This window comes from Motacilla alba, chromosome 1, assembly GCF_015832195.1.
Source record: "Motacilla alba alba isolate MOTALB_02 chromosome 1, Motacilla_alba_V1.0_pri, whole genome shotgun sequence".
Classification (NCBI taxonomy): Eukaryota; Metazoa; Chordata; class Aves; order Passeriformes; family Motacillidae; genus Motacilla; species Motacilla alba.
Window position 1 is genome coordinate 103,401,721 of NC_052016.1, and position 72,089 is coordinate 103,473,809.

General features: G+C 36.2%; 2 protein-coding genes across 5 annotated transcripts; one reads left to right on the top strand and one right to left on the bottom strand.

The window, feature by feature from the left end:
- Window positions 1-18,400: 18,400 nt before the first annotated feature.
- Window positions 18,401-30,411, top strand: LOC119705405. 2 transcript variants are annotated; one of them, XM_038147771.1, is made up of 4 exons: window positions 18,401-18,663; window positions 20,108-20,455; window positions 21,709-21,812; window positions 25,124-30,411. In XM_038147771.1, exons 1-4 carry the CDS (start codon window positions 18,612-18,614, stop codon window positions 25,301-25,303), a joined length of 684 nt encoding a protein of 227 aa, XP_038003699.1. In that variant the 5' UTR covers window positions 18,401-18,611; the 3' UTR covers window positions 25,304-30,411. The 2 variants fall into 2 exon arrangements, with proteins under 2 accessions (XP_038003699.1, XP_038003688.1); XM_038147760.1 differs by lacking the exon at window positions 18,401-18,663 and having other exon boundaries at window positions 19,802-20,455.
- A 183-nt stretch (window positions 30,412-30,594) lies between these two features.
- PNPLA4 (patatin like phospholipase domain containing 4) lies at window positions 30,595-50,424 on the bottom strand. Of its 3 annotated transcripts, none has more exons than XM_038147728.1 (9): window positions 50,216-50,424; window positions 49,017-49,303; window positions 48,180-48,306; window positions 42,455-42,639; window positions 38,535-38,629; window positions 38,231-38,366; window positions 34,950-35,015; window positions 33,554-33,706; window positions 30,595-31,677 (listed from the first exon to the last, which is right to left on the bottom strand). In XM_038147728.1, the coding sequence occupies exons 2-9, from the start codon at window positions 49,173-49,175 to the stop codon at window positions 31,528-31,530; spliced, it is 1,071 nt and encodes a 356-aa protein (XP_038003656.1). In that variant the 5' UTR covers window positions 49,176-49,303; window positions 50,216-50,424; the 3' UTR covers window positions 30,595-31,527. The 3 variants fall into 3 exon arrangements, with proteins under 3 accessions (XP_038003656.1, XP_038003674.1, XP_038003667.1); XM_038147746.1 differs by having other exon boundaries at window positions 30,595-31,659; window positions 50,216-50,419; XM_038147739.1 differs by lacking the exon at window positions 50,216-50,424 and adding an exon at window positions 49,648-50,207.
- Between the last annotated feature and the right edge of the window lie 21,665 nt (window positions 50,425-72,089).

The window sequence follows — 72,089 nt, forward strand, 5'->3', positions numbered from 1 at the left end:
TTGCAGTGTATATTTTTTTAACCCTGGAACTTCTGTTTTTATACTAAGCAAAAAATACTCAAAAGGGGACCATTCACTTTAAAAAAATCAATCCCATATCTGTGCTATAAGGGAACCAATACTTCTGGTCTCATTTCCTTATTAACGATATTGTCTACTTGATAAATCAGCATTTGTGTAATAAACTGATATTCTGGATAGGTAGAAATTAATTGTTATTTTCTGGTATCCCTAGATGCAGGTGTGAGAATGTGAACAGGAAGATCTGTGGGTGTGTCAGTAAAAGATAACACAGTTGATGCGAAGCTTATGTTTTGATGTGGCATTCCGGAGCTGCTTTTCCTGCAAACCTCCTGTAAACACACATGGTGTCTTTGTCATCCTTGGACCCAGTGCATATTCATTACAACTGGTGAACAAAAATATTAATTAACACTTTTTTTTTAAAAAAAAAAGGTGATAATTCCTAGTGGTATTTTCGGTTAAGACAGAATTCAGCTCAGTGTGTAAGTCACAGCACTACCCAGAGCTTTCTTTGGGAGGCAGATCTCCTTTTAAGTCACCGTTAGTTCCCTCCTTTGCTTTTCAGCATCATGATCTCATCAGATAAACACAAACACACACACACAGAATAAAGTAAGTTTCAATGAACACAAAGGAAATGTTATTAGAAAAACTACATAAAGGATTTTATTAATATTAAATATTCTAAAAATTTTCTAAACAAATGAGAGTATACAATGTAAACAGAGAAATTAATTTCAGTTGCAAGGCATATTATCATACTCAAAATGGAGGCAATGAACAGAGAAGAGAAAATTACATAACCAAGTTTCCCGTAATAGGTAAAAATTAATGTAGACCTTTAGTAACTTTGAGAAAAGACAAAGAACTATTTCCTGTTATATCTGTAAATTGTATCTGACTAGGAGTAAAGTTTATGTTTCCTAAAATATTTCTGTGTCTTCAGTTAGTTTGCTTTTGTTTCGTTTTATTTGTATTTTTTTGTTGTTGCTTTTAATCCTGTGTTACTTTTCCTTTTTACTCCTTATATTTTGCATTCCAGCTGCCAAAGTCAGAACACAGCTTTTAACTTCAACACATTTGAAAATAACAAAAGAAAGCTTACATGCATGATGCTAGAAAAGTGCAGAACTACCTCACATTTGCTGAACTTACTTCAGTTTGTGAACTAAAGAGGCCTGTATGATATAAGGGCTCATTCTCAGCAGTTACTCATCTAGCATGTAGAGGAGCTGAAGTGCTAATGTTTTAAAATTAAAAAAAAAAAAGCAAAAAAACCCCAAAAAACACCCAAAAATACACAAAAAGAGAGAGAATACAAACCCTCAGAAGATTTCAGTTTCACTAAGTTAAGCACTTTGTTAGATTGATTTCATAAAGGTCTTTAACATTTCCTAAATACTAAAAATTTATACATACAAAAACTGACTGGAAATTAAGGCTTAATTCCTAGTCTTGTTGAAAGCAGAGGAAATACTTCTACTGACTAAGTCAGGGAGAAACTTGTCAATTTTCTTAAAGTTTTCTGACAAAAGTGTTCTTCCATACCATGCAAAGTTCTTTGTAAGTGAACTTTAAAAATTTGCATTCAGTACATACCTAATAGCAAAAAAAAAAAAAAAAATATCCTGTGCCTCTGAGTAGCAAGGTGTTTCAGTTCAGGTTTTGTACATGTCGAAGAAATAAGAATAATAACTGTATTTCTCTTTGTGTCACTTGAAAAATAGAAATCTGTTCAACAAGCATGCTGCATGGTTGTATTTCTTTTATGAAACAGATAAGGAGGAAACTGTAATTGTAGGAGATCTGCATTTGAATTTAAGGCATTGTGTGGCAGAATGACTGAGACAAAACAATGAAGTGATAAATTTTCTATATTCACTTGCCTACTGAATTGAAGTCTTAAAATTGAGACATATTTTGTAAGGCAAACTGAAAAACAGGAGAAAAACATCTTTCAGGGACTAAAGTGGGATTGCCAGGGGATTTAAGAATTTGTCAATTTGGATATAGTTTTTCAATAAAAAACTTGGCAAATATTTCATTGTTCTTGTTCTTCAATGGTGTTAGAATTTGGTTAGTGAAGGATTTAGCTCTGCTAACTGGCACTAGATAAGGACCACTTCAAACTAAAAACTATGAAAAGAGGATGGACTTTACAAAATTATTTATTTGATCTCTGTTGGTACACCAAGACAGCAAGGACTGATGTTATCAGGTAAATTTTCTGTTCTTCCACTCAGTAGAAGAAAGCAAAGATCTAGTCCAGTAATTCAAAAAGACCACTGAGTAGTCTCGTTTAGGAGGATAACAAGCCCAAGAGAAAAAGTCTGGAGGGAGTTCTCACTGAAGCTACTCCAAAGCCCACCGTTTGCTTTCCACTCTTTCCATTCATTGATTTTCCTCACAGCCTGGAGTCCTGGACAAGGGTTTCAGTGCCACCTAAAATTCTCAGTATTTGCAACCAGAGCAGAAGCAGTGAGTTTCTGCAAGCTGAGCAGGTTTGAATCAGAACTGGTGACTGTGAAATAATTTTCTGTACAAAATCTCTCCATCCCCTTCCCACTGGAAAATTGCTCATTTTTTCTTTTCTCTCTCTCCTCCTCTTTTCCCTATCTCTTTCTCCCTCTGCAGCCTGTGATCTTCTTTATTCATACACTCTAGCAAATACACAGTTCTATGGTGATGTTTGATATGACGGAGTTTTAGCCAGTTGAGAATTTTCTGCTTTCAAGATTACAGTACAATAGTTTCTAAAACACACAAAGGAGACAAACAGTGGTTCTCTATTGCTGCTAATGAGCAGTCTACAGGGTTATGTTATGCCACTGGCAAGCTTTTCACAATGCAGATATTCTGATTCACTTTAAGTTGAATAGACAGATTACTTTTATTTCATGTGCTGGGGTTTTTTGTTTGTTTGTTTGCTTGTTCGTTTTTTGTTTTCACAGATCTGAAAGAAAACATCAGAAAGCACAGGTAATACATGTGAGGGAAAAGGAGTGAAACAGAGAACTGGGGAGGTTTACAAGAATGTCTTTTTCTTCACTGAGGCATGATACCTATTTCATCTTTGCACTTACTGATTGCTATCAAACTTCAAATGCTACATCTTTGTTCCTTACCTACGGAATATTCAATTGTGTAGTATTAAAACTTAACTCCATTAGAGTTTGGGACAGTCACTTTAATCCTTAGCAAAAGCAAATCAAGGCTTCCTGAAAGGAAACCAGGTGAAAATTTCACACCACGCTTCCTTGCAGTAATTGCATGCTTCCTTCCTATGCAGTAATTCATATATCAAAGAAAGGCTATTTCAGGTACAGATTGTTCCATCTGCTAGAGGATGCTATATTTTGGGCTGTGTATTTCTATCATTTATTCCAAGGTTAAACTGGGAAAGATACCACGGACCTGTAATATTTCTGTGTGGTTTTTGTTGTTGGGGTTTTGACGGTTTTTTAAGAGATATAGAAAATTCTGTTTGGTTTTATTCTGCTTGGTGTGTGCTCCCAAAATGAATTATTACCAAAGCACATGGTAATTTGATGACTGATAGTATTTTCAGAGATAATTCCCACTGGAATCAGCACCCTTAAAATTGACTGCTTCACATTACATCTCTGCAGTGTTACAGTATTTAAATAGCAAAAAAAATATATACAGTAAGTATATACATACATACATATATATACATATATATATATGTGTACTTAAAATATAGGAACGTTTTGCTTTTATGTGTTATTTTTACATGATTTTTAAAATTTATTCTATTAATTGAATTTTTCAATGCAAAAATGTTTTGGGGTGAAATGAGGAATATTTCTTCCTGAAAATTTGATGCACCAATAATAAATAAGATTTTTAAAGTTTTATCTAGAAATTCCTTTTGGCTAGTTCTCATTTCTAAATAAACTATCCAACTCATGGACAAGAGATATGAAGTCCTAACTTAAACAGATCCTTCCACATTACAAGGGTTCAAAATTATAATTAATCTATTTTTAGAAGACATTTCTTATTCACATTTCAGGCAAAATGCAGATTTTATTTAAAAATTTAAAGAATTTTGCATTTCCAAGGGTTTCTCGCTCAATTTATAATGACCATATCTCCTAGTGAAAGTGGTTAACTTTTTATGTACAGCCAGGAAGAACTTAGAATAAATTTTCCACCTTTATAGACAGAGTTCTATGTGTGCTTCACACAATAAATAGCAAGCAAATCACCTTTAGATAAAGACATAAAAGAAGAAAAGAGCAAAGCAACAAGATGTAATTGTTTTCCTCCATGTTTCAATAAACAGGGCTAGTCAGTCCAGGTAATTGATATTAAATTTTATTAATTAAAATGTTAATTGATTCCTAGTTATTTAAGTTGAATCTTTATGGACAGGCTATGAGTTATTATATGTCATACAAACTCCATGCACCTACTTTTGGGTCAGCTTCAGAAGAAGTAGATTGCATAAAAAGCAAAGCTTGTGCAAATAAAAATAAATATTTATGAGGTTCTCAGAAATTAATGTTAAGAACATGGTATAAACTTTAGAGCATCAAAATGATCTTAAATAGTCAGAAAAAAAATTAGGCTTCCTGCTTCCTCTACTTAAAAAGATTTTATGACTTCATGCATCACTGTCCTTTGTTGCTACAAAAAGTTGCATATAATGTTATTTCCTACTCACACAACACAACACAGGGAATATTAGCACTGGTGGAGAGGGAATACAGAGATATGTGTGGGATATGGAACTATCATTGTTGCAGACCCATGAAAAGCATCCACGTTGCTCTTAAACAGGAAAGAGACTGTCATTATTGTAGAGTAATCAAAGTGGGGGATTTAGAAACTGATTATTAAAGCTCCTTTCATGTTTATATATGAAGAGGAGTAAGTCCTCCCGGAATATTGAATACTAATGTAATATTAATCTTATTGAATATTAAGATTAAAGGGGGGGGGTTAGAAGCTTGAAAATTATCATTCTTCAGTTAAACTGTTGTAGCCATGGCGCAGCACATTAGTAAACACAGAAAACAAATTCTTTGTTATAGTTCTTCTAGGTGAAAAACAAAACAACAATAAACAAACCTGCAACACCATTATCATCTAGTAATTAAATGATGACTGTATTCCCAAGGGTACACAATTCTTCAAGATACAGGATTTCTGCCAAGAATGCCTTTAGAGGCTTATATAGCTCGATAGGTGCTGTTTGCCAAGCTGATGTGGTCTTTCACTGAACTTGACTCATTAATTTGATGTGTGTGAAATAAATATTTGCTGTGCAATTAACTGGAGATTATTATGGTCCAATGGAACTTCCCCATAGAAACAGATGCTCAACCCTATACATGCATAAAAAGGACATCACACTTGGTAGACAGAATTAAGCTGAGGAGAAAATTTTGTTAAAGACATTTAATTGGGGAACAAAATTGATGCACATGTAATAGTTTTGCATTTGCTTAACTGAAGCAGCTAAGATGAAAATAACAGTTACTTTGTGTGCAGGTATGATATATGTCAAAGCCATACTGGTACAGCCAGCAAAATTAACTAGATTTTTTATAGAAACCACATGTCTGAAGTCTCATATTCATCTTATATATACAGTATTTTATAAAACGAATTATGTCACTATATATTATGATAGATGGAAAGAAAGAAAGAATTGAAAAATATGGGCTGAAAATCATAGTACTTAATAGCCAAGCCATTATTTTGAATGACATAGCAAAATAAATAGATATATTCACTGTATTACCTAGACTGCAAACCACTGGAAAAAGCAGTTTGACTCTTGTACCAATACTTTTAGCCAGTTGTCAACTGGGGGATTTGGTGCTTTTCATGATAGTAAAATACAAATCACATCATTTAAAGGATATGAAGTTTTAAAATAAAATAAGTAACTAAGTAAATAGATAAAAAACTTAGCTAGTTAGTAAATAATTAAGGGGGAGCCCTGGGTGGTAGCTTCTACTAACACTGCATTTCAGAACCAGTATAAGACTAATGCAACTTACTCAATGTGAAAATGCATGAATAAAATGGAGAAAATGTCAAGCAGATTAATGTGATTAACTCTACCTCTAAGATATATAGAAATGTTCAGTCTACATCAAGGTATTTTAGGCATTCAGTTAGGACTTATGGTTCACCTTTTAAATTCTCCACACACCATTCTGTATTTTTCATTCATTTGGGTATTTATGCTCAGCGTGGATAAAGAAGGAGAAACTTTACATCCAATTCAAGCAAAATAAAGTCATAACAAAGAATTGAATCTTCATAAATATTTTCCTTCAATAGTATGGAACACAAACATTTAAATCATAAATCTAAATATATGCATCTAAATACAAGTCTATATATATAAATAGACATAGATAATATATGTGTTAAAATTTAAATGTTTTGGAATATCTAATTTCTGAAACTTTTCCAAATGTCTCCATCTTTTTTCAGACCAGGCACCATCACAGGAAGTTCTTTGAAAGTCTCTAGATCCAGCAACATATCATTCTTACCACAGAAAGGAAGCTCAAACATCATAGTATAATGTAGCCAGAAAAGAGATACAAAAGTACCTCTCCCATAATTTTTGAGAACTACTTTTGTCTGAAGACTCCCTTGTTAGTGCTGTAGGGAAAGTTAAAATGCCAAACTATGTTAAAATATCAAACTTATTAGGTCAAGATATGAACATCAGAGGTGACATAATTCATGAGGCAATTAGAGGTGTCAGTTTTCCTCCCTCTATTTAAAACTTCTGGTAATCTTGCATCAAGACTTAGTTTCCAGGTCTAAGTGCTTATAATCCTTTACTCCTGGGTTTTTTTTTTTCAGTGAGGCCCTGCTGCTTACCTGCTCTGGCATTGTAAGCAACATGCATGCCTTGGGGTACCTGTCCAGAGCTTCCTGGGAAGCAGCTCCTTTCCTGGCATTAGTCTGTTTTATTCTCAGGCCTGAACTGAGGTCACCTGCAGGACCAAGGCTGGCTTTCAGCTACTAAGAAAGTGAGAGGTGACCAAAGAGTGAAATCATCCCTCAAAACTAAATATTGAGGTAAGACATCCTCCAGATCTAGAGGTGGGTAACAACAACCCAGCCAGGGTTTTATTGTCCCTGGGAGTGCCCGTTCAGTTTTGTTGATGTTTCTGAAACAAGGCAGGATTACCACACTAAACCTGAGTGCAGGGTAAGGTCCAGCAGTGAGCAGGAAAGTTGTGATTCTTGGGTTAGATCTCTGTGGAGACACAAAAAGCCACACACACTGATTCACCCCGACATTAAAATAAAGCAGTAATATCTCTCTGTAATTTCTGTAGTTTCCCCACAATCAGAATCTTACCCTGAAGTGCCTTGCAGAGCAAACAACAAGCTCCATTATGCAAATTATGCAGCAGAGGTACAAGGATGTGCAAATCTTAGAGGGCATCTGTGTCTGAAACTATTCTCGCTAAAAAGGAGAAACAGAAGATGATTTTCCAAGGTATTTGCCACAAAATATTACAGTTTATAACTGATAACTGAACATCTTCACTGATAAAAAAGTTAATAGATAAAGTAGAGCAGATATTATATAGGTGTTCAGGAACATAACCATTCCCCTTATAATAGTATTCTGCCACATGACACAATGAAAGCCTTTGTGACGTTACTCATTATGATAAAGTAGCCACAAAACCAATGCTGCCACTTAGGAAAAGAGCCATTCTTCTCCCTGGCTTTTTAAAAGAGACTGTCCTGCCAACCATAAAAACAATTAGCTTAGTGAAAAGATCAAAAGAAGGCTGTCTCATTTAAGGCCCCATGAATGTCGTGGTTTCTTTGGTTAGATGTGTTATTTTTGAGGTTTCCCAGACAGGTCTATTTGCTTTCTGTTTACATTTGTTGCCAATGGGAATCATGTACCTCTCATATTGCAACTGCTATCAGTAATAAAACAACAAAGCTGTGGGCAGGCTGTCTACTAAATAAGGCAGTAATAGGACTCATTAGAAAATTTTAGGGCAGTTGTGGTGATGATCAAGAAGAGGACTATTATTATAAAATGAACAAATAATCCTTGACGTTATTTATAACTAATGACAATTACATTACACCAAAAAAAGGTGATGGACAGAGGGTAAAGGAGTGAACTGAAATTAGGGGAAGTGCACATTTCTTTAAAAGGCAGCTTTCTGGAAATTTTTTGCCACCTTCTGAGTAGCTATGGCAAGTCACCCTCATAAAACTCCTTGAACTGAAAAGGAGAAGCTTGTCTGAAGACATGCCAAATTCTGACCAATTGACCCTGCCTTTCTTTGAAAGCCAAATTCTAAAACCCAGATAGATCTCTAATGAAAAATAAGATTCCTTACCTGACTGTATTTGAAAAAAATTGTTAATGCTTTTCCAGTTTTATTACTGCAGAGAAAGATAGAAAACATAAAAAGACACTTTAAAACTTTAAGCTTACCCTTATTACACTGCACAGATACGACACAGACATTTAAAACTTAACTTGCTACTTCTTTCTTCAGCAGTGGACTCTGGTCATTTCAAAATTTCACATCACCCTCCATCATGCATAACATACTTTACAATACCCTCACTTTACTTTCTTTCCATTTCTCCTTTTCTAACTTTTTTCTTTCCTTTCCCTCTTGTCTCTACCTTTGCCCCCTCCTCCTTTCTCCTTCTCTCTCCTTCTCTCTCTCCCTCATCTTCTACTTCCTTTACCTTTACCTCCATAGACAAATACAGTTTCTAAAGACAAGATCAGAAAAGTAAAGTAGGGATTTATAACATAGATAAATTTTTGCACCTTAATTAAGTTTCTACTTTTGCAGCATACATGCATCTGCAATGAAGTCTAAAATTAAAGAATCTCAGGCAACACCTTTTAACACTATGTAATACAATCATGGGGCAGAAAAAATGTTCAAGATTTTGTCATTCAGAAGTCACTATATCCATCTGTATTCACTATGCCTATGAACCATTTTTTTAATATGAAAATCATAGTGCCTCCTTGACACTCTAACAGACCTCCCATAAAATGATGCTGAGGCTTATACTATGACTAGAAATCCATAGTCTTGTCCTGAGACTACCTGTAGGGGTTATCATTCTGCTGATAAAGATTTTTAGTCATATACTTGAAGAAAACTATTATGAACAGTATCTTCAAATTGACTTCTAAATGCATAAACCAACCAGACAGATAGTTTGGTGAATCACTTGTTATTTATCATCTTATATTTTCATTTAAAAGACCCTTTCATGCTGAGCTAAAAATGGAGTTAAATGGGTTTTTTTTTGTCAACAAGCTTGTACTAATGCTGATCTGACCTCTGGTTATTAGGATCTGACAGGTGGGTTAGATACCATCGGCCATTATTTAGGGATGTCACCTGAGAGTGACGTCACTGATGTGCCACAAGGGCCAATAGCGGCTGTTAAAACACTTGCAGTTCAGCAAACGGAGGCAGAGCGGGAATGAACAAATCCTTTAGCTACTGCCCCTGCTACAGAAAACTTGGCTCCTAACATGGCTGGCTATATAAAGTAAAAGTTCCTAAAATTCCTCACATTTCTCATGTGAGAAGAATATTTAATTCAAGTTTCAAATACAAAACTGTAACTGTTTCATTTATCACTACAGCAACAAATAAAGTACCATGACTATAAAATAATGACTTCTAAGGATTTCCTGTAAGTCCTGTAACTTCCTGAAAGTACCAGCCTTTTCCCTTACATTCAGTGCTCTGTCTTACAACATGGACATCTACTTTTTTACTATTTCCTCTTAACTGCTATAAGTAAATGGGCATTTATTAAAAAGAGTTCCTGCAGCACTCAGCAATGTTCTTTTAGAAGCTTAAACATTACAATTTAATTGTAATGTTAACAGATTTAAACTTCACGCATATAATATGTTATAATTACTAATTTAACAGTCTCCTCCCAGCCCACAAGAATAAAACCAGCAAAACCCAAATGAAACAGTACAATAACAAAAAAAAACCAAAAACAAACAAACAAAAAAAAAACCAACAAAAACCTGAGAAATTTTACATAGCTAAAAGACTCAGTGACAGTGTTGGGGCTGCTGGAGAGCTGGCTTTTGTGAAAAGCCAGACTTAGCCTGCTTCTACCTGAACACCTTTACAGCTTCGTTCAAGCAGAGGCTACCTATAATCTTCAGATGTCTTTGTAACACTAAAATGATAGCACACGAAGAATATGAAAATGTTTCTCTCTGACATTGTATAAATAAATGAGAAGATGCAGTTGCTGGTCTGACACCCCTTGGAAATCTACAGAATGAAAATAGAAAAAAAAATCACCCCTCCCACTTTACAAAAGGTAAATTGAGACTCAAAAGTTTAAATGGTTCAGTAAAGATTATGTACTAGTTTGTGCTTTAGTTATTTGCTTATGATGAAAATGTCTCTATATACCCTCCACAGCTAATTATCCACATTTCTACAATACTAAACTGATTAAATGAACAAGAAAAAAAATAAATGTTTCAGTAAATATAAGCCTCTGGATCTAATTCAATATACATGGTAAATAAAAGAAATGAAACAATGCAATGTGATTATCATAATCTAAATATGGTATAGGTGACAGAACTGTCTGAAAATGTGAATTGAAGTTGCATGTCATTAATACTAGGTTTGTTTACATTTTCAAAAATCAGTATAATTTAAAAGCTAATGATGTAAGAGACCAGAGTAAGAGAACTATATGCAATTCCATTATTTTTCTCACATTTGATTGCTCAAACAGGACATAATGATCATATAAAAAATACAAAATGCAATTGAAACAGAGAGGAAAGATGAGGGAAACAGAAATTATAGGTTGTCTACATTCATCTTTTCCAACCTCCTCAATCATCCTTCACATGATTACCTTACTTTCTATTGAATAGATAAGTCTATTATTAAATGCTATTGAAGAGAATTTCAATAATGCTCAAACTTCCTTTTCAAAAGAAGGATTTGAAAACACCAGAAGAATCTTTACCTCATCTTCAGAAGCATAAAGAAAAAAAACAGATGCTGACAGTGATTTTCTAACTTGTGGAAAATGTATGTGTGCTCCTCATAGAACAGAGAGGTATCATAACAGACATGTAAAACTTCATCATTACTTCTTCCTTCCAGATTCACCCAGTGTGACTGCCCTCAAAGGTTCAAAATATGTATCAGCTCTGATTCTGAAACTATCTGCCTACTCTAAAACTAGCCAACATCACATGACAGAGTTTTGGATATTCAGATTTCTGGTGGATGGAAACCCCACAAGACTAGCAGTAGAAAGCATCCATTTTCCTGTGGATTTTTGCTAGCCTTAAAAAAACAACCAAAACAATCAAAAAGGAAAAAAAAAATCCAACCAACAAAATTCCCCTACACTAAGAGAGCAAATGCAAAAGACCAAGTTTTATCTCTCCAGTCACTATCAGTGGTTTAACACACTGCATTTTCACTGTTTCAGTTTGACAGTGTAACACATAAAACAATTGCTGTGTAATGTAACAACCAGCTACTCTGCAGTTCAATCTCATGTGTGTATAAGAATTTGAATTACCACTCTTGCTATCCCATCTGTTTCTCTGATTGCTGCTGGCTTCTCCACAGGGATAGAAAGCAGTCATTTAGTTGCCTCACTGTTAACACCTGTGATTGTTGCAGGCTGAGAACAAATATGCTGGGCTGCTGAAAAAGCCATACTAGCTTTAAGGTCTTTAGTCTTAGATGATCATTAATTGCTGGATGAAGGTAAAAGGTGGCTAGCACTGTAACCTACATAAAGTCATTAAAGTAAGAGACAAAGGCAGGCTGGGGATTGGAACTAGCTGATCTCTAAGGTCCCTTCCAACCCTAACCATTCTACAATTCTATAATATAAGCCTCTGTATATCACCCTGCCAATATAAAAAACATTGTTAGGAATCAGAGCCTTTATCTCATACAGTAAAGCAATCCTTATCAGGTGATTTAATTTGTGTATCTGTAAAGAACATTAATGGCTTTGACAGGAAAAAGTATTTTTTCTGTCTGGGAGCTGTAGACCGGGGATCGCTGATCTAAAGATACGTAAATGCATTTGGGTTTTTATGTTTATCTTTAGGATGATCTTTTCCTCTTTTTTAAAATTTAACATTTCCTTCCTCTATCTCCCCTCTTTGAGTTCTTTATTTCCATGCATGAAATATACTTTTTGTAGAGATAGAAGCCCATGGCTTGATATACAAGTGGTAGAATATCTAAATATTGGTATAATGTGAGTGGTCTTTGAAGGGCACAAACACAGGGCTTTTTAAGAGTGGTCATCTTGTTATATACTGATCCATCAACACCAACATAAGCACTAGAAAAACTATCAATACTTCAAGGAACAGAGTCATATTTCAGACTTATATCCTGCACCTCACGAATTTTTTGAGGTTAATAGCAATTAAAAATATTAAAACTTTTAGAGAATGCTAGGTGGTTAAATTGCTTCCAATTTATAGGGGAAAATTATCATATTCTGTCGAAGGAATTGCTCCAAAGAGAGTTAATATGTCTCAAGGTGAAACCGATAAACAGAAAGATCTCGTAGTATTTTTATTCTTCCTGCTAACAGATGAGGAACACGTACGTTAGGCTTGATAAGCGCGTTGCTTACTTTTGGTATGAGAAAGCACCTGTTGACTTGACAGTGAACAGAGCTACTTCTGAAAAGGCTTCGTCTTTTCTGTTTCAAAGGACAGTTCTGATAAAAATTTCTTTTGTATCTCATGTAAGTATTGACTTATACCTCACTTAGTATTTTCTCTGACCAGCAGGACTGTGAAGCTTAAGAGTATCTGCTCCAGAGTTCTCACTGTGGTGGCAGCATTCATGAATGAGACTGAGAGACTGTTGCAAGGACTGTAACAGCAAACTTTCTGAAATTTAAAAGGGTAAATTACACTTCCAGATCTGGGGATCTCCATTTTAAATGCAGACGAGACCCAAGGGAAAAACATGGAGAAAAGACAACAAAGGAAAGGTGTTTTGACTCTATAATAGCTTGATTTGTACTCTATTCTGATGCTTTGTGAAATGCAAAATTTCACCTTGGTAAGCTGAGGCGAGACCGTAGCTTTCATTTCTTAAGAAAGTGCTGTTAAACATCAGGAAAAAATAAGTTCATCATAGATTTTTTTAGGCAGTTCAGAGCTGACCGTGCATATTGAGAATACTCTGAACCCATATCAAGGACTGGGTCTCTGCATGCAATCTTAGAGGATCATATATGATTAGTGAAACTATGGAATTATGAGTTTCAGGTATCTCCAGGATCAGAATGTTGAACCACTAGGCCAGTTTCAGTAGAAATATTTTGATTCATGCAGCCTGGTAGAATTTAGTGCCACTAGCCAGGCTGAGTGGTTTGTTAGATTTAACAACTCTTTTGGATCTCTCTGCGCTGGATTCAAGAAAAGAACCCCCAGGAAGACTAAGTCATCTCGATATATTGTGGACTTCTTTGAGCTGGTCAGCTGAAGTGTCTCATAGACTCCCTCACATGCAGTGGCAGCATCTCCATTGACTGTGGTGGCTGCTCAAATACCCTGTACAAAGGCAGACAGATAAATGAAGGTGGTTTAGTCTGAGCTTGTTCCATGCCTACTCAGAGAATATGGAAGAAGCCTCCAGAATGTGGAAGCATGCTTCATCTAGAGGGAAAAACATACAGAGGTGTCCACAGAGAGACATGAATTGGTGACAGGTTCTACATGGGTCTGTGTGGAAAGTATCATATTCCTTATGTCCAACTATTTTGATTAAACCAGCAGCTAAGATTCCACCCAGTAATGTTCATTAACAGTCAGTTTTCATACTTGGATAACATTTATTTTTAAAATTCAATCAAGGTATTTTCTTCTGATGATCTTTGTTTAAATAGTAACTAGATTTTAATTTATCAGTTACACATAACACTCCTGGGGTACCTGACTTCAGAAGCAATTTACTCTAATTTCCAAGCTGCAGATCCACTACTCACATGCACTACTGGCATCTCTAGCCATACCTGTCCTCACAGAATGGTCTGGGCTAGAAGGCACCTTAAAGTTCATCTAGTTCCAACTCCCCTGTCATAGACAGTGACACATTTCACTAGACCAAGCTGCTCAGAGCTCTATCCAATTCAGCCATAAACACTTCCAGGGATGGAGCAACTTACCGAAGGGAACACTGCATGAATTTGGTTTGCAGATTTCAAATGAATAAGGACATTTTTAATTCACAATGGTTAGTAAAGAGATGTATACACATGGTAAATAGTCTGGTGTTGATGGCACACACTCTCTTTGCTATAAAAACCAGAAACTGCTAAATAATTAAAATAAGCTTGTAAATTTGTTAAAATAAGACTACATGCTCTTCCATATATCATCTGTGTTTTCATCCATTTCCTCTCCCAGTTTGAATGTAGGGTACCATTAGAGTATTTGCTTTTCCCTTCTGAATTTCATTTATACTCCTGTATTTTCCTGTTTTTCATTGAAAAGGACTGCATAGTGACTTCAGCTTCTTACTAGGACAGAAAATGTGTTGTTATGGAGACACCCAGCAGGAGCTTACATCCTTGTCTTTAACTGGGGAACCTGCAGGTTTGCTCTGAAGTTTTCAAGAACAGTCCCTGGTCATAAAGCAGCTTTGAAGTTAGGTAGATTGTCTCAGTCTGTGCTATTGCTGCAACTCTCTCTCACCTTGTACACCTGAGTAGAAAACACAGAGAAATCCTGAGGCCAGACACACTCAGCAGCAACAAATCCCATCCTCAATCATCAGACAGTGCTGGATCCACAACATCTATGTCATTTTTGCCTCATCTTTCTCAAATGTCTCCAGCCTCACCAGAGCAGCTGTTCCAGAGGTCTGCTGTTTTTCACCATTAGGAAGATTTCATTGTGTTTGCCTGCTTTGTTGGACTCTATAATGAATAAACAATATGAATGAACTTGAATGCAAGTTATGTTATTTGTTTAACATATGCTGAGGAGATGTGTATTTTAAGTTGTTTTATATTGTAAAGCAGCTGTTTTGGGGTAGTTGTCAAACTGTAAGTCAGTTTTATTTCATAAAGTGACATTCACCTCCACTTTTAAAGACTTCATAAAATGCTTGATTACTTTTCACAGACAAATACCTCCAAATGAGGACTGGTAAGAATATTACTGTCTGAGACAGACTCATTCCTCATGTCTTGTTATCCTTTTTCACTGCACCAGATGGAAATTAGCACAGCATTTATCTTTTCATCTCTTGGTGATAATGTTATCAAAACAAATGATGTATGTGTTTTTCATTTAGCCACTACATAACCGTGCCACTCCTCCAGACTGCAACCACTGAGCAGTGAGGCAGTCACTCAGTTACATTCTCAACTACCACATAAGTCTTAGCATAGTGGAAAATAATGCTAATAATGGAGAGGCTACCATTTATTCATTACATAAATCCATGTTTTTCTCCACTCCTGTGGAAGGAAAACAATCAGGTGGAATTAAGGCCTTTTTAGTATGTATTGACATTTTTTATGAGTCTATATCTAGTCCTTCTTTCAGCAGAAAATTAAAACTATACTTTTCAGTTAATCAGACTCAAATTTCTAAATTTCCTAGAATTACAGCTGAAGCCAGAATAAGAAACCACACAGGGACTGACATGACAGAAAATCTAAATGTGATTGTATTTATACATTAGCTTGTCTTTAATATCATCGTAGAGCCAATTCTTATTTTCATCATTGTGAGATGGTCCTGAAATAGATCCCACTGATCCCCTGATCCTTAGGTATCTCAAAGTTATGCATTTATTTTTAAGATTTATAATGTCATTGCCCATTTCCTAACATGTTGGAAGTTTCAAGTCTTAAAATCTTGTCTGTCAGCTGTTTAATGCACAGGGAAAATATAAAATATTTAAAGATTAATATCACTTCTGTGCTATAGAGTAAAAGTAATTTTTATTCAAGGGCATTTTAATAGTTCCTCTTCTATGCCATAAAAGAGCTTTTTTATATTCCATCTTATTTAAACTCTTCTTTATTTCAAATCTGTCATCATGTTTTCTCAGCCACAAGTTTCACTTGCATAGTAAAGTACAAAAGTAATCTGATTTCTCTTCCTGAAAGTGCTTATGCTACATGCTTATCACTCCTATGGGACACGGCTTCTTTTCAAACATCTTTAATGAACAGAAAAAGTGTTAAGCACAAGCTTGTCTGGAAGTATGACAACAGATCCTGGTGAGCCAAACCTCGAGGCTACGGCAGAATTTCAGCTCATTAGTAATTTTCTCTAGTATTTTAGAAAGATAATACCTACTTCTTGCCTTGTATACCAGTAACACAGAAACTTCAAGCAATTAAAATAGAATTTTTTAATTGTTTACATAGTCACAACTGTAGGTAAGCCTTTCTGTTTCCTGAATATTCAGCCCATAAACCAATGTTTATTTATGGCCTGCAATTCTACTCAGTAGTACAGTTCAACACTATTGCAATTACATGTTATTCAGACCATGTTAAACTTTATCACGACCAAATTAATTGAATCAAGATACTAAGATAAACAATGAAGCAACTTCATTGCTATATCATTAATTAAATTAATTTTCAGGAAAAACAAAACAAAACAAAACAAACTCCACCCTGCTTGTTCTGTTACTGAATAGCTGCTTAAATGCACATGTGAATCCCAGACTAGCTTCATTAATTTATTTATGCTTGTCTTTGATCAGTTTTCTCTTGTTTCCTATTCAAGTCAGTATCTTAAAGGACTTTTATCACTGTTTTTCAAAACATTATAGATAAAAGCAGAGTGTTATCTGAGGAGTTAGAGTGTAATAACAGGAAATTTGCTGGTTTGCACTTCCTTTTTTTTTTGTCTATTTAACCTGGTTAGTTTCATATATGACAAGATAAATAAAAAGCATATCCAATTATGCATGTGTTTATTTGCTGATAACAAAAGGAGGTACACAATTAGTTGTTTTGTTGTTTTGGGGTTTTTTCCCCTGGAATGTACATTTAAATGAATGTAAGTTGAAAGAATGTAATTCTTTAAGACATAAGTGCAAATTATTATTAGAGTATACAATCAGTGATAGAAGATCAGTTTAACAAAACACCTCTGAAAGTTACCACTGAGGAGACATCCTTACACAGCATCTACTGGAAAGCTGGAGGGTTTGATTGTAGCCTTAATTTTATTTAAGGAATGTGTGATTGTCCTGTACCACATAAGAAAGCAGTGACTCTGAAAAGATACATTCTGAATAGAAAATCAGTTGACAGGGAATTCCCAGTAGGACTCTGTGGAGGAATATTCTCGTATTTATAAACAAGATGGAGGGACAAAAAAATAAAAATTCGATTCTTAACCCTGAATAAAGGGGTTTTAAAGGAGTCCAGCTTCAAATCACAACAGTTACAAGAAATTTTGGAATTTTTTTTAATAGTATCAGAAAATTATCCTATATAATGTATAGGTATCACCTTAAAAAAAAGGGTTTGCGGGTAGTTAAGGGCTATAGAGGAGATGCAAATCTATTTCAGCGATGAGAAGCTGAGGACAGAGCTCAGAATACAAATTAAGGCACATCCATTTGTGGTGATAGTGATTAGTCAGTGCAGCAGCTGACCATTCAGTGTGTTGATTCTCTTTCTCACAAAGCCTTCAGATCAAAACTGGATATTCCCATGCAAGTTATCTCTTAGCCAAACTCAAACATTTGAATCTGTAGGCAGTGAGGCTGGGTAACAAGTTTTAACTAAGTTGAGGAGTAACATTTTTGGATGAAATTTATTAGTCTATATATAGAAGATGCTACAAGGACATTAACCAACCTAGTGGGCCCCTGTAAATCCAGAAGGTATATATTAGGAGGTTAAATACATTGCCCTCTTTGCCACCATATAGTTTTTGGCAGCTAATGTTCACAGGTCCTGGACTGCAGGATGATAATTAGACATTCAGCATCACTTCAGCAAAGAGAAATAATGTTTCCTCTGAATCATTCCTGTAGTACATTTGACTTCTCTAATTGGATTAATACTAGATAAAGCAAAGTCATCTTGTGGAGTTTAAGGTGTAAATGGAACTTCCAGGAAAAACATCAGAAATTAGGTGTCTATTGAAAACTTTGCTGTATTACACCGTAGGCACTGCTCCCAACCTTAAAGTGATTTAGCATTTTATTTTTTTTGAGATGGGCAGCTTTGAGAAAATCTACTCTACAAAACCAATCCTATTCCTAGTCATCTGAAGAAAATTCTCAGAATGGAAAAATAATCCCAGTGGAGTTAAATCTGAAACGATATTAGAAGGCAATATGTTACAATGTCCAAGGTATCTGATTGCACACAGGGCAATAGTTACAGTGAACGAAACCACAAGAACTTCCCCTTAAAAACAAGATTAAAAACATGTTTTTAGCAGAGCTTGAATTCACTTTTCAACTACTTGCTGAAAGCTGTGTTATCAGTAGTTTTGGACAAGGTTTTAAAATCTCTGCCTTAGCAATACCAAGAAAATGATGCAATTTGGTATATTAATTATGACAACTTACTTCACTTACTTTGCTGGTAAGTAGGGATTTTTTTAATCTTTGTTTATTTATTTTATCCCAGAATTCACCAAACCCCAACTGATTGAGAAACGGAATACTAATTTAACAATCAAGGATGAAAATGTCATTTGCTCAGTTTTACTCTTTAAACTCTTCAAACTGCTGTTTTATGGAGGAAAATAAAAATAAGGGGGGAAAAAGTATTAAAATACTTTAAAGAGTAGATAGAAATTAAAAGTGCATCTGAAACAAAATTAAAAGTATATCTGAATGAAAAAGTAGAAAATGTGGATTTATATCCATATTTTTTTATAATTAGTTGAACTAAACAATATATTATTTCAGAATTTTTATAAAAATGTGTATTGGAGAACATTTAGAAGTATATGTAGTCACTTAAACCAAAGAACTTAAAAGAACAAAAATGTATTTTTTTAATGGCCTGATAAAAATGCAAAAGCTATTTCAGACATGAGTCATCTTTTTCACTTCACAAAATTATCTACCTCTCCCTCATTCAACTGAGATGAGACTGGTTTTCTACAGGCAGTGAAATATTGCTATTGATGTGCTATACTGATGGTTTAGGATACTTTTGCCCAAATTAAAAGTGAGACTAGAAACTTTTCTGGATTATTATTATTATTTAAAAGGTGTTTCATATTAGCTTTCATGAATCTCTTTCAACAAAGACCCGTAATTTCTGAAAACTAATTTCTTAGTAATTATGTTCAAGTTACATGCCTTTTAAAGGGCATGTAGTGATAGGACACGGAGTGACAGTTCTAAATGGAAAGAGGTAAGGTTTAGAGTGGATATTGAAAACAAGTATTTTACTATGATGGTGGTAGAGCATTGGAACAGGTTGTCCAGAGAAGCTGTGGCTGCCCCATCCCTGAAAGCATTCAAGGCCATGTTGGATGGGGCTTTGAGCAACCTGATCTAGTGGAAGATGGCCCTGCCCATGGCAGGAGGTTTGAACTAGATGAGTTTTTTAAGTCACTTCCAACACAAATCATTCTATGATACTATGAAATGGCAAAAAGTATAAAAAGAATGACTATATAAAAACAGGAGTAACTAGACATTTAAAAAAAAATTATTATTTTGTTCTTATATTTAAACAAAGTTTTATCTGCTCCTAGTAATGACTTTCCAATTTCTTATACTCCATATAAAGATGCAGATGCAACTCTTAACAGACAAACCTGTTTCATTTGAAAGTAATTTTACAAATACAAGGGCATTTACAATGGAATCCTGGTTTTGTGGCTTCTTGTAAAGCTGTAGCAAAACTGTTGTTTGCTTCACTGGAGTGCACCTTTCACTGTAGATTCCTGTAGCTGTGGCTCTCTGTAGATCCATGTATTGGCCACACCCATGTGTCCTGCTGGCCAAGACCACCCTGCTGAGGAGAAATTCCTCTGTTTACTTGCATGTGCTTTATTTACACCCCCCAGCCAGCAGCGGGCCACAGCTTTCGGTCATGCAATACCCTGAAGATGCCAGCGTGCTCCTCAACTCCACGGTGTGGATGCTGTGTGTGTTTGAGTACCCCAGCGAGGAGAACGAGGAGCCAGTGGTGTACTGGAGGAAAGGTCCTGACTGCCACAACCAGCAGAGTCTCCAGTCGAGCCCCAGCACAGCCAGGCCACAGGTGCAGATAACAAAAAACATCCTCAGGGGATTCTCCATCTTAAAACTGAGCAACGTTGACCAGAACGCCAGTAACTCCTACTTCTGTGATGTGATGCTAACAGAGAAAATACAGGGCAAATGTGGAAATGGCACCAAACTGACTGTGCATGGTAAGGAGCGTTTGGGAGTACAAAAAGGGAGTGATAGAAAACAGACTTGATGTGTGCAAGGGGAAATAAATTTTCCTTCAGCCTTACTGCCTTCTCTGCTACTGCTTGTGTCCACCAAAAGAAAGCTGTAAAGGAGCAGTGTACCATCATACAAGTAGGGGAGGATAGGTACAACTTTTGTTTGGTGCCATTTATACAGCTGGACAGACTTCTCAGAGACAGTGAGTTTCTGTGGATCTAAACCAGTTCAGTTCACTGTGCTGCAGAACACTGACTATATATTTTATGAAATTCTGAATATTTATATAGCAAAATATATGGCATCTGTATTTAGGTATTTATTTTAATTTTTTTTCTTAATCTTCTCTGCAAACATTTGCTGAGTCTTTATGCCAAACTTATAAACACCCAAACCAAGCCCCTGATAACCACTTTTATAATTTTCTTCAGTCTTTATAAATAAATGGTCTCTTGAAAAATGCAGCTTGGGCTTTCTCTTCCAGTTTTTCAAAAAGATGCATAGTAAATTCACACAGCAGTGTAAGTGCTTTTAGAAAGTGCACACAAAAGTAGGGATATGTGTAAGCAGAGTTCTCTTTCCATTTGACGGTAAAACATCTTTCAGTAATTTATAACTTTCCCCCATCTTCTAATTATGAATTGAATTTCCAGAATTCTGCTGAGCATATGGCCTTGGTGATTGATATACACAATTTCACATGAGCCAAATTTTCTTTATGTGAACTTTCCAGAAAATCTGGTTAGCAAATGCTGAAATGCCACAAAGCAGTTTTCTCATTCTAGATTTCATACTGTATTTAACAATTGTCCAATAATTCTTCAGGGTTACTAAAAAAAAAAACAGTGATCAAGGAAATTCTATTGACAATTACACCATACACATATGTTAGTTTTAGCCTGAAAAAACAAAAGGAAGAAAAAGTTTTCTGCGACTTGGTAAGATAACTTTCATTTACATTGCCTTTTCTACATAACAGATGTTTTCAGATATCCCACTTCTGCTAAACAGAGAATCCTATTTACTTTCGATTGCATAAGTAATTTGCAGCAGGCTCAGAAATCTCATGTCTGGAGTAAAAAGAGAGAAACCTTACTCCTGAAAAAACAGTAAAAAAAAATGTGATGAAAACAATCACCCTTTGGTCAATTCTTACTAATTCTTCAAATTAAATCTCATCAAAAACCAATTTTTTTCTATATAAAATATTTAATTTTCCTTTTCTTTGTTCCAGATTTAAAATGCAAAGACTGTACAACAACAGATAAGATCTGGTGGGGTTGGTTCCTTCTTCTTGGATATACCATCTTTGTCACCACAGTTGTCATAGCTTTTGGTGTAAGTAATAACTTCAAAAACAAATAATACAAACCTAAAGGTGGAAAGAAACAATAAGCAAATTAGTCTGAATATTCACCTGTGAAAAACTAAGAAGTCCCTTTGTTTTCTGTTAGCTAAAGTGTTAGAGGTATAGCCCCCACCCTGTTTTGAGGGAATGGCATGAAAAAAAAAGGGAAGATGTGATATACAAACAAATTGCAAGCGGGTTTTTTTCTGAGCTTGCTGAAAACAAGGAAGCTATTTTCTATATTGCTGGCTGATCTTTTAACTTTTACCTGGGAACAAAAGAGAAAACAAATGCCTGAAGTGATTAGTCGTTTGAAACACATCCTGCTTGTTTCTTTCTTCTGAACACCAGCTCCTAATTTTATGACTTCCTCTGGAAACATATCACTGTCTGCTCATCTTTTTTCTTACTCATGTTATGTCCAACCAATCATGTCAGGGCTTTTTGCCCAACCCCACACACTACTTGGTTTGGGCCACTGCTGGACATTTACCTGGCCAGCAGCAAAGCACCCTGACAGCTGGAATACTTGGGAAGACTTTTGCAAGAGAACAAGAAAATTTGTTTGTATATACAAAAATGCCTAAACCTGGGGTGAGTTCGTATGCTTACCATTGTATTTTAAAAATCCTTCAGTCTTTTTTAGTTGTGGTTCTGCTCCCCACTTCAGGAAAAACTTCATAGTAATTTTAATCAAGTACTTCTTATGGAACCAAATCGTAAAAAGACAGTTAATGAATGGCTCTATTTTGGTCCTGCTTGGTAATAATCTTCACATAAATGAAACCATTTGGAAACAAACAAACCTGTGTGAAAGCCAGCTGAGCTGTGCCATAACTTGAGGCAAATGAGCATCACAAGTCCTTGAAAGCATGGATGACACTGCATTCCTGCCTAACCCTCAATAATACAACATGCTCTAACTGAAGTTTATGAGGTCTTTACCTGGAAGTGTAATTCCAAATTATAATTGATATGAGACCTCAAAAACCCATTCTGCTTCACCAATACCTCTCCTCAAAGTTACTGTGGTAGAGACCCTTAAAAGTTAAAAAATGTGCTAAATTAGATCAAGAGGGAATGGCTACCAAACTTACACAGCCTTAGGGGAACAAACGCAGCTCTGGAGGAATCAACATGGTTTAAACCAGTAGCTCTTCTAACTCTAGAGAGATGGATCTTTCAGACAGCCAAATCCTGACCAAAAGGCAGGATTTCCTTCACTGCTCTATCTTTCTCAGCTTGTGCTGCTTAAAGGTACTGCTACTTCAGTGTTACTGAATCTGGTACTATGGCAACCATTCTCTCTCTGCTGATACTGCCAGACAGCCAAAAACTTCATTATCATATAAGACTCAGCACCAGTGCCGTAAGTTACAAGAATTACAAAGATATTTACGGTATCTGATTGCCCTTCTAGGTCAAGGTTTGGGTTTTGTTTTCCTTAACAACTGGTTGTTAAGTACTGTTACCTCAAAGCCACAACAAAACGAGAAATGTTCACAGAACTCAGGCAGCAGGTGACCACACATCAGTATTGAGTGGCACAGTGAACTCATGAGAGAGATGTGACAAAAAGACAAACCTTGCTGAAATATAACAGCAGCACAAGCCTGACAAAGAATGTATTACATCTGGACATACAAGGTGAGCCAATCAAGTCTCTCCTAAAATTAATCACTGTGAGCACAATTAGCAAGCAGCAGCAGTAAGCTGGGATGGAGCTTGCTTTCTTCATAGCAGTCCAAATGGTGCTGTTTTGGATTTGTGGTTAAAACAGTGTTGATATCATGGCAGTGATTTGGCTGAGCAGTGTTTGAATGGCATCAAGGCTTGCTCTGTTTCTTACTCTGCTGCTCTGAAGAGAAGGCTGGGAGTGGGCAAGAGACGCTCAGCAATAAAAGCTGGGCTAGGGGAGTTGCTTTTGAGTCACCTATTGCTCAGAGACTAGCTGGGCATTGCTTTGCTGGATGGAGCTAGTGAGTGATTTCCCCTGCATCGTTTGTGGGGGTTTTTAGTTGTTTTGTTTGTTAGGTTTTTGGCTTTCTTCTTTTTTCCTTTCTCCTTCACCCGCTAGATTGTCCTAATACTGGCACATGAGTTTTTTTTTGGTTTTGTTCTTCATATTCACTCCCAAGTCCCAATCTGGGGATGGAGAAGAGAGCAAGTAAGCCACTCTGCAGATGTTTGCCTGCTGGCTGGGCTAAACCTACAGCATAGAACAACACTGAAATTTATAAAGTTAGGAGCTTTTAAAGGTCAATCTTTACTAAATGACAAATGTTTCCTGTCATGAAAATGTACATTGTGTCAAAACCAGAATGTAAACTAATGAAAGTGGGACTGGGCTACTCAAAAGTCCTTTTGCCCTTACAGTCCACTGCTTAAATCCAGTGTGTCATGGCTGGTTAAAGGCAGCTTCCGTACATACCTCAAAAACAAGTCTGACCTGCCTCTTCTAAATCCCACTCAGCAGTTCCCTTGCTTCTTACTTCTGCTAAACTCTCTCAGGTCTGCCAAGCCTAGAATAGGACACAGCAAGGCACTATCCCAACACCACCCGTGCCTGACAACTGCATCATTATAGGTGTTCGTTTGGGGATACTCCCCAAAAGAAGACATTTATCTCCAAAAAACCCTGTCTGTCTGTACTACGTAAGAATCAAGAATGAATAAAAATATCTCTCTCACCACTCCCATGCCCTATTTTTTTCAAAAGTAACAGCACACAAACATCTTGAAGGGTAATATTGGAAAATGGAGAGGCATTACATGAAACCACTGGTACACAGTCATACACAGTTTCAGACCATTTTTTGTGTACAATATGAATCACCCTTACTCTGCTACCTGTAAAAGCCTGGAATTCATCATATAAGATGCTAATTAACTGAAATTAATTAATCTAACACTGTAAGATATTAATTCTAAATAACTTTAAACCAAAATGTACTATCATTATTCTGCTGCATCATAATTGCCCACACATGGCTATATTCCACTTTTTTATTTAGAACCAAATAAGCTATAAAACATTTACTACATAGGTATTGGTAACTTAGCTTACATATTACTAACATTTTTACTAGTAAAATAATAGCTATTAACAGTCCATGAAAATTCATGAAGGCTTAGTTAACATGTATTTTCACATTTCATTTTGACTGCAATATGCATAACAACTTTTAAACCAATTCAGAGTAAACACTGGACTGACATCCTAGTGAAGTTAGCCATCAATGAGGTATCTGAGGGAAACATTTTTACTGCCTAACAATTTATCTTGTGTCTATTGCAACAGATTCACCAGTGCCATACAAAGTGCAAGAATAAGCTGAGAAACAAAGATATCAGCACTACCATGCAAAGTGAATGGATCTATCATCAGCCATCAAGATTAGTTAATAATGGGTTTAGTCAAGAATATGAAGATATGTCAGTAATAAGAACTCTATGTGATACTGGAAGGGAGATGATATGAAAAAGAAAGTGTGTGCAGTTGTAACCGAGATACGAGCATGTGTGATGCTACTTCCATCAAGGTAGAAAAGAAACATAAATGAAAACCTCTCCATTAACCTAGAAGGCTTTTTGTTCATGTATTTATTTCAAGTTAAAGAAATTTTTACTCCTCACAGCTACAAATGAAATAAGAATTAATATATGTAACCATCATCAAAATACTGTGAAAGCTAAAGGTATTCAAACTTCTTTTCAATGCAGACATATCTGACCCACGTATGTTGTTTTTTTTTCTACTTCAAACAAAAGCACAGTTACAATTTTGTTTTTACCCAGCTCAAGGCAGCTTCTTTGCTTTAAAAATGCAATTCTGTAAAATGGTATCTGTTCACTGTAATGACAGATTGTTAGAGAGGAATGCCTCACAAGCTCCCAGGGCACTGTCTGGCATTATTTCTAACTCCTTTCATATTCCCCACATTACAAATCCCTGCAATTCCTTCTACTCTTAGCTATTTAGCTAGCTTTGCCATCTTGTAATGCACATTTTCATTCCAAATTAAAATACCTAATGTTGTTTTAAAAGTCATAGCTTGTATGTTTTTTAAAGAAATATTAATTACCAAAATAATCTTGACAGGTAGGCTACATGGTCTACTGCTGTAGGGCTTACTGCCATATCTGGGACTGTCACAGAATGTATTTGAATTAAAAATGTGTATGTTAAACTTATCCTATAGTGCTTAGAATACTTGCGGAATCTAAGGAAATGATACAACTAAGATGCATAGAAAGAGATTATCATAATTTGCGTAGTACTAGAGGAAATGCAGTCTTGGCATAGTTAAGTATGTGTGACTTGAAGGAAATGAATTATTTTCACAGTCAAATACTGCAAGCTGAATACTGTATTTCAAAATTGCTTGCAATTGTAAATACGTGAAAGGAAACTTCATAGAATAAAATGAGAGGTTACCACCTTATGCTTTAATGGTGCTGTAAGAACTGATACACATTGCTCCCTGGATTCAGCTTCATCACTAGCCTTATTTTCTGAAATTCCTCCTTTCTGTAACAGTAAATACGCCACATAATTTTAAGAAATTTATCTGTGCATTTGTTTCCTTTTGGTAAAAGGGCACACTTAGACAAAGTGAGATTTGACTTTCAGAGGGATCAACTGCAAGCATTCAGATAGGGAAGAACAGTCATGAAGTACCTTTTTAAAAATTATTATTGCTATTCTTTGGACATTGGGAAGTAAAAAATGGTTTTTCCTCCTCCTCTATCTAAACTAGGAACTGACTGCATTTGCAGTCATACATATTCAGGCTTCCAGAGTCAGGAAACTGAATTTTAATTGTGGATGTAAATATGTAGTTCATTTCTTTCCAGCTAAACTTATCTCTTCAGAAGCACTTCAGATGCCCTATTTTGAAACTCTTTTACAAATGAAATCCTTATTGCATATAAAAGACATGCCTAACTTTTAATTTTAAAGGTAAAATTATAAATTGGGTTAAATGTTTGGGGTTTAAATACACTGAATGTTTATATATTTAACATAGAGCTTTAAGGGCAGATATAGCCATTCCATCATTTTAGATGTGAGGTATGAAGTCTGTCTGAGCCACACATGCAGTTCTCTGAAGAAAAGAACTGAAGGCAACAGTCAGGGAACCAAAGTCAACTGCAAGTATGCAAAGCACAAAGAGGTCAATGCAAAGCCTTTCATTGTGAAAAGTGAAAAACCGACAAGAGTTCGTACGTAATCTGGCACACATCTAGAAGGTGCATTTAAAAAGCCTCTAATTCAGATAACTCATATACCTAAATTGGGCTCTTTTGCTTACACTTGATAATGCTGCCTCCATTTCTGATCAAATGAAGGCCCTTCAAATGAAGGTCAGTGTGATTTCTGCAGTTTTTCACATGCTTCTCAGAAACAGCTGAAAGTTGCTCTGAAAGAAGTTGGACATAAACTTCCACTCCGAAAGGTTAAAAATACAGCAAATTCTGGGGAACTGAAAAAACGTTATATGTATATGTTCTATCATCTGACACCAACAGCAAAAACACCACTTGTTATGTTCCAGTCAGCAACATGGTGGATTTTATGGAAGCCTACCACAGAATGAAACATCAGGATCGAATTCAGAATGAGTTTAGAACACAAATTCTTAATATTAAAAGTATGAAATATCCTTTTTTTTTTGATTTATGCTTTTTTAAAAAGTGCATATTGTAGTGTTAAGAACATTATTATTTATATGAAATATAAATGGACTGCAGTAAGTCAAAGAATCACAAAACCACTGGTTAGAGGGGACCTCTGAAGATCATACATTCCAACACCCCTACTCAAGACAGAAAAGGTTGGCCAAGACCTTGTCCAGAGGGCTTTTGAGTATCTCCAAGGAAGGAGACTTTCCTGATATTCTGATGGACCCTTTTGTGTTTCTTGTTGCCTCTGATCCTGTCCCTGGGCACCACTGAACAGAGCCTGGCTCTGCCATCCACAGGTACTTATACTAATTGACAAGATTCCCGATCCTTTCTCCAGGATGCACAATCACAGCTTTCCCTGGCTCTTTAGTCCTTAATCATCTTCATGGGCTTGCAGATGATTCACTCCTATCCTGAGGAACCCAGAACTGGAGAATGCATTCCAGATCTGGTCCAGCATCTTCCAAGTACACGGGAAGGACCCTCATCCTTGTACTGCTGGCAATGCTCTGCCTGACGCAGGGCAGGATGCTGTTGGATCCTTTGCCATCAAAGTATATTGCTGGCTCATGGTCTTTTTGCAGTCTCTCAGTACCCCTTAGGGTACATCCGTGCAAAGCAGATGCAGAAACTTGCCCATTTCTCTGACAAACCTAAGAGATACTCTTCAGTCCAATTCTGCAGCCTGCCCAGACCTCTCTGGACCATGAGTATATCTTCAGTTACAAATTACTTAAAACAAGTAGCTCAAGTTCATGACCCAGTATCTGAACCATGGAGTGAGTCTCAGCCCTCCAAACACTGGAGGAGACAGAATTCCTGATAATTTTAGTAGGACTCAAGTTTACCTTCAAATCACTTAAATATATTCTCTGATAGGAAACATGCAGATAAGCTAAAGGAAAACAGTGATTGAAACAGTAACTTCCAAAGACTTTGTCTGGTATTAAGGATTATTCAACACACCCTCAGCTAGACATTAACAGTAATTACCAATTTCAAGATGCTTCTGTGGAAAACTGGACAGAAAACACTTCATTGGAGTCCAGAAAATATTATTATTATGATATTATATATAATAGTGGCATGCATGGCATGCATGCCATAGAGTTTCCCTAGAGAAATGAAAGAAAATAGAAAATGGAAAAAAGGATTGAAATTAACATTAAGAGTGAGATAGGAGAAATAACAAGTATTGATATGCATATGGAAAACTGCTCTTAAGAAATAAAATACCTGTCCAGGCATCATATATCCATGGTTGTACCTGCATCTGGATGATGAGCATTACCCCTTGGCTTAGTACTCCCAGCCAATTATTATTTTTATTAACTAATAAGGTGGTTATAGTGATCTTCATTTCCAATCTCTACACATCAACAAAGGCGACCAAAGTTTTCAAGGTCAGAGTAGAGTCCAGAGTCTTTTAGGAAAACAGAGGTCTTAGAAAATATAGAAGCATTGCATTTTTGAAATACAGAAAATGATGAAATCCAAGAATAAAACACTTTCTTAGGATGTGTATGTCCTACCTGTTTAAACACATTTCAGAATATACACAAAAATCTACCTTAGCATATCCCTAGCATTATCTGAAGAAATATCAGCACAGATTTGAACATGTACATTGTAATAAAAAGTATTTTCATTCTCATGAGAAAATATTACTTTAGCCTGTCTCATCTTCTAGATTTGTCTCATCTTCTGTGCTTGTACTACTGATTTTCAAAAGAATTCACAAAATCTGAATCAAAAAAACCAAACAACCCAAAACAATGGTTTCCCAAACAACACAGCCAGCAGAACTACGAAGGTTTCAGCAAAAATGGAACCTTCCATTTAAATTATTAAGTATTGTATGCAATCATCTTCATTGCAACACTTACCAACATCATCATGGCACAAAGTCAGTATGGATTTTTTGCACATTTCATCTTCTTCAGTTCTTTAGGGTGTTAGTAATGGTTTTTTTTAAATAGTTATGCAGCCTATTTGTGTAGCAAGTCCATCAGAAGACAAAATTCTGTTGAGTGTACGTTTCGCCTTCAGCCACACAAGGACTACACCCAAAAAACAACTCAAAGAAGAGAAGCAACAGAATCTATCTAGGAAGTATTCTTGAAATTAAAAAGCCAGTTATTTCATTGGGGTTTCTTTTGACAAAGAGGTCACTAACTGATTTTCAACTCCACTTATTTAGGACCTGGTAAAGAGGACTCCCTAATCTTAAGCATTTGTGAGAATAAGGTGGCAAGGATCCTTTTTCAGCACATCTGGTTTATGATATTCTAACAGAAAATTCCAGATATTACTCAGGATAGTTAGCTAGGAAAGGTCTGTATCAACTGAAAAACTTGTAAAGTGGTAAAAACCCCCTGAACTTCCTCCATTGAAAGAGGACCATATTCATTCCCTGAAGAATACAACTATTGTAAATAGAAAACAAAATCTAAGAGGCTCTGATCTTGTTAGATTTCTCAGTTTCTCTGAGTGAAAATGAGCTGTTTCAAGATTTCACCAGAATTCCAGGACAGTTATTACCATTGAATCAGAGACTTTGACCACAGCAGATCAGCATGAAAGGAGAGTGTTTTTATAGCATTATCTACTACTGCAATTCATGCTGGAAGCTATCCTCTGTACAAGTGAGAATGCAAGTGGGCGAGGTACAGGTTACAAAGGTAACTTTCAGTTTTACATGCAAAAATGCTATCCTAAGGTGCCAAAGTCATGCAAGCTATCCTGCATATCACAATCACTATATACAGAACCTCACAAATTTAGAAACAAATGCTGATCTAAAATGAATGTAAAGTACTTCACATCAGTCTTTTTTATTTCTTTCATTATCAAAAGGAGTAATAAAATAATTAAATCCCTGCACATGATTCCTAACTACATATTAAAATAAATCTGGTGGTTACTGGCTGAATAGGCTTTCAAACAGCTAAAAAAGATGTCTTTTTCTTAGCCACAGGTTGTTCAGTTTTTAGAAATTCTAAAATTTCATAAATGCTTGATTCAACCTCCAATTTTAACTTTTTTTTTTTAACCTAATAAATCAACTTAAGCCCTACACTTTTAAACCACACACTCTTTGCTTTTACATAAACAGTTGCAGATTTTAGCATTTGGGCACTGAGACTGAAAGTCCTGAACTTAAGGTAATCAATGCAACATGAATGTTAAAATAATAAGGTATGGGAATCTGAGCTCATTACCCACTGACTCTCATCAATGACACTCCAGCAGACTGATAGTAGAAAATCAGATCATTACAGCATTCCAAGACACTTGTAAATAAACTCTTGACAGAAGTTTCAAGAAAATATATTTATTCAGTTTTGGCAGAGGGAGAAAACATAATAAATATAACAATTTTTACACCCTTCTTTATATGTTATTTTTATATCTCATTTCTGCTAAAAAAATCAGGTAGTATTTAAAATTTTAAAAGAAGACATTCACTGAGGAAAGAACTTTTAAAGTGAAAAAAATACATAAGAGTGCAAATGTTTTATCTTCTTGTGTCTAGTACTTAATTTTCAAGACCTTTGGAACAGTGCAAGTTACATTTTAGTTCAGTAACAATGTGAGCATCCAGTTAATATGCAGAACTAATACACAGAATTCTGTTACATGAATAATACAGATGGTAATTTTTCATTATATAACATCAATTCTCCTCTCAAATAACACTGAAAAAGACCTTTCCAAATTTCTGTAATTATGACACTTTTTACAAATCCCACACTCAAGTCCCCAGCTGAAGCAAAATGAATCTAAGTGGAACCTCCTCAAAACAAGACATTCACCAGGCACGTCCAGCTCCTGTTCTGACATGTTTATACAGCTCCGTGGAGTGCAACTGATACTTTCTCAGCAAAAGCAGATTCAAGTCCATTGGGAAGTTTATTTTCATGAACAGGAACTGAGGCAGCAATCCCTGAGATTCTCTAGGATGCCTGTGGGTGTGTTTTGACATCCCTCATGCTTTGCTAATTTCCTATGAGCTGTCTACTCAAACCAGTTTTCTTTCAATAAAAAGCGTACAGCATCGTCAAAGCCATTTTGGTACAACAATTCCATTTTCTCCTGGTCTGGTGGGAACAAAGCTTGATTAAGCCTTACTAGGTTGGCCAGAGACAGCTGCAACAGAGCAAGAAGCTGTAAATTAGTTTATTAATGCAACTTATCTAGATGTGACTGTTCTGTCATCTGTTTCATGGAGCATATGTAAAATGAAAAGACTGGCATGGCTGTGCCTCCACCAGGAATTAACCACATCCAGGGTCTCTGCTGGGTGCCAGGACAAACTGGCACAAACAGTCCACACACACAGAGTCAAACTCACAGCATCCAAGACAGACTGTCTGCCTGTAAAACTGTCTGAAGTTTCTGAAACACTTTAGCTTTGGAAACACTCTTGAAACTGTCTCACACAGTGGTAGCTGGCACATGTTAAACTTGTGCAAAGAAGTATTTTGACAACTTACTAGTGCAAACAACCACATTCTTGGGAACATTCCCAGGCAATGTTTAACATAGGAGTATAAATGTAGCTTCTACTACCAACAAATTAAGAACTACTCAGCATCTTAAGTGGCCACTCTGAATATGTAAACGGATTTTGGAGGTTTATTCTTGAATAGAGATTTTATTAAATTGTTTACAACAAACTAAAAATATAATTATATTTAATAATGTTCTGAAAAATTTCTTTATATAATTAATACTTAGTCACATTATTAGAAACAATTTTGCAAAACAATATCTGAATCATCTTCATTATTTGAAGTAAGCAATTATTCAAATTCTGACACTAGGAGAGGGAGAGACAGAAAACTATTTACATTCCCATATAGAGAGATGAAGATGTACAACTCTTCAATTTATGCAGGTTACAATATTGCTGAAATGAAATTATTCTTAGTCATCATTTTTACAGCCCCAAAAGCAGAGGTGCTTCAATTTGAATAGTTTAAAATGTTGCCTGGGATTTTGCACAAGTTTGCACATGACCCCAGTAGCAATGTAACTGTGCAATAATTTCCTGTCTCTAAACTAAAACAATCACCAGCTCATTTTTCATCCTCTAGATACAAAACACAACCAAGAAATATACAATGAATTATTATATTTCCAAGATATATATGAAATCAATAATTTCATACTTTATGATCTTTACCAAGTACTACCATGCTTAATATCACTCTGTGAAATATTATGAAGATTCAAAAACTGGTCCAATTGAGAAAGGCATTACATATAACACTAATTTTACTAAAATTAAGAGAACATTAAAAACTGCCTAGAAAGAAAGTTTTAAACTAATTATTATTGTTAATTTTTCTTTCTAAAGGAATACTGTTGACCAGTAGGTCTATCACTATTCAGTATTTTCTTTCAGCATGCTGAAGAAAGCAAAACTGTGGTTAAAGCTTGTGAGAAAAAGGTTACAAAGACAGAAATGTCAACAATGAAAAGGAAACAATAAAAATCAGTCTTGTATTGCAACATACAGAAATGTTTCTGCAACTTCTAACAAAACTTCTGAAAATGCATTGTAGTCACAAATGTTCACAAGCTCTCGTGTGCAAATCAGTGACAAATCACTGTATATATCATTTTAAATGTATAACTTAGACTTGTATTTCAAATTCAGTTAGAGCAATTGATTTCAGTGAGTATGAGGAAATGTTCTGCAGCTGCCTTCTTCTGAGGTATTGCACTTTATTTTTTTCTAAAAACATCTTGCATAGACAAAGACACCTGATATGTAAACCAAACCTAGTATTATTTACACTGAACAGCCTGATATAATTTGTTCAATTTTGTACTAGATCACTGCTTTTCAAACTTTCTTCTTTCTTCTACATTTTCCTTTCCTTGTGTTTCAGAGAAGGTTTAACCTCCATTTGCAAAACAGAAAATGCCAAAACTTTACATAAGCTGATATAAGAGCACAAAATAAACACTTAAATATGAAGATAACTGCAGAAGTATGTTTTAGTGTTTTTAAATTTATAAACAAGCAACTTACCATCATGTCTTGTTTTGCTAATTTAACATACAGGTCCACACGCCCTTTATCTTGTGGACAGATATCTAATCGACCACTGAAAGGGGAAATTGTCACCGTTCTTCCAACAGGCAAGATAGGAAGGCCATTGGTAAGGCCACCATCAACCCACTTCTATTGGAAAACAGATATATTATCAAAGTAACACCAGTACAGTATGACCACAATGCAATACTTTACCCTTATTGACCCTCCCTCCTTCACTTTCAAGAAAACTTACAAGTTTCCCTCTAAGAATACAATGAAAAAGCTTTAGTGTGTGTCAAATATCAAGGAACTGACAATGTACACACAGAGATTTGAATCAATGAGCATTTAACATAATGTACAAATTCACGTGTAAGGTATTTATCAAGCTACTTATAAGACTTTTTAGTTAATTAAAAATAAAATGTTCCATATGGAATTTTTCTCAATGCACACATATAAAGACAAGACTGTTAACATAACATACATACACATAACATATCAGATATTAATCAGATAACGTATATTCCTCTAGAAAATTATTCTGATTGACAACTGGAGCTGTACAATCTGTATGTGCAGGTACTCAGACTGCAGAAGTTAAACCACAAATGACTCCTCTCCTCTTCTGTGATTTTTTTCTTCCAGAGCCTCATTTCTTCTTACATACACTACACAAGACAGCAGTAGCTGGAAAGTGGAAGGTAAAGGCAGGAAGGAGCTGAACAACTATGACATAAGAGGGAGCAGACCTAATCCTGCTGCAGGAGTTGAGCACAGCGAAGAATGAGATCTAGGGGCCAAATTCCATTCCAATATAAACAGGACACCTGTGACATCTCTTGTTAATGTACTTATACCTTCCTACTTCTTTCTGTGTCACAGGCATAGCTCAAAATTCAGCAGGGGTCTGCTGGCTAAATGGATTCACTGACATCATCCATGAGATCTGTTGACCAGATGCATCACATTGATCAGCTGATATGTATTGCTGTATCTGTAATTCTAAAGCTGACAAGCTTTCTGATATAATGACTACTTTGCTAGCAGCAAATACATATGGTTTTGTGGGGCTTTTTGACAGGGGGGGTCTGTGAAGGTTATAAAGGTACTGGAGATATTTCTACGAATGGGGAACTGAAGTATCATCTATTTATCATAAGGAAGAAATAGCCATTTTCACGCTTTTAAAATTATGCTTTAAGTGTTCATATATTTATGTAAGAAAAACAAAAATGTTGTAGGAGCTAGATTGAGTAGACAATTGTAAAAAGGTTTCCTTATAAGAAATACAAAATATAGTACTGAAATTGCTTTCCCTTAAGACAAAATAATTACACCATAAATGAAAAACATTTTAAAAGAAAGTTTGTAGCTCATGAAAAATTACCTGTCCTTTAAATTCCACTGGCTTAATTCCTGCATACACTGGTATAAAACTACTTGCTAGCAGGACCTAGAGAAAAGAAAGCAGAAAGAGCAGAGAAAAAAAATGGCAACAAAGTAATTTAGAACTAATACATGTTTCCATGTATATTTACCAGTCAATATATTAGTTTTACATAAATGCACTGTCATTTCAAAATGTCTTCTTGTTGTGGTATGTCAAAATGTGATTAAAATTATTCAATAGGGTTTGGTTTTTTAAGACATCACAGTGATAACTGTTAAAACAAACAATCAAAATTTAACTCAATGACTATGTGATTTAAGAGTAGATTCAACTTAGTTTTACACAATGTGAAGTAAATCTACGTTTTTCAAGAAATTAAATATGCATATGATAAAAAAGCAATTTATTGTCAAAGAAGAAGCTGACCAAGTCATTCTGTTAGCATATTAATATAGTGTTTACTTTTCTAATCAGATTGCCATGAACATCCAGGAAATTCACATATGTATACCTTTACCAATGTTTGTATTTATATATTCAAATACTAACAAACTACTATTTCCCCTACTGTAAGGCTTCATTGCTGTCTACAGCCGTTCTTGATTTTTATTTTAATTTTTTTTTTTAGCCAGGACACTCTGATCTCATGTACAGTTGTGCACACAAATATACCCTTCTATCCATTCATAGCAATACCTATGAGACAGTGCGGTATTTCTATACCTGTGTACCACCCATACATATAGAAGCAATCAGTATACAGCATTTCCAGGAGAAAAGGTAAATGCAGGGACAAAGTGCAGTATGCCAGAATTTTTCATACACCTAAATAGGGTGGATATGCACACGCTTGTGTGGTGGCACTGATGACCAACCTGGGGAACAGAAGCAGGTCACAAACTGGTGCATACACTGTGTGAAAGATTAAAAGCTGCAGAAAAAAATCACAATCCATAGAGATTATGAAAGAAAATGCCTATGCTTTTTTGGCTGGACTTACATTTACTTTTACAAAATTTAAGTTATTTTAGTATTAAGCCCTTCTGTTCCCCTAACAAGTTTTAATAAAGACTGTAAATGTGTATGAAGTCTTCAACTTCTGCTCTGAGAACAGTTTTCCTGCCTATTTCTCTTCCTAGTGATGTAGAGCTTTGTCTGAGCACAGATAAAAAGGCTCTCTCAGTTTCCAAAAGTGAAACTGCAGCTATTTCTCTACTGAACAGGCCTTTTGCTCACAAAAGTCTACAACAAGATTCCCAAGTTCCCAACATCAGCTTCTTCCCCAGCCCTGCACCTTTTCTCCTCTCTTCCTCAATTCCATCTCAATGACTTTGGCCCTTCTAAACTAAGAGAAATGCAGAAAAAAGATTTAGTGAATGGAGTCAAAACCAGGTGACTCCTGCGAAGTTGGAGTTCTTTTCAAGAGGCCTGAAGAAAGCAGCTGTTCTTATAAAGTCACTGAGATCTCCTGAGAGAGGAAAGGCAGAACAAGTTTGAAGAACAAATACTTTCAGTATTTCCTACCACTAACAGAGCAGCGTGGACTTCTAGGCACTACTTTATTTTACCAAAGTAAATGTACCAGTGTTCTGTGCCTTGCTCCCTCACAAACACACAGTTCATGCCTCTCTTCCCCCTCACCTCCAGTTTAGGAACTGCAAATCTATGAATGCTGATACACGACAATTGTCTTCACATATGGAAAGACTAGTTAAAAAATGGGAGACTATTACCTGCCTTTCCAAGTCCATAGGGAATAGTAAAAAAGATAAAAGCTTAACATTGTAGCAACGTGCATTCAGTTTAGCCATGATGAAAAACTTTGGAACCGTAAGGCTTGGTTGTTAAGCATTGAGGTTGAAAGATTTCTGGCAGGGGGTACAGATGTTTTGCTATATAAAACAATCTGCCCAGCAGTACCTTTATCCATGCCCTGGCTGTAGGTCATGCCTAGGCATGATACAATAAAATAACCTAACAAGCTCTACCATCCCTGCTCCTGTGGCAGCCACCAGCACTCAGAGAGCTGTACTCATGATACAGACAGAGCTGAAGGCAGGCACAAAAACAGGCATTAGGAGCTGGACTGAAAGATCAGACAATATGAATATATTCCAATGAGCAGTTATGTGTAATTTCATTACTATTATTCCAACCCACCCTACTGCTATCATCGAGAACAAAAGAATAGAACAGCAATGGCTAAATCAAGGAAAAAAACTATTGAAATACTAGTAAAATGTACATATTCTCAAGGTCTTCCTTATGCTTCTCACTGTCTCCAGGTTAGAAGATTTCACTGCAAAAACACATAAAGAATAAAAATCTCCACACTAGCTACCATTGCATACTACAGCTAGAAACAATAGTGCATAACTTGAGATAAACTCTTCACAGAATTATATTTGCATGACAAAGTCCTGTAAATTTTGAGCACTGTCTATGTAGAATATAATAGGGTCAAAATTTTAAAAAGTAAAAGGTAAGTAAAAAAAGCAAACTTTAAAGGCAAACTTCCAACGGACACTTTAAGGTTTTGTTAATAAGTGTCATTTTTTAAAGTGATAACTATAAAGAATTTGCACTAAGCATCCACAAGGATAGAGAAAGAAGGAATTCCTTCTTATACTATTTTCTCCTTTAATCTGATACATCTTATTATGTCTTCCACTAAGATAGAATCAATTACTAGAAAGAACATCTGCTTCACATGCATCTGAATTGCTCCTACCATCTCTTATCAGCTTATGCATACAATCCTGATCCAAATTTAAAATGTGGCATTCAGATGAAGAGAAGGACAGTGGAAGATATACTTTCCAGCTTATATACAGTACTTAGCATTACATTATAACTAGTATCCACAAGCACCTGTAGGAACTGTTCCATTTTTTTAAAACTTCTTTTTATGATGAAACAATGATATCAGTGAAGTAAGAGATGCAAACATTTTTAAAACATTTTGAGATTTTTTACTGTGTTCTCATTTACTTCAACAATTAGTTACCTGTTACTTTTAGAAACACTTTGCCCACAAGGCAGAACTTGAATAAACAGTGAAGGAACACAAATGCCTAATAAATTTAAGCAAAAATTTGTGAACATGTAGGATCAAATTCTGCTTTAAACATTGTTTATATTATGGTTGTAGCACCACTGGGAGTAGACATGGTTACCTGAATAAACCAGTGATTTTACTGTACAATTAATAATATACCCTTAAGCCTTGAAGAAACCCCGGAGTTTTTATTTACAACTACCATATTCAACATGATTACCTTAATGAGGTCCTCCCTGGAGGCAAAGTTTGAAACCAAGTGATTTTGCCCACTCTTGGAGTTAGTGACTGACACATAGAGCCGGTTCTCAGCTATCTCATGAACATCAGAAGGAAGAATAGATTCTATGCCCTCCCTAGAGGAAAGAAAATGCTCAGCATTACTCACCACCATTATTTAAAAGCCTTGCTAATGCATTAGGGGTGAGCACCCCACAGCACAGCAGAAATATGCACCCTCTCAATTTGCGTTTGGAGAGCTTTCTAGCACAAAAATGATCTTACAGAAGCATTAAGATAGGTACCTAAGTGTTTTCATAAAATCATAACCAGGCGTTACAGCACCAAAGTTCAATCTTCTGACTTCCTCTGCAAATCCATAGGCAAAGTGCTTACATTTCTGGAAATGAAAAGCATAAACCATTAAGGATGTTAAAGTGATGGGAAGCATGTTCAACTGCAGTACCTAAAATATACTAGAGGCTAAAGCTTTAATAAAAGTTATTAGATCAAACTGAAGGATTTTCCCATATGTAACAAGACATACATAACAAAATGTTATGGTTTGTAACAAGACATACATAACAAAATGTTGGTCCTTTCCTAAGGATTAATTTGTAAGGAAAAAAATCCCTAATAAAAAAAAAGAAAAAAAAAAACAGCTCTGAGGATAACACTCCAACAACCAAGCAAAGTTAAAGGCTATTCTTCTATACTCAGTTCCCTAGATCAAGCCATTACAAGAACAAACATTTAGTTCAAAGTCTAAAGCCACCTTTCATTTTAAGGTCTGCTTCAGAACTTAAACCAGACACAAGTATACCTTAAGATGCTTATAAGCAGTAAGAAAAATTAAAAATACAAGAATTTCTTCTCACTAAAGCAAAAAACAAGCTACTAGCAAATACACATATTTAATTAATAAAATACTATGGCAGTATTTAATGAATGGAAAACTGATGATATGTGACATACAAAGAAAATACACATCAGAAAAACAGGTAACAGATTCCTGCACAGAGAATCTTTTACACAAGCTGAAATGCCCAGCATTAATGACTGCAAAAAAATAGCTTGAAGTGTGAGTCACAAGAACTCCAAAGGGACAGTGAAGGAATTGGTATAATTTATTTTTAGCCATAACATTCTGAAACAATGAATTATGATCCTAAGTGCTTAAGACTCACTATTCAATATTTGTAATCCTTTTTTTATCCTTTCATGCAGGTTTTTCTAATGATTTTAGGGACTTCAGAAAAAAACCTAAATTCAATCTTATGCAACCTTCTGAAATTGGTACTTTACAAATTCACCCACATTCACCCATATAATCACATGAATAAAAAATAGTTTGGGTTTCCTGGATTATTGGGTATGTGCATAAAGAATAAATATGTTGTTAGTAACAAAATCAATGACTGAGTGACTACAGAAAGGAAAGGGGAAAAAAAAAGAGAGACGTGAATGTATCCCATTGAGGAGGAGAATACAGAAAGAACAAGGAAGGAGGTAGGGTGAGGATTAACATGAGATCAGAGCCAGCTAACTGAAGGAGTTAAACTTCCTCACATCACTTGTATGTTAAAGCACTCAGCTATGCAAAAGACAAAAATGTAGTTCTGGCATCCACTTTCTTTATATGGCCTTTAAATAAATGAATCAAAAAAGTTCACTAAAAGGTTCATATCTCTTAAGAAACAATTATTTGTGCTACTTAGCTTCACATTGGTTAGATCTGCACCTTTACCCCATGAGATACTTGCCACTGCCAGCTCGAAGCCAACTAAAATACATAAGGCACATTCAGACACTTCTCTCTAAAAATGCAAAAAAAAAATCCATAAAATCCTACACAGAAGCACCTCAGAACTACTATCTCTGTATCTAAGATGCTTAAATAAAGTTATGGGGAGCTAAGTGTACCAAACTAGGGAAATGACAGAAAACTACTTTCCATGTTACAAGTGCTAAGAATGGACTGTACCTAGACTCTCAATTTCTGCTCTCAAAAGGGACAACTTCTTACAACTATGAATTGTTTTAGAATCTGAGTGCTAGAAGCTTTAAACAATACATCTACATTTTAAATAGTGACTGATGCCATGTTTAGAAATTGTAACTGCTTGTATTGAGTTAAGCAAACTTGATATCAAACATGACCAAGGTAAATTTAAAATAAAGTTATTTACCTATAACTAAATAAACCTACTTAGAATTTTCAAGTCCCACACATTTAAAAACAGTGACAAAAATCCAATATATGACAAAAAAATTTGGAAACTGTCTTAGAACAGCAATAATATATCTTCAATGTTACATTCTCTCCAAGATAAGGACAGGTTGCATTACAGCTTTGAGACTAGGAGATGCAGAAAGTCCTAATTATGGCTTACCTAACATTGCCATCTCTGGGGGGAAAGGTGGGGGAGGGAAGAAAAAAATAATTAACTGATTAGGAGCTACACTTGTGGATATAAAATACTGCAAGCTAGAAACATAGTAAAGATAATAATATAATTATCCTGATATGAAAAGTTAATTCTATTCAGCACAGAAAACTGCCTTTACTTAAATTACATGAGAATTAGAATTATTCTCACAGACAAAAGAAGTCCCAATTTTCCATTTACACACTGTAACAGAACAACTAAAAAGTACACAAAAAATGAAAGGACTAGAAAGTTCATGAAGCTTTCTTCAGCTTGCAATAATATGACAAATTTTCAAGGAAAATACAACAGACTCAATGTAATGTAGACTTAGTTTCCACAAACAAAAACTAAAAACTGTTCTAATATTTTACTTAGAAAGATCTTTGTAAGCTGGACCAGGCTGAGAACAAGAGCTCATACCCAGGGTCTGCAATAAGCAGAAAAATTTCCTTGGGCTAACAAAGGGCTGCCATGCTCACCACAGAGGAAATTAAAGTCAGAGGTACACATTATACCAGGCACACTTGAAAGTGAACTACCAGTCAGAGGTGACAGAAGGAGAGAAATGCCTGCACAGAATACAATGAGGTTCTCTCCACAACAGAGAGGAACTCGTCTAATACCAAGTCATATAAAGAATGCTTGCAGGGGAGTGGGATGGGGGAAAGAAGCCAGGGAAAAGCCAACTGCTGAAAGAAGTATAGTTAATGCTGCAAGCTGAGTTCATATCCCAGCAGAAACAACCAACAAACAAACAGAAAGATCAGTGGCAAAGTGGGGTTTTGTGGGACTATTATTTTAATCAAACGAAATGAAATAAGCAAGGCCTAGAGGAATTATCAAATGCTCACCTGGAACAAAATGTAAGCATAACTTAAGACAAGAAATCTAACAGCCTGTTTTTCCCACAATAATTAAAAATAGTAAAGAAATACTAACATTTTGGCAATCCTGGTCCTTTACATTTATTAAGGCGCAGTCACTACAGACAGTTCAGGAGGGGAAAGCAGCCTTAACCTGTGGGGAAAACCAAGCAAACAGACACCAAAAAACCCCCTAATGCTCTCCAAGCAAACAGGCACCAAAAACCCCCTAATGCTCTCCATGGAATCTATAACACTGTAATCACTGAACAGAACCTTGGTCTCTCTGCATGACACCACGTGCACTGTGAGAAAGGAGTGGCATCTCTGGAGATGAAATAACCCAGATGCATGTCAGAACAGAATGCTGTGAGGGTTAATCCTTCTGGCTGCTCTTAAGGCATGGGCTGCACTGAGTCTAAAGGAGATGCAAAAGCCTTTAATGCTGTTCAGTGGAGGACAGGCACCAAGAAAAAGATCTGAGCAGGTGGGAGCTGTTTATGAAGACACACTCCATCTACCATTTTAACCTCCTTTCAGAAAAGGTTAGAAGGGTGGTGCTATGCACTTGCTTAGCAAAGCCTATCTCTAACAGACCAATGATTCACTTTGTTATGCACCATCATTAAGTATACATTTGGGTATATTAAAGTATATCTGTTGTCTACAAATTACGATTCACACACATGAGATTTGTATTACACAGCTTAAAATATAAGGTTCGTAAGAAATATTTTTATCATTAACATTTTGCTTATGAGTCAGAGATATGGTTATTGAAAACATTATACAAGAGTCCTGTTCCTAGCAAGTAACAAGAAGAAAATAAAAAGACAAAAAACATTTTAGTAAACTTAATGGAAGATGATTATAAACAAAAATGTCCTTTGAAAATTATCATGGCCTTTACCTACGAGTTTATTAATTTACCTCTATATTTTCTGGCACTGCTAACAAGACAGCGGCAGCCAGAGATCCCGCAGAAGCTCCCGCAAAAGCTTTCACATCTCTCAGTAACTTCTTACCATGCCTGTGAAAAGCAGCTGCTGCCCCCAAGTGGTAAATGCCCAGAAAGCCACAAGCTGCGAAGGACAGGTTGATGTGTCTCATTTGGGCTGTGGAAACAGTACGTCACGGTCAGTCTCTCGCAATTCGTCTTGCAATATACATTTATTCTTTTTCCATAACAAACTCTAACTATATAAAAAAACCACAGGTTATTTGGGAACACTAAAAGTTTTTGATTACTAAACTTGTCAAACAATCAGCAGTTAGTTTAGTATCTCCGAAACAGAAAACAACTCTAAAATAATCCTTAGTACAAATTCCTTTTTAAATCAATCAAAAATACATACTTTATATATAAACATAAATATATATTTTCATCTGATTTGTTGAAGAGCTGGTGAACAAAAGTGATTAAAGAACACCTTGGAAGAACAAATATTGTTAGCTACCTCTAGCAAAAAATCAAATTAATTATAAAACTGCTGGTTACTGTCTCATCAGGCAGTCACAGGACTGGGAAAATGAATTCAAACTGAGAGAAAGTTAAGATTGGATATTAGGAAGGAATTCTTTATTGTGAGTGTGGTGAGGCACTGGAACATGCTGCCCAGAGATGCTGTGGATACTCCATTTCTGGCAGTGCTCAGGGCCAGGCTGGATGGAGCTCTGAGCAAATGGCCTAGTGGGAGGTGTCCCTGCCCATGGCAGGGGAGTTGGAATGAGATGATCTCTAAGGTGCCTCACATCCCAAGGCACTCTATGATTCTATGATCACGCCCCCCCTTACACAAGGCAGAGCCTTGAATCCATTATAATTCTCTAAGAGAGGAATTTTTTTCTGTCATCTTTGAAACTCATTTGCTTACTAAAATTATTATTAGAGAAATTTTTAAACTAATTACTAGTTTAAAAAAAGAAAAACAAAAAACATATTTTTGCTGCTATTAAAATAAGAAGGAATAAAAAATCCCAAAATAAAATACAAAGCGCACTAAATGTAGGAAAACACACACATACTCCAAAGAAATTTAAATTAAACAAAAAAGAACCCAGAAATAGGAAGCGTAAGTTCAGATTCTTAAGGATAGTCAATTAAATAAACAAACAGAATGCTGTGCAATTGATTAGCTCTCCTGTTTCTGCACATAATGAAAGCAAGGTATTTCATAGATTGTATTTTACAGATGTAAGAGATATTGTACACATTATCTTAGTATTGAATTAAAAATAACCCCCTGCCGTACTTGGGTTCATCTTAATATGAATGGGAACAAAAGACAGAAACTGTTATATCAGTCCTGATGAAGACAGGCAAACATATACAGCACCACATTTTTGTTCAAGATACTTGTTCATCTCTGAAATGGAAAAGCCAGGAAAGATGAGAAGAAACAGCTCTCAAAACCATTAGATAAGAAGGCATGCTAAACCCAACTGCTTTACCCACAGCATGATTAAAATCAGACCTTATGATCTGAGCAGGTTTGCTATTTTACAGAGAGAGCATCTCACAGTGCCAGGGAATATTTGGTGCACCAGTCAGTCTGCTAAAACACATAGTTTATCAACTGTGCTGGAAACGCTTCCATACCCACTTGAAAGTAGGAATAGTTGTAACAAATCTAACACATTTGTAGTCAGAGAAAGTACTAGAGGTTGGCTCTTGCTGTGACAACAGGAGAGAAAGACATTTAGAATGAAGAAAGTGATACATTGATTTACTATTTTTGCAAAAAAGGATCTTTTAATTTAAAGAAAAGTCCGTGTACTGAATAGAAGTTAAAAAAAACTTTACTCAAGATGCTACTGGAAAATAACAAACACAACTCTGTTGTTTTTTTTTTAATGGAGTGGAAGAAAACTAAAACAGTCTTTGAAGTATGATGCCACAATGTGCTTCCTTTCAGGATAGCTAAACTCTTGGGAGTTAAACCAGCTGCTGCAGCTGACTCCATACCTCCTACAAATTAGGAGCAAAGATGCATTTGCATCACAGGCCATTCTGACAAAAAGGGGAAGCTGGTTAAAGCAACTGCATTCTTACACAGGAATGAAAGAATCAACTCCCATTTCTATGCAAAACAAATCTCAAGATCAAGACACTACTAATATGAAGCACTATATGAAATAAAGATTACGTTTACATAGCTGATAGGTCAAAAAGTATGCAAAGTACAAGTTCACAAATCCAAAGGATTACATCTAAGGGACCTATGAAATGCAACTAAGAAATGCAAGTGTAAGATAATAAGGTTATGTAAATCAAAATAAGTATATGGATGCTTATGTACATGTACACACACATTTAAACCTTCTACTAGGCTCACACTCCAAAAAGTATCTCTCTCTGCTGGAAAACAATTAAATGTTCACAAAAAAAAAAAAAAAAAAAAAAAAAAAAAAAAAAAAAAAAAAAAAAAAAAGATGAGAACCACAAAGAGTATCTAAAACGTGGTTACAGTAAAAAACTTCAGATTAAAAGGTTTTTTAAAAAGAAAAACTCCCTACAAATGTGGAAGAAAAATCATACTTCATTGTGTAAAGAAGGGCCTGGTACATTTCTCTAAAGCAAGAACAGAAAAAGAGGTTATATGAACTGAGGAAACTATTCAAATGTCAGATCAAAAATTACAGAACATATCTGACTAAAGTCAGATATCCATACCTCCTCATACACACCTACATGAAGAAATTATAGTCTCTTAGACAAGCTCTAGTTCCATCTAATTATCAGCTACTGCGAGTAACCACTATTCTCTTTTTGGTGCCTGGATACATGGCATTCACTCTTTCATATGAGTTAATTTCTTAACACTTGAATCCCACACTTTCCTGACTCCTTCATTTCCCTACCCAAGAGACAGAAAGAGAGATTATTGAATGAGTATTCACATCCGTTATTTGACTGACAAAAGGATTCAGTGAGAGAACACACAAGAAGAAAAAACAGCGCTAAGATTTCAAGTCAAGGAATACGGCTCAAGAATGCTGCTAGTCTCACACTCTGTGAAAAGCAGATTAATTTCAAGTCCAAAAAGATTAAATTAATACAACATTAAAATAAGGTAATTTTTTTACTTTTAGCAAACAGAAGTACTTAACCCCCTGGATTTGTATGGCATGCAATACAATACATTGTTTTACAGATTCCCCAAGAGAACCTCAAATTAAGAGTAGCAATAGCATAGCTGTGTTACCCAGACACTACATTTCTATTAATTAGGATCAATTCCCAGGTATACATTAAGTATTTGTCATATACAAAAAAAAAATTTTAATTCCTCACTACAAATGTTAATTGGCAGATGACATTCATGCTCAAATGACAGATCCACTGGTTACATCTAGTTTCATGACTGAGAAATGGGGTATGCATATGTATCCATCAAACCTTTTAACTGGGTAAATAATGAGTAGGAAAAAAATCACTGAATCATTCAAGCGACTTCTTGCCCAACATTCTTATGCTTAAAACATGGTCAGCTATCAGATCAAATTTGGTTGCTCAGGGCTTTACCCAGTTGTTAACTTGAAAATCTTGCCATGTTTAGCTCCTAAGTGATACCTAGCATTTGTCTGTTGCTGGGTGACACAATCAGGTCTTCTTTGATTTGTTCAGAATATTGAAATCAGTAGAGTATTGCAAATACCCAGCATTACAGAGAAGAAACAGAACATTAATATCTTCAATCCTGCACCCACCTGCAGGAAAGTGGGTGGAACTGAGGTCTCTTCAACAAATCTGTAAAAAAGCACTTAACCTACAAAGGATGCAGATGACGAAGATGAAACAGACAAATAAGAATCATGATTCTGTAAGAACTACTGCTCCACAGATACAGTTAGGCAATGTTGTTTCACCTTGCAAACAAATCTCTGAATAAGAGGAAAAGGTAAGAAAGCATTTTTTAGATGAATGTCTTGTAAAATCAGAAAGGAAAGTAATAGGAAACTGGACACTTTAAAAAGAATTCTTGCAAATATGTCATGGCATCACTCAATTTGCAAGTTAAAATGGTGTATTTCAGTCAAAGCATGATTCAAAAATGTCTTTTGCTTTGATGATATGACAGATCCCCACCTTTCTGATCAAAAAAGTATAGTATGATTATAAAAACTCCAAAGAGGAAACAGAGAGATATTTAATTAAGTATACATTATGACTACTTCCTGACAATTTCTTATAGAGTAACAGAAATAAGGCATATTCAACATGTGGACACAAACCACTTCCTTCACCTGCAGGAGCAGAGAGCAGAAATCTTGCTAACCCTGAAATAGTATGAAACACCTGTTTCACAAGACTTCAAAACAAATATTCTTAGAGAGTTTAACATAAGTTATGACTACTAAGGACATTAACACCTATTAACACAAAGTTGTCATCTTGGCATGTCTTAAGAAAACGTTTCAATGAACCCTGAAGATGCACAAGTACATTTCAGCTGGACAGTGCACATAATGGATGACATAAACAGGACAGAACTAACACTTCTGCCACTGCTTTTCAAAAATGTTGTCATCTTACATGATTGGCAAAATTCAAAATATAAATATTTCAACTGGCCAAGGGGACAGAAATGCTTCTGTTGTCTACAAGAGAAAAAACAGAAGTGTAAGAAAATATATGTAAAAGAAGAACACCGGGGCTGTTCAGTTTCATTGTTTTGCAGATAATGCAGGAGCATTCAGGAATAAACACAAACCTAAGAGTTCCCTATAAAAGATTACCACATCTGCAGGGAAAAAACAACCCACTGGTGATTAAAAATCTATTGAGGGGTGGTGGCATTTCTGTTTACTCAGCAGTATTGCATCCATTTTGTAATGCAAACCTTTAAGAGAATGCATGTAAAAAGACAAGGCTGTACAGAAAAATTATGGTACAGTACCACACAGCTTTCTGAGGACAACTACTGTCTTCCTGATTGTCATGCACATGAAATAGCACAACAGTTTCTCATAGGGCTGTTTCCTGAGAAATGTAATTATATAAACATTGTACCATCCCAGTGTCTTAACCTGTCATAACTACCTCCCTGTCATCCCATTTGTAAACAAAAGCTGAAAATGCCCAAAGCAACTGAGTACAAACACCTTTACAAACAAGACTTAAATATACATAGAATGCAAATGACCAAGCATCCTGAAGCACAGGAGCTAAAATGTATGATGCATAACAGAACATCTGAAGATAAGTTATTAGCAGCGTGACAAAACAAGCAAAGTCACAGAGAAAAAATGCTTAGTTCAGCAGCACTGCTAAAATAAAGGTCATAAAGGTAACTACTAATTTATCTGAATCAAAAATCACCACTGACACAGAAATGTTTGTTTTTTCACATTTCTAACTGGAAAAAAATGCACTAGCATAACAATTCACAGCCTTCAGTGAATATAAGAGTTTGATGAAGTTGAAGAAAAAAATAATAAGTACATAACCTAACCAGCCATTAAGAACCTTATGAAAATCATGAGTCTTTGCAAACTATAACACTTGCATATAATCCCCTTAAAGTTACAAAGAGAAACAGATCACATAGTACAAAACTTTCAAATTAAGATTCTAGACCTTGATCCTTAAGATGTCAACAGAGGGGCAGGGAAGGCTGACTTCCCCAGAAGAGGGCGGGAAAAGGTTCAATACCTTGTAATGAATGTTGTCTTCCATCACATACTCCACTGGGACTTTTTCCAACAGCTATTTTGGCTCCCTCTGCACTAGTAGCCATTTTTCTATCAACTACGGATTGTTTATCATTTACCTTGGAAACCTACAATCAGAGAGTCAGATATATTAAGATGAAAAATAAAAACAACAGTAATATGACATTATTTGACAGTAACTGTTAAGTCACCTAGATGAATTTTGCAGTTGCTTAGCTGACACAAAATGAGTTCAAACCTCAATGTTCCACAACTTATGTCTGCAGCAATTTATATTGTAAAGATGAATTTAACTAGATATTGAAAACCACTGCAAATTGGATATGCCAGTATCAAAAATGAGCTTTATTTTGTGTCCTTTACCACTATTTTTATTTACATCTACAGATTTTTTTATAATCAAACTCTTCTGTTTTTATCCTCCCTTACCAATACATCTCCTCCCTACCCTCTGCTGTGCAACATGGGATCCCTAGGTAATTTTTCAGAGAATTCTGGTCCTATTCCTCACTTAACGATTGTCATTCCAACTAATCAGCCTGTCAGTTATCCTGCAGTACTATCTAGAGCACAGTTTGAAGAACATGAATGTTTCTCCCCAGCTCAGAACTATCAGACTCAAAAATTCACTCTGAAACACTGGTACTCCAGCACTTATTGCTGCCTGCCCCGTTACCTTGATAAACTGAAAGTGTCTTAAATTCATAATTAATGCTGCAAAACCAAAAGCTTAGCTCTGTAGAGTTCAAACTAAATAATTTTATCACTGTATTTAAGCACACCACTTACATCTTTAGAGAATCACAAAAATACTCACCTGGAATTTAACTCTGTTATATGGCACTCTTAAAGTGCAATAGCTTGGAATTCCAATCCAGAACTGCCACGTTTTGGGAAACATGCAGCTACACAATTGGCCTTCTTTCATCTGGAGCAACAGTATTTGAGCACTACAAAGCTTTTTCGCAGTCCACATTTTAATAAAAGCGATGTCTGGATCCAGATGATATGGTAATCAAATAGATACTCACAGTAGCTGTTTTACTACGAAGTTACAAATGAAGCCATAAAAGCACTCAGCAGAAACTGTCTTTTAAGCATAACCTGTTTAAAAGACATTACAAAAAAAAAAAAAAAAAAAAAAAGAAAAAGTAGTTGAAAGGCTCTCATCAAGGTCCTGATATTGTAACAAGGCCCTTCTCACACCCACCAACCCGAAGACACAGAGGCATTAACAGCTGATTCACTTGACAGTGAAACGGTTTTGTAGAGTAGCTCCTCTCTCTCCCTCTCACCAGCCCCCATCTGGTACCGCGTTGCTCACCACCGACTACAAAGCCAATTGTTCATTTCGCAGACAGCAAGAACTAAAATTGTTAATAACAGAGAACCCCAAAGGAACAAACTCTCCCTTAAGATTAACAACACGAATACACTGCTCCGCCTACCTCAGCTGAAAACTGTGGATGCAGTGATCCAGCAACTTCAACTTGTTCACTAAAACAAAGTGCCAGTGTCAAGATCACAGTAAGAGACACTCCAGCACGCTGGCTGGTGCAAGGCAAGCCTCGTCATCTTCTCTGTTACCAGGATAGCACACGGGTTACTCACACACCCGGTGCAAGCCTGGTTTACACCTTGGCCATAAAGAAAAATGTATGGAATTGTGCTTGTTTAGACGAAAAGCAGGTTCCTGCCCGACCATCGCTGCAAACAACCCCACAGTGCTGGCGAGGTCTCGGCGGAACACAGCCGACTTCCAACTTAATCCCAAACAAGGAAGTGACTTAAAGGCGTTCTGTTTCACTTCGTGCGCCACGAGATCAGGCCTGTGGTGTACCTGGATTTTTCCTACCTCCACTTTTATTCAGCAAACAGCCAAAACAAACAAGCAAAACAGCCGAAAGGGCGAGACAAGTTTTTTTTAAAGCTAGCAAACACAGAACGTGAAGTGACAACCGCGGGGCGCACAACGCCAAAGTGCAGCCACTGCGCCCTCTAACCTTGGACACTTACAGCAAGCAGGCGATTCCTACGCGGGACACGGCCCTTCAGAGGCCAGGCACCTCAACCCCGTCCCGATCGCCCGCTGCCTCCCGGGGGCTAACAAGGCCTCCGCGAGGCAGCGGCGGCACCGTGCCCGTCTCGGCCCCGCCTCCCCGGCAGCGGCCCCGCCGCAGCGCCGGATCGCAGTCGGGAGCGGGAGGTCACGGCGGGCCCTGCCCGGCCGCCACCCCCCCGCGCCTGCGCAGCGCGGGCCCGGCAGCGCTGGGAGGAGCGGCGGGGCCCGGGCCGGTGAGGCGGCATCGCCCCGCCTTCGCCACCCGGCCGGCGGCGCTGGGTGTGCGGCCTGGCCTGGCCTGGCCTGGCCTGGTCTGGCTCGGCTCGGCTCGGCTCGGCTCGGCTCGGCTCGGCTCGGCTCGGCTCGGCTCGGCCCGGCCCGGCCCGGCCCCTCCGGGGACTGTTACTGCTGTAGTGTGGGCGGGTCTCCGCACCCTCAGGACCGCCCTTGTACCGAGCAGCGCACCGTGTAACAGCCTCCTTTTGCTGACAAGGTGGCCTCAGGGCAATAAAGATTATAAAGATACAATTTTTTTCTTCCTTTTTATTATTTTTCTAATTTTCTCCTTTTTTTTTTTGAGGGGGGGTCAGTGTTTCCGTTTTACGAAGGTCAGTGCACTCACCCTTCTGTCAGGCCTGAGCAAACTAGCACCCAGATTGAAGATGCAGATGGATTCTGCAGCCAGCAGTGGAGGAAGAAAACATGCTGAGGGAGGGCAAAGATGCCTGTGGAGCAGAAGTGTGGATGTGTGAACTCTCTTACAGCAAGACACCCTCTTGTGGAGTTACTGCCTGCTGATTTCATCATCCTGCACTCCTTCCCCGTATTTACAGGATGAGATTTTAGATGAGAATGCCAGATGGGACCTAGTGGTTAAAAAAAAAAAAAAAAACAACAAAAAACCAGACACTTGTCTTAATTATAGCTGGAGTTTTAATTTCTAGAGGTCAGTACTATGATTAAGACCACATTTGCATCTAAATTAATACTTGGTTGACAGCTGTGGCAAGTCACAAACATGTCAGGAGGACCCTTCTTTTTCTTTTAGATGTGGACTCAAGTACATTAGCTAGCCTCTTGTTCCTTATGTGCTGTGTCTGATATATTAATGAATTAGAAAATGTGTGCTGTGGATGAAGTTTTCTGAGTTGGTAACAAACCTTATATCAAGGTAAGTTACGAGTATAAACACAGCAAGTCATTGTGAAGGACAACAAATGAGATGATGTCTCACATATAGCAGCTGGCACTCAAAGTCACAGAGTTGTTGTGGCTGGAAGGAACCTGTGGAGATCATCTACTCCAGTCCCCTTGCCAAGGCAGATTCACATGAAACAGGTGACACAGGAACAAATCCAGGTGGGTTTTTCAGAGAGGGAGACTCCAAAACCATCCTGGGCAGTCTGTTCCACTGCTCTGTCACCTTCAACATAAAGTTCTTTCTCAAGTTGAGGTGGAACTTCTTGTATTTTAGTTTATGGTCATAAAAGAGAATCATTCATGTCTCCTTTGGCCTTAAGACTTCTTAAGGGCATTGAGTTGCTGGAGCATGTCCAGAGAAGGGCAACAAAGCGGTGAAGGATCTACAGTGCATGTCCTATGAGGAGAGGCTGAGAGAGCTGAGGTTGTTTATCTTGGAGTAGAGGAGGCTCAGGGGAAACCTCATCACTCTCTGCAACTGCCTGAAAGGAAGCTGTAGCCAGGTGGGAGTTGACGTCTTCTCCCTGAGAACCAGTGACAGGATGAGAGGAAATGGCCTTAAGCTGTGCCAGGGAAGATTCAGGTTGGACGTCAGGAAGAATTTCTTCATGGAAGGGGTTGTTAAGCATTGGAATAGGTGGCCCAGGGAAGTGGTGGAGTCAGTGTTCCTGAGGAAATTCTGGGTGTGGCGCTCAGTGCCATGGTCTGGTTGTCACACTGTGGTGTTTGGTCAGAGGTTGGACTCGATGATGTCAGAGGTCTTTTCTAGCCTCATTGATTCTGTGATACTTTGGCTCCCTAACTTAAACTCAATCCATTTTCTTTCCCAAAGGTAGGCATGATCAGACCCTTATCCTTTAAGTGTCAAAGCTGATTTCATCTGCTGCATTTAGATAAATTTATCTGTATTCAACCTTTTTATAGCATGACATGCCTCTTTCACTCTTTGCTCCTTTTGTCACTGTTCTTTGGAATTCTCTGACATTTTCTTAACAATAAAGTGCACCAAAGAAATCTTAGATGAGCTACATAAATGTTTAAATGGCTTTACAACGTGGTGTTTGTCAAACAGGTATTTTGGAGCACCCATATATTTGAGGAACAAGGCATTTAAAAGTGTGTGTAAAATCATTTCAGCAGTCTAAGCTAAAGGAGCAAAAGGAGCTTTCAGTAACAGCATTTTAACTTAGTTATATATTTGGTCAGCACAATTAAGCTGGTTAGTGCTGGGACTACTGTACTGTGTCTCTGCCAGTAAGACTGAATTCTTACTTCAGAAATTTGAGGGCCACATGGAAAATGAGAAGACATATAAAGATTATTATTGAGAATCAAACTTAACTTAAAGGTTTTCTTTTATTACTGACAAAGATGTTGTGTGTATAATTCAGAAGTAGACGTAAAAATATATCTCTTCAATAAGCTCTGCAGAATAATTTTTAATGGAGAGGATGTAAGATTCTAGTTATGGACAGGTTTCATTAAGGGATTTAATGCAGTTTTTTACAACATTAATTCAAATTGGCCTTTATCCAAAGGCTGATTGAAGGATTGAAATGTTTGAGGAAATATGATGATTTATGGCATTACATTAAGATTTATGACAGAAATGTATAGTGGTGCATCACAAAGAAAAGATGAGATTTTTTTATAGGATAAGCTTAAGAATAGTTCTGAGCAACTGATACTCAAAGCTATGGGTTTGACTGGTGACCACTGAAAACTAATTCCTTTCCTGGTCACCTTTGTCACCTTCATCTCAGTACCAAAATAGTGTGAGTCCCTCTGTCTAGATGTCCATGCAAGTGCCTGTGCCTGAGGATACCAGGTCCATTGCTGAAGGTGTGCATCCATGGCTCAGAATTCTGAGGAAAATGCTAAGTTGCAGGAGAAAAAAAATATAGCTGTCAGAAGGTCTGAAGAGGAGATTCGTGTGAAATGAGAAAGCTGAAATTTCAGACAAGGTTAGACAAGGGAAGGTGCTGACATGGGCAAGTATAAAATCATCAAGAAAATGCAGTGTCGGAGGGAGGCATGACTGTGGCTGTGCTCCAGGGAGCTGTAGGAGTTGCCCTTTCTCCTTCCTGACTTTTGGCTGCCTGGCTAGCAGAGACTCTGCTTGTGTCTTATAAAAGGTGGTGAGCATACTAATGCCTAACCTAGTAGTGATCATTTGGGTGTGATAACCAATAAATAATTTTTAAACTTCTGAGTATGTCCTGCTCACAGAATCACTTTGTGCTTGGCTAAGGTGTCCAAACAGGAACACAAAGAGGAATGATTACAGGACACAAAAGTTGACAGTTAAAGCATTTGTGGGAATTTTATCCACAAACATTCAGTTCAAAAGAAAATATGTGCTCCCAGATTAAAAAAAAAAAAAAAAAAAAAAAAAAAAAAAAAAGGGAGGTTTTGGAGGGAGACTGGTTATCCTTGATCCAGCCAAGAAGTCAAGAAACATTTTCAAAAAACAACCAAACAAATGAAACCACAAAACAAAACAGAGGTTCAATATTGCCAAGGGATTCATTGGGGAAAAACAATCAACAAAAAAACTTCAAGGAATCATTATAAATCTGCAAACATGAAGCAGATTTTTGTGACATGTTGAAAATTTTCTTTGGAATTTTCCTGGTAACCTTATGACCTATTGAACACAACATGGGAGTATTTAATAAAATCAGGAGCAATCACAACAGATGTAGCGTGTTTGCATTTGTCTTTTTTTTTTTTTTCTGTTTTTGCTTGCTTTTATCATAGCTGAAGCCACATATCTAATTGAGAATGAATATTTTTTGAGGCAATCTAGAATTGTTCTTGCTTCTTTAATAGCCCCGAAAGAAAGGCGGGGGGGCGGGGGGTAGGGGGCGTTGCATCCTAAAGGTATGTATGTTATTTCATATTGAGTTATTTTTACACAAATGTTCATATAGCTCATTAAAGGGCCCAGCATTCTTTTTTCCTTGTTTCTTTTCATATAACCAGACAGTTTGATATTTTCCCTCTCACTTTTTGACATCTTGGGTGGGATTTGTCAAAGGAATGCAGGCGTGGGATACAGTCTAGACATGGGTATTTGAGCTAGTCATTCTAATCTGCTTCAATGGTCAGCAAAGAGAAAAAGACACTTTTGGAAAGGAATTAATTTCAGCACAGAGTACACTTCTGAAATATGTTAGATGCATCATTCTCTAAAACTGCTTATGTTTCTTTATTGACATTGAGGAAGGTCTGAGAAGACCACCTCAGAGGTAAATGATTGAAATTTTGCAAAAGGAGCCTCTGTCCTGGCAACAGTTTAGACTCTTTTGTCTGCCAAATGCTGAGTCTGCCATTACTAGAAATTCTGAGGTGAGATGAATTACTGTCTGGAAGCCAGAGAGCAAAACCTGAAACCATCCATTAAATAGAAAACTCAGTCAGAAAATGGACAGTATAAAAGGGGAATAGCTCAGTGCTTTTAAATCGCTCCATCTGCTCACAATTTGTCTCCTTTCATTTCCTAACACTTCATTTAAAGTGTCTACTTTTGCATTTCATCTTTTTCCTCTTGTCACAGCCTTTGGGGATGCCTGCATTCAGGTTCACAGCTGCCATGTCCATGAAGAGTTTGCCCAAAAAATGTGGATGCTCCACCTTGGAAGTGTTCAGGGCCAGTTTGGATGGGGCCCTGAGCAACCTGGTCTAGTGGAAGCTGTTCCTGCCTAGGGCAGGGGGGGTGGAACTAGATAGTTTTTAAGCTTTTTTTGCAACCCAAACCAGTCTATGATTCTATGATTTTGTTGCTCTGAAAATCCTTTTGGAGATGTTAGTTCATTGTTTCTTCTGTTAAATACAAGCTATTTGAGGTCAGCACAGGAATGAGAAGAGGTGTGTTTGTAAACAGTGAGAGGACTTAATCATCAGTATTGATGTGTAGGCTACCATTAGTTTCCAAGTTCCAGTTTGATATGCAAGCAGTTTTTTCCATCTTTCACAGTCTGTAATACTTCAGCTTTAGGAGATTGATAAGCTACCACATTTTTGCCTGATTCCAAATGAAATTATCTTTTTTTTTTTTTTTCCCACAGACATGTACTAACTTTGCAAAAATAATCTTTATATGGCTTGGTAATGATTTCAAAATCTTTATACTAATAATAACTTCCCTGTATTGCATAATCTGTTGTATATTCAGTTAGCAGGAGTTAATATTTTTCATATAGTGTTTTTTTAATCTTCTTGCCGTCTCTACTCTTTTGAGCTGTTATCTTACCTTTCCATTGTTTTATCTTGCCTTCTTTATATTTTAGATGTTAAAACTATTGAAAGTATGTATAGTATATATAACTATATAACTGTGCTTGCATCATATCTGTGCATTAGTATTTCCCATGCATCCACTACATTTAGCATGAGACGTTTTTAGTGCTTTTTGTAACAATGTTTGTCTTTTGGTGACTCATTAAGCAAATCATCACTCAGTTTATTTTTTTGTAATATGCCTTCTATCAATTTATTAGTCATTGTTAAGCTTATGAGAACATGAGAACAGTAAAGAAAATTAATCTAAATAAATTAATGGTGTGAGTATAGAGTGAATTAGTTAGGCCCCATTAATTCTTTGTACCTCCTGATTCAAAATAAATCAAAAGGTCATAGCTGAGTTTGTAGACGTAAAAAATGTTTGGATATTAAAATAGAGTTCTCAAGACATACTAAAGCATTTTCATCTCTGTTTTCTATTTCTATGCATGAAAAGGTAAAAAAAAAAACCAGGTAAGACTTTGATTCCTGTACTTAGATGGGAATTTGAACTTTGAAAAAAATTTTAAAAATATAATTGAGGTAGAAGACAGACTCCTGAGTGAGAACATAAATGATTGCTTCAGCTTTTTATGGGGAGATTTTTAATCTTCCTATGACCTATTATCTCCCCTCCATGTAGGGAAGCTCCCCTTCAGCTTTGTATTTCCATTTGGCTGTGTGTGATGAGTCCACACAGCCTCAAAGGGCTCACAAATGGTATTTAGCAACTGAAGGACATGTCCCCTCTTTCACCATGTAACTCACCTCAAGTGCACATAATCTCTTTTTACTATCTGCAGATACCATTAATTACACTGTCATTGACATTTACCTGAAACATCATCTTTTCTACCTGAGACAGCGTGAGACTGCGAGAAGAAAGGTATTTGTTAATTTTCTATGACAAAATATTCTTTTTTATCTAAAAAATAACCTGTTCACAGGAAAATGTGGCAGATTCAGTGCAAGATGAGAAAAATTACTGAGCAGGGAAATAGAAAAGGACTTTGAGCAACTGAATAAGAATTTCTGTAGGCAGGAGGCAAGAGGAGACAAAATCATCTCATTACCAATTCATATTTTGATCTGTTTTGACATATATGGTGTTGGTCAATTTTTTTAAATATCAGATTTGTCTCTTCTGTGGTTCCATTGCTGCTTCAGCTCTATATTTCACTTCATATTGTATGCTTTTATATTTTAACCTTACTAGCTAATATAATCTCTATCACTGTAAAATATGTAAAGGACATTATTGTATTGATAATTGTCAGCATCATTAAAAGCTATTGAACAATATTAGCATAAGGCAAAAACTTGTTAATTGAAACTTTTTTACATTACTATAGTACATAAAGGTCAGATTTGATTTGTCCTCTATGATAGAGTGAAGCCATAAATAGGATAAGTAAAAGGGAACAAAGTAGATGTGATATTTTTGTCCTTCAAAGCAACCTGCCTAAAGTTCACATGCTGAATGATTTGTGTATGTCCTCCCCTTCCCAACTATGACTCCAAGATAACAACCATTACCAGACTCAAAGAAATTTAGTGAGGTAAAAAAATATTGAAATATCACCAGTTTAGTAATGGTTACTTTAAACTACCTAATGGCTCAAAAAATGGCAAATTGAGTCTGAATCTGCCACTCTGAAATATCTTTTCTAATCAAGACTGCTGTAGTAATATTTTCTGACAGACTTCACTGAATTTTCCTGAAAGGTAAAAGTGATCTAAGTGATTATTTTGATAATTCTATCTACCAGTGGATCAAGATTTATAGGCAGGGATTTTGGGAAAATGTTATCCAGTTTTCTGCCTGACTTAGTATATCCTGAAACAAGTGGTAAGCTTCCTGCTGGGGAATATAGGGATGATGAAGGTATGAGAGTTTAAATCAGAATTGTATGGAAAGGATAAAAAAATATTCCACATCCATGAATTAACTTGTTTTTATATGGTTTTTATAAATATTTCTAGAATGTGAATTTTAGACATAAAAATTCTTGTTTAGTCATATTATTTTTGATCTCACTTATGTGAGTTTGAAATGTGAATTCAATTCAGTAGACATATAAATAGCTTAGCATCAACAGAGGCTGTGGAAATATACCTATCCTGACATAGCTAAGTGATAGAAAGCTCATCTGAGTTGAAATCTGTTCCAGGTGGGGAAGAGCTGGGTTTAGAATTAAGACCGTTATCTAAATATGAAGTCACTTGGTGGGAGGCCACTCTATACTACCAGAAGTGCCATCCTGAGCATTTTTTCTAAGGAATTGTTCATTTGAATGGTTTATCTCCTGTAGGTAAAAAAGAATTGTTTGAGAAATTCTGGTGTCTTTGCTTGCCAATGCTGTCTGACCATAATTTCTTGCTTTGTATCCTCAGGAGCCTTTGCACCAGCTTCATAGCTAATGCATAAGGGATATCACAGTTTGCCACTGTAGTGGGGAAAGGGTCGAGACTTCCTGAATCCAGGTTACATGTGGCAGCAAGCAGCTGGAGCTGCCATCAAATGACAAGCCTCTGACACTGCTTGTTTGGAATCCTAAGCAGGAGCAATGAGGTCTGCCCGTGAGCTAGGACTTCTCAGTTAGCCCAGACCCTTCTCATACCGGGACAGGGCTTGTCCCTTCTGTAAAGCCAGGGGGAGACCAGAGAACTTCGGAAACTATAGAATAACTTCAGTGTGCAGGAAGTCTTACAGGTGAAATCAAACTAAAAATATTTCTTTCCTTAAAAACACACTTTAAAATATCATAGTATTTTCAGTTCAATTTACTCTTTTATAAGAGTTTAAAATGCTATAGAGAGCTCCTGATGACTTTTGGCATCAATGAGTTCCAAGTGCATGATTTCTGAATATGGCTTAATATTGGGATATTTTGCTCTAAGTGGCAGTCATCCTTTCTAATATTTTTTCACTTCTGATACTGATCCAATTTCCAACTTTTTGCCTGTAGTGTTTTACTTGGATGAGACCTTCATGGGCAGAGGTCGTGATACTACTCTGTTGAAATCAGTGTATACCCTGACTGATGTTTTCATAGGAGTTACACCATCTAAAAGGAAGATGGTCTTTTCCAGTTGGTGTTTATTTACAAATTCATAGCTGCCTTCATCTGTATGTCTGACACACATACTGGTTTGAGTAGCTTTGATTATGACAGTCCCACATTCAGATTATACATATGCTTCTGGCAGTTTCTGAAGTGCAAATTGTCAGATACTGAAACACTGTAAATTCATCATGTGGCCATACAGGCTTTGCACTGCAAAAAGGTTAAGCTTGTTCAGCAAAAAATCTGTGCCATTGTTGCAACTATCTGAGGCAAAAATCTTCTTTTTTTTGTATTACCTTTTTTATTTGAAGTATTACATTTTTTTACTTAAAATAGTCTTAGTTCTTTTCTCTTTGGGCTTTTTTGCTACAAAAGGATTTTGCTTATCATCCTTTAAAGTCTGATTTATTGCATTTTAAATTGAGATTAACAGATTGTATTTTGACAGTTTCTGGATATTTATGCTTTCCAATCTGGTGAATCCATGAGGAAAACATGCTTTCTTCCAGTCTTGAGTTGTGCAAAATGAAGAAATTTGCGTATTTTTTTCCTCAATCTATGAGTCAAAAATCCTCAGATGGGATATCCCTCAATCATTTTATTCTGCTTCTGGAATAGCTCAAACTGTGTGCTAGTGTTCTGGGATAAATTTGATTGCAGTTTTGAATATTGCCATTGTATTTTCCTTTTCTGTAAAATTAATCTCGGGCTTAATTTCTAATGTGTAGAATGGAAAAACTTTTATGACACTAAAAATTTCAAAGACAACAGAGAACAAAACTTTGAAGAAAAACAGAACTGAGATTAAGTTGCAACATTTAATAAGTATCTGTCTAAAAAAATTCTCCCTCAATAAGAAGGTCAACTAAGAGCAGAAATAACAGCAGTTATTTAATTTTTGATGTCAGAAGTTGATCTGGGTATGATACTGTGCACTAAAAGGAAGCAAAGATGGTTTACTTCAACACATGAGCTCAGGGCTACATCACTGGGTGTTCTGAAAGGGTATGGTGAAGGTATAACCTTCACCAAAGTCTCAGTTTTCTCAGCCTTTCTGTTTTGAATAAAAAAATTGTATAATTATAAATTAAGCCAAGGAAAAGTTAACATGGTACTAGATTTCTAATTTTAAAGAAATTTAAAAACTCCAAAAGGCTGATGCTCTTTTATCATACTAGAGCAAGACTTGTTCTTATGGCAGTTTTTATCTTCTTGCTGCTCAGTCTTGATATTCTATACTTATAAAGCTGGAGTGAAACATTTTCTGAGGTGTTTGAATAATTTTTAGCATTTTCAGTCAGAAAGAATGGATAGATGCATTTAGGCTAATTTCATTCAGACATGATGCATTTTTTTGCTGTGTTTTTTTTTTCTTTTTTTAAGAAAGGTAGTTAAGCATCTTTCCTCTTTTAGCTTATGAAATGAAACAGCTCTTGAGCTGTTTGTAAGCAGCAAATCAACACATATGACTTATCAGAATGGAATTTTTTTCAACTGTGCCCAATCTGTTGTCAGTATGTAATAATTACTTCATGGAGCTTCTATTTAACATACTTGTGGAATTTAACAGGTAGGAAACATGACAGTTAACTAATACAATCAAATATTACCTGCCAACAACTGTGAAATCTCCCTGCTTTCTCTTTTTATGACATGCTTCGTTAGTCAAGCTCCTAGTCTGTGAAAAATTACCACAAATCCTTCAAATCACCTAGTTTGAACAAGGCCCTTGGGACAGACCAGCAGTCACTCTGATCATACCACCACAGTTGCTGCTGAGGGCACCAGGCCCACACCTGTAAATTCAGAGTGGGTGAATCTCTGGGTGTCAGAGATTCATGTGGCCTCAGTCTTTCTGACTGTCTGAAACCTGTCAAAGAGGGATGAGCACCTGCTATTTGTAGAAGTATCTTCTGCAGGATAATGATAATCACATAGTCAGTGGGTTGTTCTTTTTCCTTTATTCGCCCAGTTTCTACATTATGAGTTGGTTTTGTTGTTTTGGGTTTGTTTTGGTTTGGGTTTGGGTTTTTTCTTTTTTTTTTTTATTTTTCTGTGATTCAAACAATATTTTCCAATTAGCAAGGGTTTTGGAAATCATGGGTTTGTCAGATGAGATGCTTTCTGAAAAGGCTAGAGAAAATGCTATGGAGAAACAGAGGATCTGTTATACCTGCAGGGGGCATTGCAATACAAAGAAAGGAGCAACAAAAGCTTCCAACTGAATTGTCCGATAACACTTTATGACATTTGACTGTCAGATTTGGACTTTTTTTGTCTTTTCTTTCAAAAAGTGTCAAGTTTGTTTTTTTTTTTAAGATATTAAAGGGTTTTTTCATAGTGGTTTTGAAAGAAGTGTTAAATTACATTTGGAAGGATATTTTTCAGTGTTTTTGCACTTACTGATAGTGATGAAGAACATTGGGATAATGGTATTAAAATGGGACATAAAATGCGAGTAATTTTTTCTGTGGTATAGAAAAAGAGTTTGCAAACGATCCATTAATAACCTTTAAACGTCTTCACTAGTTTAATGAGTCTAATTAGTCTCTAAATATCATGAATCTCTCTCTTTTTTTTGTGTGTGCACTTTTATTTATTAAAGGAAATGAGGCATGGCATCTAAGCTGGCCAGCAATTCTAAAATGAAATCTTATCTATTGTGTTATGCATATATGTGAGAGTGATGTTGGCTATCTTGTCATTCCTCATAGAATTCATTAATTATCTTTCATGAAGTCTTGTCTGTAGTATTTTTTATAGTTTTATAATCTATGATGAGTGAAAGCAAGCTGATATGTAACTTCTGCTTCACACATGATAGGTTGACACTTATGAACATTGGGAATTATGGAATCACTCCTAAGATAAAATACGTACGTATATTTCTGTGTACAGCAGAATATGATTTCAACAATACCTCAATATTTCATTTCATACATTTCATTCATTTCATACTCAAAGGTATTTCAACAATACCTTTGCAAGCAATACTTCAACCTGTCTCTTCTTCTCAATTATAAAAAATCTTTCCCCTTAGAAGCAGGCAAAAATGCTGTATCTGTTAGCAAAAAAAGGAAGGTGACCAGACCTGAGAGCTGTCACTGGGAGGAAAATCATGATTAGATGGAATTACCAACCACTCATAAGGAAAAGACTAGCCAAACTCAAGTACAGTAGAATGGCTGGTTTTTTTAACTGCATGACTGACAGTAGTTCTATGCAATTTCTGCTTATTTTACTCCCTTTCACTCCTAAAATTACATTTTTTGTGTTTCTTCCCTTCTCCCGCTAGCAGTCTCGTGGTAATGAATTGCAAGGTTTAGTTGAAATGTGTTTTATGATAGCAAACTGTTATTTTTTCAAAATGGAGGCAGTCATCTTTGCAATTTTTTTTTGATTCCATTATACCTGGGGAAAATGGAAGACCTTTTTTTTGGTAAAATATTCATAGATTAGAGGCTTAACTGAGAAGACATCATTTTATTTCCAGGATTTATCAGCAAAGTGTTTATGAATGCTACTGATCTGTTGGCTGCTTCTTTGTAGTCTTAAAGTAAAGATTTGACACCACGTTCCTAATATTCTGCATTTTTTGATAGATTCCCTGCATTGCACTAAGCATTGTGTTCTTGCAGCACATCCTTATCTCTAGCTTTGTCAAAATTGAGTTCAAGGCCATTAGCATCCACTTACTGTATTTTTTTCCTGTATAAGTTTTCAGTATTTTGTTGCACTTTCTGTCACACTGTAAAAAAGAAAACAGTCATCTGCTTTTTTTATCCGTTTTCTTATCTCTTGACATTGTTCTAGGAAAAAGAAAAAAAATAGCATTGGAGTTGAATTGCTCCTAGGCATGGCAAACCACTTTAGTTTCATATAATCACATCAAAAAGGAAAATACTTTATCCACACTAAGAATGTGACATTATCTATTTCAGATGTGCATTTAATTTATACAAATTTCTTAACTGACCTAACTTCCACTTTTTTTAGCGAGTTGTGGAATTTTCTTACAGATTTCCTCGCCAGTTTGTTCAGGCAGGACTGTATGTGTAAGTACTTTACTTGTCATCTGTATTACATTAATAGCAGTCTAGAATGAAAGCAGATGTATTTTCTTTATTCTTAACAGAGCAACTGGTAATTCTGATAGTTGTAATTCTCATAGTTGTAAATGCTATGATGATCAAAAATAGGTTTCTATGATTATTTTTAAGGTATCAGTTCCAAAATGAGAAAAATTATGAAGGATCTCAATGGCATTAACCAAATAAAAGCTAATCAAACAATATGAAGCAGATTAATTCTTAATTAGTTAAAGGTTTGCTTGCTTCATCTGGACATCACTTCTTATTGATGCAATAATGGTTGTGCTTGGGAGGGCACGGATACTGCTAAGTTACTTAAGATGACAGAGAGAAGAGTCATCACCTCATCACCTTTTGACACATATTTGTTATAGTTTCCCTTTTGGTCTAGGAAGTGTTAAAGGTCAGGACCCTGGCATTCAGACCAAATCCCAAGAATTCATACTTAAAATTTTGACTTAAAATACATTTTCCACATTTACTGTGATCTGAAAACCTTTGCAAGGGTTATGTAAATAAGATAAGTAGTTCTTTCTTCATAGAGGTATTACAAGATCAAAAACCATAGAATTTTATGGACTCGAGGACTGAACATACACATCTGCTTATTTCCGTTTCAAAGAATTTTGAAGGGTTTCAGCTACTATTTTCTCCTCCTGTAACAAAAGGCTGACAAAGACAAATTTTCTGTCTTCACTTTTGTTGCCCACTTTTTGTTATATATCTTGTTATCAACACTTGTTACTTGTAAGTTACCTAACAAATTCTTCAATATTAAAATTTATTTTGCTAGAATAGTGTGTATTTCAGAGGTACGCAGATCAGGAAAGATGATTGGCTTAGGATGGTAAAAATGTAATTCATTCATGACTGAATGTAAAAGGTATCTGAAAGCTCATGTTATAAAATCATCATGTCCTTGGTTAGCTATAAAATATTTGACCACGTGATGTGGAGCCAGATATGTGCATTCCTTGCCTTAGTCACAGGGGGCAAACACACGAAGGCAGCTGTGGATTTAATTTTCTAGTGACAAGTGGTTTGTTACTCCTAGATATTGCTCTAGTATAATGTGTACATAGAAAAACCATGTCAGACAGAAATTTTGGGAAAATTTGGTTAAATTCATAAACCTGAAATTAACCAGATTAAACCAGTTTAGTTTAAATAACTAAAATTCCCCCATCCTAATACTTCCAGGACTTTGGGAGAGATTCTTTTGTACCATCACACAGAAAGATCTCTTGTATTCCAAAATTGTTCTGTCTCAGATGAGACTGAGAAATGAATTTTATTGCCATTTTTTAAACACCTTGTTTAACAATTTCCCTACCATTGCTATTGCTAAGGACACAAGAATTTGCCGCAGTGGCAAAAACTGATTTTCTGTCATGTTTTTTACTAACAGCACATTCAAATGACTACTCTGTCTTGGTGGTAATCACAACCTGGTCAGATCCTTACTTCTGCTAGTTTTCTGCATGCTATGAAAGGTAGCTTTCATTCCTTAGGTATGGACTTAGCAACTCCTGTTTGTTTTTCTTCATCTTTTGTGAGAATTCAAGACAGAATTGATGTTGGAAAAGACATTCTTTGTACCTTCAGCCAGACTCAGTACATTGAGTTTATTACTTCCTTGTTACACTGCATTGCACTAGGTGGTGGTGGAAGCCAAAACAATATCTCTATCTCCATTTGGTATCATAAAATAGCCTAGTAACTTGGCTGAAAAAAAGAAACATAAGTAAAAAAAAATCATTTTATACCTACAAACTTTCTGCTGAAAGATTTCATGTTGTTTTTGTAAACTCTGAATAGAAGAGGTCTTCAGGGTGTGATAAAGTTCTGAGGACTGAGCACTGAAACAGGCTGCCCAAAGAGGTTGTGGTGTCTCCCTCACTGAAGATGTCCAAGAACTGTTTGGATTAAATTCTGTTCAATGTTCAAGGTTGACCTTGCTTGAGCAGGGAGATTGGACTAGATGATCCACTGTGATCCCTTCTAACCTTACCAATTCTGTGATTCTGTGCCCTGGCATGAGGAGAGGTGAGAACTACCAAAGGCTTGACAGGGTTAGGACATGTCAGATCACGAGAAAGAGAGAAATTCTTTCTTCGTCCTAGTCTCTAATCCAGGTGTAGAATCAAGGAAATGAATCATTCAAAAGAGTCTCAGGCACATAGTTATTACCACTCTCTTGGTGAAAGATATTACTTTGTAGTTTGGTGCTGATGAGAGAGACAAGTATAGACATTCCTGGCAATCCAACCCCTGGTAGCTTAGACCAGCACGGAATGTAACCCCAAACTGCACAGCTCTGACTATTCATCTCTAGGCACTAAGCCCTTCAGTCCATCAAATTCTTTCTCATTCAAGGAGACAATAGAGTATCTGTTCCTTATCATTTATATATTTTTTAAAAAGCATCTTCATTAATTTCTCTGCACTTCTTTTCAGTTTTCATTTAATCCATTCCTTAGTGTACACAAAGCAGGATCCTTTTTTCCCAGATTGAATGTTCCCTGCTGAAAGCACCCACTACCATGGTGCAGAGTAGTGGAAATGCTTCAGAAGGTCAGGTGCAGGTCCAAGAACCTACAAAGTTCTTCCAGAAAATCTGAAAGGTTGTGTTTGGTGAATCACTTTTCAAGGTAGTAGTGATTCTTCTATTCCACCAGGAAAAGAAAGAGTATATTGTAATCAGAAAGTTAAAGTGCATATTGCGAGGAGATTTCATACTTTGATATGAGACGTAGTCTTCCCTCTTAAAAATATAGCTATATTTCATAAGATAAAAAAGAGATTTCTCTTGTTCCTGGAATATGTAGTCCCTTACTGGCCTTAAGAGCCTACTCTAGGAGGAGAACTACATTATGATCACATTTCCAAAAAACGTTCTTAAAACTTACAAAACTGTAACAGCTTTGTAGTATTTGTCTTCCATGCTAAGAATTTATGTACTATCTACTGGTGACAATTTTCATAAAGAAAGAGCTGACTTAGGACAGGCATATTATGAATAAGTTTGCCTGTCTATGATTTGATCTTATATTTTAAAACTGCAACTATTGTCTCAGATTGTGAGGGAAAGACACAGACGAGTACATTCGGTTTGTGACTATTGAGTAGGAATAGGGTATTCAGAAAAACAGGATGATCAGCATTCACACATTTACATGAAATGTGTCACCTTTCCAGTCTAATTTTCAGGAAGACTTTCTCTTCAGAAAGGAGTTAAAACTTACTGATTACTAGAGACAGACATTTTGGCAGTCCCAACTCATAAAAAGTATTTCTTAAGCATAAAATTATAGAAATGGCAAAATTTCTTGCATTGCTTTTGGTTGAAATGAAGCAAAAAATCTTTATTTTTGAAATCTTACAATTGTTAGAAAAATATTTTACACACCACAATTATTTTAGAGAAGCTTTAGTTTCTTTGCATTGTCTAACTTTCTAGGTGACTTCTCAGGATAATGGTCCTTATTAATGTTAAACACTTATCATACATACATGAAAGAGGAGGAAAAAACTTCCAGTTAGGATATGACTGGTTAAACTGGGAAGGTATACAGTATAAACTGTACCAGCATTTCTTCTCTGAGATTATTTTCACAGAATAAAAAATACCATTCAGTTCCGGAGATTTTAAGTTTTTATGGACATTTAGGCCTTTACAAGCTTTGCTATTGAACCAAGTGAAACAGTAAAAGATTTGAAATATATTAATGACTTAAGACTTCTGTATTCAAGTAACACTGGCCTTTCAATTGGCTGCCACATGACATAATATATTTGTAATTTTAAACTTGTAGACATATCCTTACCACTGTTTCAGCTAAACATAAACAATGTGATTTAAAAAAAGCTGCATCTAGCAGCTGATATTTTACATGAATGATGTTGAGAACACCTGCATCCATCTCAAGTCTTTTTCTAAAGTGCTGTCTTAGACTCTCAAGGCAATATCATGTGCAATAACTTTTGTCCTTGAGAAACAAGGACAAAGAAAAAAGTCATCTGACTGCCATCAGAGGACCCCACTGAGATTGTGGTGATTGTTCACTCTCATCTGTGTTTAGTTACCTGAAACAGCGTTGCAATAGTCAATTCCTATTGTCCAAAGGCATTTTCCTCCAGTTTATTTTCCTAACAGGTTTCATGGTTAGGGTGCAGCCCAGTGAGCTGAGGTTGGAAACAGGAAGTCTGGGCCCTCCATTATGAAAGCTCCATCTCACAGAGCCCAGTGAGGAAGCAGTGCTTGAAGTAGTATAGTTACCATGACCAGCCCAGAGCACTGTGTCCATCCAGAAAGGTCATGGTGACAAGGAGGTCTAATTTCATCTCTCTAAATCAAGTTCTGCTCTGAATTTGGCAAATTAGTCTTTAACTCTCGGTAATATTTTTCAGTGCTTCAGATATACTTGCTATATGAGCAAATGATGAAGCAAATTATTATGGGGAGACTCAAAGGTATGTGCTTTATGAGAAAATTTTGGTTTTGGATGTTTATCTTTTCTTGCGAAGATAATACTTGAGCTATTCAGTGATTTCATCAGAGCTTATGGCTCCTTATGCTACATGCATTTACTCTGAAAAATGTTTCATACACATTGTGGAAATTATGTTGTCTATTTAAGAGAAGGACATTTCCATGATAAGCACATAGTAGATAGCTTGTTTTTCAGGAGTTGGCATTTCTAGGCCACGGTGGTTGGTTGAGACTTTGTTGACATCCTGATGTTGCTGAAGAGCTAATCCAGTTGTAATACCTGAATGTGTAATATGTGAGCCCTAGTTAGAGTGGAGTTGGTGGGCTCTAAGGGTGGACTTCACTGTGCAGGAACCCCCCAAATTCTCATGCCCTCATGACCTCCAGCCACTCATGCACCACGGCTGTTCTTGGGAACCTTTCACAGATTTAGCAGCCGTACTCTTCAGGTTGGTAACTCTTTTTTCTCATGACCCGTCGACCTTTGGGTCTTCATGCGTTATGAGTATCCATGGGAACTTGATAGGCTGTTATCCTCACACAACACTTGGTCTAGAAGGTTTCTCTGAGTACTGTTGAGCAGTACAATGTGTTCAGCTCTGAAGATTGACTTACCTTTCAAAACAAAATTATGTGACAATGATAGGATTAATTTTGAATGAATTTATCATGACTTATAAATTGATATAAGATGAACTTAAGGTAATCCATATCCTAGAAATCTGGTGTTCTCTTAAGCAATATTAAATATCTCTGTTTATCTACCAACAAAGGAAAAAATTTGGTTTTCACTTTGGAAGAAAGAAGACTCATCACATATTATCAAAAGAAAATAATTCGCTTCCTCTTCAGTTTTTTAGCCATCTTAGTGAATATTATGACATGGGGAATGAGCCATACTACACTTTCAATTAACTTTTGTGGAGAGATATTACTGTCTTGGGGATGTTTAAGAGTTTTAAAGAAATACAAAACATTTTTTATGCAAATTCTGAGAGAAATACCGTTTCTACTGTCTTTAGTGTCATTTCTAGTGTCTTTAGCTGTTTTTCATTAAGCATATTTACTATCTGCAAATTGTTGTAGGTTTTGTTACTCACCTCCATTTCATTGCTTATTTTCACTCCTGCAGCATTAATTATAGACCAAAATATCCATATAATGAAATTATGGTAAGGCAAAAATTACTTCTTTGGGATTATTGACCATGATATGTAGAACTGAGCTTTACTGTTTCTTCACTTCCGCTTATAGAAAAGGTTTTGCCTGTTAACAATGCTATTTTCTTACCTTGGTTATTATGGAATATATAAATTTAAGCTGCCCTTTATGACCCATGTGCAATTGCACGTAATCTAATGCTATTACCAGCAAATAGATTTTCAAACATTCTCTTGCTTCAGCAGACAATGTTAGATTTATGTTTACAAGACAAAAGTCCTGCGTGTTTGATTAGGCAAGAGAATTAAAGATAGGATTGTATTCTTCACTGCTTTATCTTGCAATATGGCAACATCTGTTGCCACTGGCTTACCAGTGTAAGAAAAATGCATGTGGTTTTGTGAAACCCACTACTTTTCAGAGAGAAAGTCCAAAAATGAAGAACACCTTCTATTTGAGAATATGGATAGCTTTATAGTGTTTTAATTGCCGTTAGCAAAAAGAACTCAGAATCTCTGAATCTGAAAAAAATTATTGTATGAAATATTAGTTGTAGAAAAAGCATCTTGTACATTGTTTTTTATTATGAAAGTGTTTTTGGTTTTCTGCCACTGCAATGTTGCATATGGAATCTTTCATCCAGCATCTGGTCTTGAATGTTCATTATGTTAAAGATAGGCAGTAGGTGTCGTTTAAGGTTGTCAGTGTCCACAGAAAAATGAGGTCCAGTCTCTTCAGAAAAATAAAGAGAAAGGAAAACACAAATGCTTGAAAATGTTTTTCTAGATTATTCTGTTCTGATCCTGTATTCAGTTTCTCTGAGCAGCAAAAATTATTTAGGTGCTCGTGTCTGCAGAATCTGGTCCATCATGTACAGTGAAAGTTTTCTACCACTTTTCGTTGTAAGCAGGAATGTGTAAGCGTGTAAGAGGAGGATTTGGGAGGATAGGTGAGCATGAAGACAAGTGAAATGAGAACTGTAGAGTAGAGATCCAAAACCTAAAGCCAGTGAGTGTAAATCCCCCAGCTTCAGTGCAATTATGATGAATGTCACCAATGCAGATTTTCTATTTTTACTTTTAGGCTGTACAAGGTGAAAGTGGTTGAAAAATTTCAAGTCCTGCATATTTTTCTGGTTATCATTTAATTTTCTTTTCTTCTTGGATTTTCTTTAATCTTGAACTTGTTTTCCTCATATAAATGACAGTTTTTTCAATGTTAAAGACAGTAAAGTTGCCTAAGAACTTTAAAAGATGGTTTTAGTAAATACTTGATGTCTCTGTCAGCCACCCTAGTATATTGCTGATAGAAGGTCATTACATGGCTGAGATGTTCCATTTTAAATACTTATTTGTTACTCCCTGATATACCCAAATCAACATTCAATTAATTTTTCTTGTTTGTCATTTAAATACTTAAAAATATTAGATTTTGTTGCTCTAACTTATTATTGAGGAATAATTCATTGAATGGAGAAAAAATATCCAGTAAAAAATAGTTCAGCTCCTTTAATCTATAATCATACTCTCACTCCTGGTGTGTTGAAAACCATTTAAACCAATAAAATACAAGTTTCTTAAGTAACTGTTTCAATTATGTGTTAACAGTCAATGGTCACCAAGCAGGAAAACTGTGAAAGTGATCAGACATTGTCTCAGGCCTAATAAAGCTTCAAAGGCTAACCACATTATTGAAGTGATGAGGTGTTTAGACTTTAAAGCCTCACTCACAGCCTTCATCATCAGTCTCTGTATTAGATGTCTAATGGACTTTTTCTGTAAAAATGGACTGAGGAAGCTGGGTCTAAAAAAACATTAGCAAGAGTGGAGTAGGTAAGGGAGAGATCAAAAAATAAACTATTTAATCAAAATTATGTGAACTACAGATTAATTATTATATGAAATATGATTATTTATACCAAAGAAAAGAAGAAGAAAATTATAGTAATATTTCAAAATAAAACATTGTTTTGTAAGTTTTAAGGAAATCAATCATTTCATTCATGGTTACTGCTCTGGCAGCCCTTAACATAAAACAAGCTCATCAGAAGCTTTGCCAGATAACCTCTGGCTCTTCTCAGAGATTTTTTAAAAACATGTATAAATTATGCTTCATGTGCAACTCTGACAGTCAAACACAAAGAGTACAAATCTATAGCTACTGCTTCCTATATTGGTAGACTTTTTCACTAGCAATTTGATAAATTATGAAATTGCAGTTATTTTCATGTTGAAGTTGTTCAAAGTTTCCTTTAACTGCTTCTCACAGAAGACTTTGCACAAAAGGAAAGTTCAGACAAGATTTTAAAGAAATCAAGAGGCTGTTTCTGTGTTAGTTCAGAAATATTATGTTTCCAGTTCTCAATTTTTTTTTCTCAGTTATCATTCCACACATAGTTGGGTTTAAAAGTAATTTACTGAGTAATCACTACTGTGTTAAAAGGGTGGGGGTCGCATAACTGAGATAATTTTACCTCCTTTATTATTAATCATAACAAAGGAAGCAAATAATTCAGGATAGGCTAAAAACTAATCAGATTCAATTTAGCTTCACTCACTGTTTCAACCATTTTAATTGTTGAAAAAGCAGAGTGAAATAACTAATACTGGTCTGCAGGATGAGTTCACATCTGAGGTGTAATTCTGCTTGCCATTTGGTGGGAGTCAATAAAGCTCTTTGCTGCCAGGATTGTTATGAGACAGAGAGTCTGCAATAAAAATAAAAGGTGTTACTCAGTCTCTTTGGAAAGTCATAGGAGTGGTTTGATTGAATACCATGTCTAAAAGGCTCTTCTGAGTAGAGATTCTGGCTCAGAGAAGGTGGTGGAGAAGGGCCTGACCCTGAGAAGGGTTCTGGCAAAGAGGGACATGGTGTGGGCCATCATCTGCTTGTAGGTTCTGGACTACAGAAAATGGAAGAGGAATAGGCAAGAGACAGAAAAAAGATGCATGCTCTTATAGCATAAAGATGCATACTCATAGCATAAAGATGCATACTCATAGCATAAAAATAGATGCATGCTCCTATAGCATAAAAATATGCTATATGCATGATACTGCAAGAAAATCTGTCTATTCAAAGTTGTTATCACACATATTATTTGACAAATTCAACCCACTTTCTTCCCAGGTGACCTTTGCAATTTTGCTGTAAATCTGGTTTCACTGTAACATTTGACCACATCCTCCATTTCAGTTCTTCGCAGTGATTGTCTCTTATATTGATTATCTTACAATCAGGTTAACCACACACATTTTTTGGCTGATCTGATAGCAGGAATACTCACTCACAATCAAGAGAATAAGGTGTTAATATATATAGTATAAAATACAGATCAAGAGCCATAAGCAGCAATAAGTATAATTGGCACTATTCTTTTCCCCTCAGAGCTCAAGCTCAAACCAACTCCTAAACTGTACCAATTGTAGTTACAAATTGTAACTGTGTCCTCACTGTTCCAAAGATGGGTCTGGATGCTAGAATCTGGGCTTAATTACAGTGGAGCCAGGAACCTTAAAGACTTCAAACACAT

What these genes read in the sequence shown, in the direction of transcription:
- LOC119705405 (XM_038147760.1), top strand. Translation starts at nt 20,011, where the DNA reads ATGTATTGGCCACACCCATGTGTCCTGCTGGCCAAGACCACCCTGCTG. An exon ending in CACCAAACTGACTGTGCATG is followed by an intron (nt 20,456 to 21,708) that starts GTAAGGAGCGTT and finishes TCTTTGTTCCAG; the next exon opens with ATTTAAAATGCAAAGACTGT. An exon ending in CAGTTGTCATAGCTTTTGGT is followed by an intron (nt 21,813 to 25,123) that starts GTAAGTAATAAC and finishes CTATTGCAACAG; the next exon opens with ATTCACCAGTGCCATACAAA.
- PNPLA4 (XM_038147728.1), bottom strand. Translation starts at nt 49,175, where the DNA reads ATGTGGACTGCGAAAAAGCTTTGTAGTGCTCAAATACTGTTGCTCCAG. An exon ending in AAGACAACATTCATTACAAG is followed by an intron (nt 42,640 to 48,179) that starts GTATTGAACCTT and finishes CTGTTTCCACAG; the next exon opens with CCCAAATGAGACACATCAAC. An exon ending in GATTTTATGAAAACACTTAG is followed by an intron (nt 38,367 to 38,534) that starts GTACCTATCTTA and finishes TCTTTCCTCTAG; the next exon opens with GGAGGGCATAGAATCTATTC.